This window comes from Eleutherodactylus coqui, chromosome 10, assembly GCF_035609145.1.
Source record: "Eleutherodactylus coqui strain aEleCoq1 chromosome 10, aEleCoq1.hap1, whole genome shotgun sequence".
Classification (NCBI taxonomy): Eukaryota; Metazoa; Chordata; class Amphibia; order Anura; family Eleutherodactylidae; genus Eleutherodactylus; species Eleutherodactylus coqui.
Genome location: NC_089846.1, coordinates 56,531,025 through 56,603,113, shown reverse-complemented (window position 1 = coordinate 56,603,113; position 72,089 = coordinate 56,531,025).

The following is a 72,089-nucleotide window of genomic DNA, read 5'->3' as shown; positions in this document are numbered from 1 at the left end:
TCTGTTCCCGAGCCGATGGAGGTGGATCCGCTGGACCCCAAAGAGCGACGCCGGATCCGTTTGTTGCATCGTCTCTGCCTTTACTGCGGGAAAGCTGGACATCGGGTGATAACCTGCCCCCTGAGGTCAACACTCGCAGCCGGAACCGGCGGAAAACTCCGAGTCCTAGGCGATTGTAGGGAGGATCGCCTAGGACTTCAGGTACTTCCAAAACTTTTGGTACCGTGTCATATTAGATTCCGGGATTTTTCCCGATCAGGGCGGGCGTTTATTGATTCCGGAGCAGCCGCTAACTTGATAAGTCTGTGTTTTGTCCGCTCCCTGATGGCGGAATTTGTGGCGCTGAAGACGCCAATTCACTTTACCAGCATTGATGCTACCCCTCTCTCTACAGGTCTGGTGCGATGGAGGACCCCGGGATTGCAGTTCACGGTGGGGATTCTCCACTCGGAAGAACTGTCTTTCCTGGTTATGGAAAAAATGTTGGTTGATGTAGTGCTTGGTATGCCCTGGTTGGCACTGCACAATCCCCAATTTGATTGGTCCACCCGGGAGTTGACTCATTGGGGATCATTCTGTCATAGTCACCTGTCTACTATAGCCATGTGCTCTGCAGATACTGTGCTCATTCTGGAGTATTTGTCAGACTTCCAGGATGTGTTCTCCAAAAAACTGTCTGAGGCTCTGCCTCCGCATAGGGAGTGGGATTGTGATATTGACCTGATTCCCGACAGTCCCATCCCTAAGAGAGCCATTTTTAATTTGTCAGGCCGCGAGCACGAGGCCCTCAAGTCCTATATCTCAGAGGCTCTGGCCAACCGACATATCCGGCCGTCCAGGTCACCCACAGGGGCAGGTCTCTTCTTTGTAGAGAAGAAGGACGGCTCGCTAAGGCCGTGTGTGGATTATCGGGCCTTGAATAAAATCACAGTGAAGAACCAGTGCTCCTTGCCCCTGATTCCTGACTTATTGAATGAGGTGGTAGGGGCCCACTGGTTCTCCAAACTGGACTTGCGGGGGGCTTACAATCTAATTCACATTAGAGAGGGAGATGAATGGAAGACGGCGTTCAACACCCCGTTAGGACATTTTGAATGTCTGGTCATGCCATTCGGACTCTGTAACGCCCCCGCTGTGTTTCAGGGTTTTTATGAACGTGGTCTTTCACGACTTCCTGGGGGTATTTCTGGTCATCTATCTTGACGACATTCTGGTGTACTCGCCTGACTGGGACTCTCATGTGCGGCACCTGAGGTTGGTCCTGACCCGTTTGCGTGAGTATCAACTTTTTGTCAAGTTAGAGAAATGTACATTTGGTTCTAAACAAGTATCCTTCCTTGGTTATGTAATCTCACCCACAGAGATTCAGATGGAGTCTGATAAAGTAGCAGCAATCTCCCAATGGGTCAGACCAGACAACCTCAAGGCTCTCCAGCGGTTCTTAGGTTTTGCAAATTTTTACCGCAAATTCATTAGGAATTACTCAGTTATTGCTCAACCTCTGACCGACCTGACTAAGAAGGGGGCCGACTTGGGTAAGTGGTCGCCTGCAGCCCTTGAGGCCTTTAGCCGTCTAAAAAGGGCATTTACGACTGCCCCGCTGCTAATACAGCCGGACGCACGACTACCCTTTTTCATTGAGGTAGATGCGTCTGAAGTGGGGACAGGAGCAGTATTGTCGCAGGAAGTCAGTGGGAGGTCTGGGTATAGCCCATGTGCGTTCTTTTCATGGAAGTTCAATTCAGCAGAGCGCAACTACGACGTGGGTAACCGTGAATTATTGGCTATCAAATGGGCTCTGGAAGAGTGGCGACACCATCTTGAGGGTGCTAGACACCCAATTACCGTATATACTGATCACAAGAATCTGGTATATCTCGCCAATGCGAAAAGACTCACAGCTCGTCAAGCCAGGTGGGCGTTGTTCTTCGCCAGGTTTAATTTCGTTGTGACATACATCCTAGGAGAGAAGAACGTGAAGGCGGACGCCCTGTCACAGAGTTTCGGGGTACCGGATAGTGAGACCATGACTCCCAAGAATATCTTAGCCCCCGGCGTGGTGGTGGCAGCTGTAGAGTCTAACTTCATCCCTCAACTACAGGATGCTCAGCAGGACGCTCCTTCGGGGGTGCCGGAGGGCAGATGGTTTGTGCCAGAGACCCTACGTCCTAGAGTCATGGATGAATCTCACTCGTCGGTTCTCGCAGGGCATCCAGGGTTCCAGGGGACCTTGGAGCTTTGTTCCAGACACTTCTGGTGGCTAGGCATGTCACAGGAGATCCGCAACTTTGTGAGGGGTTGCTCAGTCTGTGCTCGCAATAAGAGTCGGCAGCGTCCTTCGGAGGGTCCTCTGAGACCGCTACCGGTTCCTTCCAGTCCATGGTCGCACTTATCAGTAGATTTCATCACTGACCTACCAGAATCCCAGAAGTGCACCACTATATTAGTGGTGGTCGACCGGTTCTCAAAGATGGCACATTTTGTGGCATTAAAAAAGCTACCCTCGGCAAAAGAATTCACCACGATTTTTGTAAAGGAAATAATGCGCCTGCATGGGGTTCCCTAAAATATTGTGTCTGATCGTGGGGTTCAGTTTGTGTCGCAGTTTTGGCGTGCCTTCTGCAGAAACCTGGGAACGTCGCTTTTCTTCTCTTCAGCGTTCCACCCGCAGACTAATGGTCAGACTGAGCGGAAGAACCAAGATTTAGTGCAATATTTACGGTTGTTTGCTAGCGAAAAGGCTCATCAGTGGGCAGAGTTCCTGCCGTTGGCAGAGTTTGCACTAAACAACCGCCTTTGTTCTTCCACTGGGGTGTCTCCATTTTTTTGTGTATACGGTCAGCATCCTCGCTTCTTTACAGCAATCTCTACTCCGTCGGTCTGTCCTGCAGCTGATGTCGCCACAGATACGCTTCGGGGAGTATGGAAAGAGGTACAGAGAAACTTGGAGGCAGCGGGGGCCCATATGCAGTTGCGTAGCGAGAAGAGTCTGTCTGTGTCTGAACCTTACAGGGTGGGACAGAAGGTATACCTGTCTTCTAAAAATCTCAAATTGCAGGTCCCGTCCTTGAAGCTGGCGCCACGTTACGTGGGGCTGTTTGCCATCACACGTGTGGTGAACCCACTTGCCTACGAGCTGGGGTTGCCAGCCACATGGAGGGTTCACAGGGTGTTCCATAAATCGCTATTGAAACTGTTTGTCCCTTCAGTGATGCCCCCCTCCGCCCACCCTGGTACGGGATGAAGTTGAATACGAGGCCCAGGAGATACTGGATACTCTTGCTACAGAAATGTTACTGGGGTCTCCCTATACTTTTGCTACAGAAATGTTGTGTTACTATGCAGGGTGGCGCTGGGTCCCGCGGCCGGCGCGCGCCGCTCCGAAGTGGGCTCTGGCATCCCGGAGCTCGGCAGTCGGGGCTCTCCCGACGGCGTGGGGCAGCCAGCGTGCCGCGGCATGGGCATGTCCGCCCGTAGGGTGCCGCCCGCTCTCCACCACCTTCCATATGCAACAGTGGGGGAGTCGGCTCCTCCCACTCTCTGCCCCTGGGCGGAGGCTTGAAGTTAAAAATCTGGCAGTGACCTGAGCTCACTGCCAGTTATTGGTTCTGTTAGCCTCTAGTCAGGTCTGTCTCAGTCTGTTCTAGTTGCTAGTCAGTGTCCTTCCAGTTTGCCTGTGAGCTCCATCTCCAGCCTTGCTCTGGCTTGTAAGTTCTGTTGGTCTGTTCCACCTGCGTTTCCTGTCGGCACTCTGTCCCCCGTTAGTTAGTTCCACCTAGGTAGTCGCCAGGTCCCTAGCCAGAGCAGGGACCGCCGCACAGTTGTCCGTCTGGGGTTAGCCAGGGTCGAGGCAAGTAGGCAGGGACAGTGGGGTGCGGGAAGTTCAGGGCACCCCACCTGGCGCTCGGGGGGCAGAGTGCCGTGCCATGTTACTGGGGTCCACCTATACTCTTGCTACAGAAATGTTACAGGGGTCTGCCTATACTTTTGCTACAGAAATGTTACTGGGGTCCGCCTATACTCTTGCTACAGAAATGTTACAGGGGTCTGCCTATACTCTTGCTGCAGAAATGTTACAGGGGTCTGCCTATACTTTTGCTACAGAAATGTTACAGGGGTCTGCCTATACTTTTGCTACAGAAATGTTACAGGGGTCTGCCTATACTTTTGCTACAGAAATGTTACAGGGGTCTGCCTATACTTTTGCTACAGAAATGTTACAGGGGTCTGCCTATACTTTTGCTACAGAAATGTTACTGGGGTCCGCCTACACTCTTGCCACAGAAATGTTACTGGGGTCTGCCTATATTCTTGCTCCAGATATGTTACTGGGGTCCGCCTATACTCTTGCTATAGAAATGTTACTGGGGTCCGTCTGTACTCTTGCTACAGAAATGTTACAGGGGTCTGTCTATGCTGTGGGTGCACAAAGACTTCCCATCGTGGTGTTTTACCTATCTGGCACAAATACACTGACTGACTTGGGCAGAAATATGGGCTAAGGCCGAGGTCCTTGGCGGGGTTAAACTCTGCCATGTTTGGGCACTTTGATTTCTTCCTGTGTAATACCATCTTTGTGCACCCACAGAATAGGCGAGCCCAAGGAACTCAAAGTCTTCCCATTGTGGTGTTGAGCTTTCTGACACCTACACAGAATGAAGTGTGTGGGGACCCATGGATTTCCTATAGCTATTTAACTCACGGCACCTTGGGTCACACAAGGTGGAGGCTGGGATCGAGCCTGACCCAGGGCCTGCTCAAGTACTTCCCACACAGAGTATTGCGGGTCCTACCTCGGTCATGGTTTCTTGGCCTTATTATGCCCCCTCATCCTCATGCTTGAGGTCTGGGGATCAGCGCTGGGCAACATGTATTTTCTCTTGTGTTACCACAGTTAACTGAGACACTGGTTTGGGCCAAACAAAAGGAGCATTACTACATTAAGGAGACGTTCACAGCTGCACTAGCATCCGAGTTCACTTTATGCCCACGATTAATGAGGGTGTGAGCTGAGGTTTAGGTCCATGGCGGGGTGAAACTGCCATGTTTGGGCGCTCTGATTTCTTTATGTGTAATACTTTCCTTGGGTTCCAAGGGCTCGCCTATGCTGTGTGTGCACAAAGACTTTCCATTTCGGTGTTTTACCTGTCTGGCACAAATACACTTACTGACTAGGGTAGAAATGTGGGTCGAGGTCCTTGGCTGGGTGAAACCCTGCCATGTTTGGGCACTCTGATTTCCTCATGTGAAATAACATGTTTGCGTTGCTTGGCTCGCCTATGCTGTGGGTGCACAAAGACTTCCCATTGCGGTGTTTTACCTGTCTGGCACAAATACACTGACTGACTAGGGTAGAAATGTGGGCCGAGGTCCTTGGCGGGGTGAAACCCTGCCATGTTTGGACCCTCTGATTTCTCTGTGTAATACTTTCCTTGGGTTCCAGGGGCTCGCCAAGCTGTTGGTGCACAAAGACTTCTCATTGCGGTGTTTTACCTGTCTGGCACAAATACACTGACTGACTAGGGCAGAAATGTGGGTCGAGGTCCTTGGCGAGGTGAAACTCTGCCATGTTTGGGCACTCTGATTTCTTCCTGTGTAATACCATCTTTGTGCACCTACAGCATAGGCAAGCCCACTCGATCCAATCACAGTGCTGACATCGGGGAATTTGAAAGCCAAGCAGGGAGATGACAGCAGGGAGAATTCTAGCTTTAGAATTCTCCCCACTGTCATCCCCCTGCTCAGCTTTCAAGTTCCCCTCCATCAGCACTGTGAAAGTAAGAGCTGTGATTGGATCGAGCGCCGGCCAATCACGGCCGGCGCTTGATCATTCACAGCCAATCACAGCCTGACAACAGGGGATGACAGAGCCGAGCAGAGAGGGCAGCGGGGGATGACAGCGGGAGAATTCAAGCAGCTTGCCGCACCGCCGACGGGAACACAGGAATTCAAGCAGCTTGCCGCGCCGCTGCCGGAGACATAGACGCAGGCTGAGAGGTGAGTATGGAGTTTTTTAAAAATCCTTCCCTGACTCAAGTATAAGCCGAGGGGGGCTTTTTCAACACAAAAAATGGTCTGAAAAACTAGGCTTATACTCGAGTATATATGGTATATAAATAATCCCCAGCAAATTAGCCTAAGAAGAAAAAAAAAAGGAGGGAGGGAGAGAGGGAGACAGAGATTCTTCCATTTATTATGCTTGAGAAAGGAGGAGCATTGGCCCAGCTATTCATTCTAGCTGTTTGTCGGTTTGTATTCTTTATGTATGTTTGTCCATACATGTTAGCACCCTTAAAGAAAATCCTTTACTACACCACTGGCTTGGACCCATTGATTTCAGGGCCAAGTACATTGCGAATGCATCCTTGGATCATCAGGGGAGTTGTGGATACACAACATACCCTCCCTCCAAGTAAATGTCTGTTTATATTGTTCCAACATTACTCATTTGTCATTTTTTCAGATACTATGAGCGCAGCAGATTTTTCTTATTCCATTGTATACTTTCTTGGCCTGAGACCCCTAGAGCAGTGGTGGCGAACCTATGGCACACGTGCCAGAGGCGGCACTCAGAGCCTTCCTAGCTGGCACTCGCAGCCCTCGGCCGCTCACCACATTAGTAAATACCGGCAGGGGTGCCGCAGCTCCCCTGCTGGTATTCACTCAGCAGCGCTGCTAGAGGCGCTGATCCCGGCGCACACTGTGATGTCAGTGTGTAGCTGGGATCCTCCTCCCCCCTCCTCTGACGTCTCCTACTTGGTTCCGCGAGAGCAGAGCAGGGGAGGGGAGAAGGTGTCCGGCAGCACGTCACATTGTGCTCCTGGGATCAGTGGCAGCAACAGGATCAAGCAAAGGAGGTGGGGTGGGGGGGTGAGGGATTTGGGTCTCAGAGGAGGGGCGCTATTACTACAGGGGCCACTATGGGATGTCGCTATTACTACTGGGGGCCACTGTGGGATATCACTATTACTACTGGCTACTGTGGGATGTCACTATTACTACTGGGGACGCTGTAAGGTGACACTATTACTATACTGGGGGCTGCTGTGGGATGTCACTATTACTACTGGGCTGATGTGGGATGTCACTATTACTACTGGGGCCACTGTGGGATGTCACTATTACCACTGACACCCCTGTGTGGTGTCACTATTACTACTGGGGGGCCACTGTGGGATGTCACTATTACGACTGGGGCATCGGTGCAGTGTCACTATTACCGCTGGGGTCGCTGCTGCCTTCGCCTACACTCTTGGTAACCAAATTTTTTAAGGTGTTCGCCTATACTCTTGGTACACCAATGTTTCAGGCATTTGCCTACACTCTTGCTACAGAAATGTTACAGAGGTCTGCCTATACTTTTGTTACAGAAATGTTATTGGGGTCCGCCTATACAGTTTCTACTGAATGGTTTGAGGGGTTTGCCTATACTTTTGCTACAGAAATGTTACTGGGGTCCGCCTATACTCTTGCTATAGAAATGTTACTGGGGTCCGCCTATACTCTTGCTATAGAAATGTTACTGGGGTCCGCCTATACTCTTGCTATAGAAATGTTACTGGGGTCCACCTATACTCTTGCTACAGAAATGTTACTGGGGTCTGCCTATACTCTTGCTACAGAAATGTTACTGGGGTCTGCCTATACTGTTGCTACAGAAATGTTACTGGGGTCTGCCTATACGTTTGCTACAGAAATGTTACTGGGGTCTCCCTATACTTTTGCAACAGAAATGTTACAGGGGTCTGCCTATACTCTTGCTACAGAAATGTTACTGGGGTCTGCCTATGCAGTTTCTACTGAATGGTTTGAGGGGTTCGCCTGTACTTTTGCTACAGAAATGTTACTGGGGTCTCCCTATACTTTTGCGACAGAAATGTTACAGGGGTCTGCCTATACTTTTGCTACTGAAATGTTACTGGTATCCGCCTATGCAGTTTCTACTGAATGGTTTGAGGGGTTCGCCTATACTTTTGCTACAGAAATGTTACTGGTTTCCGCCTATACTCTTGCTATAGAAATGTTACTGGGGTCTCCCTATACTTTTGCTACAGAAATGTTACTGGGGTCCGCCTATACTCTTGCTACAGAAATGTTACTGGGGTCTGCCTATACTTTTGCTACAGAAATGTTACTGGGGTCTGCCTATACTCTTGCTACAGATATGTTACTGGGGTCCGCCTATACTCTTGCTATAGAAATGTTACTGGGGTCCGTCTGTACTCTTGCTACAGAAATGTTACAGGGGTCTGTCTATGCTGTGGCTGCACAAAGACTTCCCATCGTGGTGTTTTAACTATCTGGCACAAATGCACTGACTGACTTGGGCAGAAATATGGGCTAAGGCTGAGGTCCTTGGCGGGGTTAAACTCTGCCATGTTTGGGCACTTTGATTTCTTCCTGTGTAATACCATCTTTGTGCACCCACAGAATAGGCGAGCCCAAGGAACTCAAAGTCTTCCCATTGCGGTGTTGAGCTATCTGACACCTACACAGAATGAAGTGTGTGGGGACCCATGGATTTCCTATAGCTATTTAACTCACGGCACCTTGGGTCACACAAGGTGGAGGCTGGGATCGAGCCTGACCCAGGGCCTGCTCAAGTACTTCCCACACAGAGTATTGCGGGTCCTACCTCGGTCATGGTTTCTTGGCCTTATTATGCCCCCTCATCCTCCTGCTTGAGGTCTGGGAATCAGCGCTGGGCAACATGTATTTTCTCTTGTGTTACCACAGTTAACTGAGACACTGGTTTGGGCCAAACAAAAGGAGCATTACTACATTAAGGAGACGTTCACAGCTGCACTAGCATCCGAGTCCACTTTATGCCCACGATTAATGAGGGTGTGAACTGAGGCTGAGGTCCATGGCGGGGTGAAACTGCCATGTTTGGGCGCTCTGATTTCTTTATGTGTAATACTTTCCTTGGGTTCCAGGGGCTCGCCTATGCTGTGTGTGCACAAAGACTTCCCATTGCGGTATTTTACCTGTCTGGCACAAATACACTGACTGACTAGGGTAGAAATGTGGGCTGAGGTCCTTGGCGGGGTGAAACCCTGCCATGTTTGGACCCTCTGATTTCTTTGTGTAATACTTTCCTTGGGTTCCAGGGGCTCGCCTATGCTGTTGGTGCACAAAGACTTCCCATTGCGGTGTTTTACCTGTCTGGCACAAATACACTTACTGACTAGGGTAGAAATGTGGGCCAAGGTCCTTGGCGGGGTGAAACTCTGCCATGTTTGGGCACTTTGATTTCTTCATGTGTAATACTTTCCTTGGGTTCCTTGGGCTCACCTATGCTGTGGGTGCACAAAGACTTCCCATTGTGGTGTTTTACCTGTCTGGCACAAATACACTGACTGACTAGCATAGAAATGTGGGCTGAGGTCCTTGCCGGGGTGAAACTCTGCCATGTTTGGGCACTCTGATTTCTTCCTGTGTAATACCATCTTTGTGCACCTACAGCATAGGCAAGCCCAAGGAACTCAAAGACTTCCTATTGCGGTGTTGAGCTATCTGACACCTACACAGAATGAATTGTGTTGGGACACATGGATTTCCCATTGCTATGTAACTCGCGGCACCTTGGGTCACACAAGGTGGAGGCTCGGACCGAGCCTGACCCTGGGCCCGCTCACATGCTTCCCACACAGAGTATCGCTGCATTGTGGAGATGTGTAGAAGTGCTGGCACCTGAGTCACCCTTATACCCAGGTTTGCGGCTCCTGACAATTTTTTGACGGAGGTGGCACGGGATTGGAATGATGATCGTACGTCAATTTATCATCAATTCTCAATAGCATTGTGGGCTATCACCCACACTTTCAGAGAGGGTCGCTGCCTGGCCCTGTCAACCCTCTGCAGTGTGTGCCTCCGGTTCCTCCTCATCCAGTACGTGCTTATAAATAGACATGAGGGTGGTGTGGCTATGAATCGAGCGTGTGGCATGAGGGCAGCTGAACGCTGCGTAGGGAAACTTTTGTGTGCGCTGTGGACGCAGGGTCGTGAGGAGCGGCTGGACTGCAATGCCAGCATGTAACCCAGGAGAAGAGGCAGCGGTGTCACCCGCAGGCAGTGATTATCCTTGGTTGCAGGTAGTATGGTGCTTGACTAAGATGTGCCAGCGCGTGTGCTTTGCTAATGAGGGTTTGTCCCAAGTAAATTGTTAGGGGGGTGACCGCCAGACTCTTGCCCCCATTTTGGCTTAATAGTGGGACCTGGGTGCCTCTGATGCAGCCCTGCATGCTGCCCCTGCCCTTCCCTATCCATTTCTATGGTGTTTCCATGACTTTCTGATGTTTTCTGGTGTTTCACAAGTCATCACCTATGCTCGAGTCGCCCATTGACTTCAATGGGGTTCGTTAATCGAAATGACCTCTTGGGCATTACGAAACGTTCGACTCGAGCAACGAGCACCCAAGCATTTTGGTGCTCGCTCATCTGTATTATTAGTACATTTAGTAAGTATTTTGACAGCTGCTGTTGTTGTCGTTTGCACTTTTGGTTTATGTTTTGGTGTATATGATGTCTGTTCATATGTTCGCTTTCCTCATGCAGTCAGCTAGAGATTGCTTTCATGTAGGTCGCTGTTCATACGGCCTGTAGGAATGTAACAAGCTGGTGAGAGGAGTCTCCAAAGAGCTGTGTGACTGGTGACATGGATGAGGCTGAGCGCTGCTCCGGCCTCCTCTTACTGGAGAGAGACAGACTGCACTGTGCAGACACACTAAGTTTTATTGGATGAGACAGACACATTATATGCCAGATATACACAAATCCGGTATTGTGCACCTCGCCTCGTAATATGAACACTAATTACTTATTAGGATTTACAATTATGGGTGAAGCCCTCCGAAAAATTCTAAAACAGCTGACCAAATGCATCAGATTTATTAACAGACGTACACAAATCACTCCAACTATCCTCTTGCTGTACAATAGCATGAAATATACCCATTTTCAGGTACTTGTAAAGTTTCTCGTTCACTTGGGCCGTCAGTTTAAACACAAAGATAAATGTTGTTTTGGGTTTTTTTTAAGCAGGATTGTTCAGTCGTTCAGTTTGCTGCACCAGTGAATGAGAACGGCGGAACAGGCGCTGTTTAAACCAAACGTCTAGCGAACGAATCAACAGGGATTTTTATGCTTACATGAAATGAACAATGAACGATAAGCGAATGAATCATCATTTATTGTTCAATCCTGGGCCGTATTTACACTGAACCAATCGTTCAGTGTAAAAGCCTGCTTAGTAAATGTGTGCCATTACTTCCTAATACCAGTCTTTGCTAAATGGTGCTCCCTTCCATGTTTTATTGGGCCACCATGACTACTTTTTGCACCCCTGTGAATCACACTTCTTTAGTCTGTCTCCTATTTTTATACAAGACCCAGTGTGTCTTCTGTACTCAGTTGCTCTTCTTGTCGCAGTCTTTAGCCTTTTTCAGGTAGTCTGTAGTGTAGACGTGAGGACACAGACCATGTTAGCGCCCCCATCAGAGACTGAACCCCATAACACGCGTACCTGGAGATAGGAGCTGACTTGATGACATCACTGTAGGTGGAGTTATAGGTTCTCAGATCTCTATATGGAGCCCCTATAATTCCTGCCCTGCAGTAGCTGTCGCTGTGTCCTTGAGGAATAATACACTCTATTAGATACTTCTGAAATATGGGGCTGCAGCGATATTGATCGCTGTGTAAGCAGAAATGCAGACAAAAGACCACGATATATATGTTTAGAATTCAGTTTTATTAAAAGAGCAATAAGCAACATTGTAATTAAATATTACCAGACAATTAATAAGTTACACAATAATCACATTGACTCTCAGGTTAGGACTAGAGATGAGCAAGCACACTCGCTAAGGGCAATTGCTCGAGCGAGCATTGGCCTTAGCGAGTACCTGCCCGCTCGAGAGAAAAGTGAGTTGCGGCAGTGAGCAGGGGGGAGCGGGGGGGGGGGGGGGGGAGGGAGGGAGAGATCTCCCCTCCGTTCCTTCCCACTCTCCCCGCCGCTCCCTGCTTGCCGCCGGCAGCCAAACCTTTTCTCTCGAGCGGGCAGGTACTCCCTCGAGCAATTGCCCTTAGTGAGTATGCTCGCTCATCACTAGTTAGGACTAGTGGAGACCACAGAACTTGCTGTGGTCCTTCTGACCAGTCTAACAATGTCCTGACATAAGAGTCGCCGGGCCTAAAGATCCAGAGGAAGGCGAAAAAACCCCTGGAGAGTTCTACCTCAGGGGGGCAAAAAATTCCTTCCTGACCCCAGTTGTGGCGATCGGCTATCACCCTGGATCTAGTCTGTCCTGCTGCATATTGCTGTATAGATGTATGTAATTATAGACTCGGGACAGCTAATGCTGTGCAGAAATAGAAAAACACAGCCTGCTCCTTAGAGTCTATAATCTAATATATAGTAGAAAGCATACCCTGCCTATACCTGCCTTTCCACCCTCAGGCCCCGGCTTCAGGCTACCTGCCTTTCCACCCTCAGGCCCCGGCTTCAGGCTACCTGCCTTTCCACCCTCAGGCCCCGGCTTCAGGCTACCTGCCTTTCCACCCTCAAGCCCCGACTTCAGGCTACCTGCCTTTCCACCCTCAAGCCCCGACTTCAGGCTACCTGCCTTTCCACCCTCAGGCCCCGGCTTCAGGCTACCTGCCTTTCCACCCTCAGGCCCCGGCTTCAGGCTACCTGCCTTTCCACCCTCAGGCCCCGGCTTCAGGCAACCTGCCTTTCCACCCTCAGGCCCCGGCTTCAGGCAACCTGCCTTTCCACCCTCAGGCCCCGGCTTCAGGCTACCTGCCCTACCTGCCCTACCACCCTCAGGCCCCGGCTTCAGGCTACCTGCCCTACACCCCTCAGGCCCCGGCTTCAGGCTACCTGCCCTACCACCCTCAGGCCCCGGCTTCAGGCTACCTGCCCTACCACCCTCAGGCCCCGGCTTCAGGCTACCTGCCCTACCACCCTCAGGCCCCGGCTTCAGGCTACCTGCCCTACCACCCTCAGGCCCCGGCTTCAGGCTACCTGCCCTACCACCCTCAGGCCCCGGCTTCAGGCTACCTGCCCTACCACCCTCAGGCCCCGGCTTCAGGCTACCTGCCCTACCACCCTCAGGCCCCGGCTTCAGGCTACCTGCCCTACCACCCTCAGGCCCCGGCTTCAGGCTACCTGCCCTACCACCCTCAGGCCCCGGCTTCAGGCTACCCGCCCTACCACCCTCAGGCCCCGGCTTCAGGCTACCCGCCCTACCACCCTCAGGCCCCGGCTTCAGGCTACCCGCCCTACCACCCTCAGGCCCCGGCTTCAGGCTACCCGCCCTACCACCCTCAGGCCCCGGCTTCAGGCTACCCGCCCTACCACCCTCAGGCCCCGGCTTCAGGCTACCCGCCCTACCACCCTCAGGCCCCGGCTTCAGGCTACCCGCCCTACCACCCTCAGGCCCCGGCTTCAGGCTACCCGCCCTACCACCCTCAGGCCCCGGCTTCAGGCTACCCGCCCTACCACCCTCAGGCCCCGGCTATAGGCTACCCGCCCTACCACCCTCAGGCCCCGGCTATAGGCTACCCGCCCTACCACCCTCAGGCCCCGGCTTCAGGCTACCCGCCCTACCACCCTCAGGCCCCGGCTTCAGGCTACCCGCCCTACCACCCTCAGGCCCCGGCTTCAGGCTACCCGCCCTACCACCCTCAGGCCCCGGCTTCAGGCTACCCGCCCTACCACCCTCAGGCCCCGGCTTCAGGCTACCCGCCCTACCACCCTCAGGCCCCGGCTTCAGGCTACCCGCCCTACCACCCTCAGGCCCCGGCTTCAGGCTACCCGCCCTACCACCCTCAGGCCCCGGCTTCAGGCTACCCGCCCTACCACCCTCAGGCCCCGGCTTCAGGCTACCCGCCCTAACACCCTCAGGCCCCGGCTATAGGCTACCCGCCCTACCACCCTCAGGCCCCGGCTTCAAGCTACCCGCCTTTCCACCCTCAGGCCCCGGCTTCAGGCTACCTGCCTTTCCACCCTCAGGCCCCGGCTTCAGGCTACCTGCCTTTCCACCCTCAGGCCCCGGCTTCAGGCTACCTGCCTTTCCACCCTCAGGCCCCGGCTTCAGGCTACCTGCCTTTCCACCCTCAGGCCCCGGCTTCAGGCTACCTGCCTTTCCACCCTCAAGCCCCGACTTCAGGCTACCTGCCTTTCCACCCTCAAGCCCCGACTTCAGGCTACCTGCCTTTCCACCCTCAGGCCCCGGCTTCAGGCTACCTGCCTTTCCACCCTCAGGCCCCGGCTTCAGGCTACCTGCCTTTCCACCCTCAGGCCCCGGCTTCAGGCAACCTGCCTTTCCACCCTCAGGCCCCGGCTTCAGGCAACCTGCCTTTCCACCCTCAGGCCCCGGCTTCAGGCTACCTGCCCTACCTGCCCTACCACCCTCAGGCCCCGGCTTCAGGCTACCTGCCCTACACCCCTCAGGCCCCGGCTTCAGGCTACCTGCCCTACCACCCTCAGGCCCCGGCTTCAGGCTACCTGCCCTACCACCCTCAGGCCCCGGCTTCAGGCTACCTGCCCTACCACCCTCAGGCCCCGGCTTCAGGCTACCTGCCCTACCACCCTCAGGCCCCGGCTTCAGGCTACCTGCCCTACCACCCTCAGGCCCCGGCTTCAGGCTACCTGCCCTACCACCCTCAGGCCCCGGCTTCAGGCTACCTGCCCTACCACCCTCAGGCCCTGGCTTCAGGCTACCTGCCCTACCACCCTCAGGCCCCGGCTTCAGGCTACCTGCCCTACCACCCTCAGGCCCCGGCTTCAGGCTACCTGCCCTACCACCCTCAGGCCCCGGCTTCAGGCTACCCGCCCTACCACCCTCAGGCCCCGGCTTCAGGCTACCCGCCCTACCACCCTCAGGCCCCGACTTCAGGCTACCCGCCCTACCACCCTCAGGCCCCGGCTTCAGGCTACCCGCCCTACCACCCTCAGGCCCCGGCTTCAGGCTACCCGCCCTACCACCCTCAGGCCCCGGCTTCAGGCTACCCGCCCTACCACCCTCAGGCCCCGGCTTCAGGCTACCCGCCCTACCACCCTCAGGCCCCGGCTTCAGGCTACCCGCCCTACCACCCTCAGGCCCCGGCTTCAGGCTACCCGCCCTACCACCCTCAGGCCCCGGCTTCAGGCTACCCGCCCTACCACCCTCAGGCCCCGGCTTCAGGCTACCCGCCCTACCACCCTCAGGCCCCGGCTTCAGGCTACCCGCCCTACCACCCTCAGGCCCCGGCTTCAGGCTACCCGCCCTACCACCCTCAGGCCCCGGCTTCAGGCAACCTGCCTTTCCACCCTCAGGCCCCGGCTTCAGGCTACCTGCCCTACCTGCCCTACCACCCTCAGGCCCCGGCTTCAGGCTACCCGCCCTACCACCCTCAGGCCCCGGCTTCAGGCTACCCGCCCTACCACCCTCAGGCCCCGGCTTCAGGCTACCCGCCCTACCACCCTCAGGCCCCGGCTTCAGGCTACCCGCCCTACCACCCTCAGGCCCCGGCTATAGGCTACCCGCCCTACCACCCTCAGGCCCCGGCTTCAGGCTACCCGCCCTACCACCCTCAGGCCCCGGCTTCAGGCTACCCGCCCTACCACCCTCAGGCCCCGGCTTCAGGCTACCCGCCCTACCACCCTCAGGCCCCGGCTTCAGGCTACCCGCCCTACCACCCTCAGGCCCCGGCTTCAGGCTACCCGCCCTACCACCCTCAGGCCCCGGCTTCAGGCTACCCGCCCTACCACCCTCAGGCCCCGGCTTCAGGCTACCCGCCCTACCACCCTCAGGCACCGGCTTCAGGCAACCTGCCTTTCCACCCTCAGGCCCCGGCTTCAGGCTACCTGCCCTACCTGCCCTACCACCCTCAGGCCCCGGCTTCAGGCTACCTGCCCTACACCCCTCAGGCCCCGGCTTCAGGCTACCTGCCCTACCACCCTCAGGCCCCGGCTTCAGGCTACCTGCCCTACCACCCTCAGGCCCCGGCTTCAGGCTACCTGCCCTACCACCCTCAGGCCCCGGCTTCAGGCTACCTGCCCTACCACCCTCAGGCCCCGGCTTCAGGCTACCTGCCCTACCACCCTCAGGCCCCGGCTTCAGGCTACCTGCCCTACCACCCTCAGGCCCCGGCTTCAGGCTACCTGCCCTACCACCCTCAGGCCCCGGCTTCAGGCTACCTGCCCTACCACCCTCAGGCCCCGGCTTCAGGCTACCTGCCCTACCACCCTCAGGCCCCGGCTTCAGGCTACCCGCCCTACCACCCTCAGGCCCCGGCTTCAGGCTACCCGCCCTACCACCCTCAGGCCCCGGCTTCAGGCTACCCGCCCTACCACCCTCAGGCCCCGGCTTCAGGCTACCCGCCCTACCACCCTCAGGCCCCGGCTTCAGGCTACCCGCCCTACCACCCTCAGGCCCCGGCTTCAGGCTACCCGCCCTACCTCCCTCAGGCCCCGGCTATAGGCTACCCGCCCTACCACCCTCAGGCCCCGGCTATAGGCTACCCGCCCTACCACCCTCAGGCCCCGGCTTCAGGCTACCCGCCCTACCACCCTCAGGCCCCGGCTTCTGGCTACCCGCCCTACCACCCTCAGGCCCCGGCTTCAGGCTACCCGCCCTACCACCCTCAGGCCCCGGCTTCAGGCAACCTGCCTTTCCACCCTCAGGCCCCGGCTTCAGGCTACCTGCCCTACCTGCCCTACCACCCTCAGGCCCCGGCTTCAGGCTACCTGCCCTACACCCCTCAGGCCCCGGCTTCAGGCTACCTGCCCTACCACCCTCAGGCCCCGGCTTCAGGCTACCCGCCCTACCACCCTCAGGCCCCGGCTTCAGGCTACCCGCCCTACCACCCTCAGGCCCCGGCTTCAGGCTACCTGCCCTACCACCCTCAGGCCCCGGCTTCAGGCTACCTGCCCTACCACCCTCAGGCCCCGGCTTCAGGCTACCTGCCCTACCACCCTCAGGCCCCGGCTTCAGGCTACCTGCCCTACCACCCTCAGGCCCCGGCTTCAGGCTACCTGCCTACCACCCTCAGGCCCCGGCTTCAGGCTACCTGCCCTACCACCCTCAGGCCCCGGCTTCAGGCTACCTGCCCTACCACCCTCAGGCCCCGGCTTCAGGCTACCCGCCCTACCACCCTCAGGCCCCGGCTTCAGGCTACCCGCCCTACCACCCTCAGGCCCCGGCTTCAGGCTACCCGCCCTACCACCCTCAGGCCCCGGCTTCAGGCTACCCGCCCTACCACCCTCAGGCCCCGGCTTCAGGCTACCCGCCCTACCACCCTCAGGCCCCGGCTTCAGGCTACCCGCCCTACCACCCTCAGGCCCCGGCTTCAGGCTACCCGCCCTACCACCCTCAGGCCCCGGCTATAGGCTACCCGCCCTACCACCCTCAGGCCCCGGCTATAGGCTACCCGCCCTACCACTCTCAGGCCCCGGCTTCAGGCTACCCGCCCTACCACCCTCAGGCCCCGGCTTCAGGCTACCCGCCCTACCACCCTCAGGCCCCGGCTTCAGGCTACCCGCCCTACCACCCTCAGGCCCCGGCTTCAGGCTACCCGCCCTACCACCCTCAGGCCCCGGCTTCAGGCTACCCGCCCTACCACCCTCAGGCCCCGGCTTCAGGCTACCCGCCCTACCACCCTCAGGCCCCGGCTTCAGGCTACCCGCCCTACCACCCTCAGGCCCCGGCTTCAGGCTACCCGCCCTACCACCCTCAGGCCCCGGCTTCAGGCTACCCGCCCTACCACCCTCAGGCCCCGGCTTCAGGCTACCCGCCCTACCACCCTCAGGCCCCGGCTTCAGGCTACCCGCCCTACCACCCTCAGGCCCCGGCTTCAGGCTACCCGCCCTTCCACCCTCAGGCCCCGGCTTCAGGCTACCCGCCCTTCCACCCTCAGGCCCCGGCTTCAGGCTACCCGCCCTTCCACCCTCAGGCCCCGGCTTCAGGCTACCCGCCCTTCCACCCTCAGGCCCCGGCTTCAGGCTACCCGCCCTTCCACCCTCAGGCCCCGGCTTCAGGCTACCCGCCCTTCCACCCTCAGGCCCCGGCTTCAGGCTACCCGCCCTACCACCCTCAGGCCCCGGCTTCAGGCTACCTGCCTTACCACCCTCAGGTCTCGGCTACAGGCTACCTGCCCTACCACCCTCAGGCCCCGGCTAAAGCCTATCTTCCCGTCTACTGTACCCTGTCCGTCTACTATAGCTTTATAGGAAACCCCTGTGAGTCCGGGTTCACACATGGTGCATTTAATTCTCTTTGGAGAGGCAAAATACACGGTGCCCAGATGCGCACCTTCTCCATAAAATCAGGTCGAAGATCATTTCTTTAAAATATGTTTTTTAAAGTTTTGTCCTGATAATCACAGCCAGTAACACGTCATACAGGTGTCTGTGCTGAGATGTTTGGGGGATAAAATGGTGCCGTTCTGAACTTTACCCCTCGCCCCCGGCTACACGATGTGTGAACAAGGCCTCAGCACTAAGGGAGGAGCTACTTACCAGGACCCGTCCTCGTCAGGCTGTTATGCTGAAGTGACACAAGATGCTTCTGGTTTAGAACTTTCACATTCTGCACCAATTATGATGTCATAAGCTCTGTGACATCATGTGACTTGTAATGTTATCATACGTTCTACTGCTGTTTTTTTCTTAAGAATTTTTTAACCTAATATACCTTACACGCCCTGGCCCTAATAGCTCACAATTAGAGATGAGCGAACCTACTCAGCCGCGCCACTTTTTCGCCCAAGCGCCGCGATATTCGGGTACTTCCATACTCGGGCGAAAAGATTCGGGGGGCGCCGTGGGTGAGTGGGGGGTTGGAGTGGGGGGGGGGGGGGGGGGAGAGGGAGAGAGAAAGGGCTTCCCTCTGTTCCCCACTGCTACCCCCCACTCTGCCACGCCTCCCCCCGCCGCCCCCCCGAATCTTTTCACCCGAGTACGGAAGTACTCGAAAATCGCCGTGCTCGATCGAGTAATTACTCGAAACGAGTATATTCGCTCATCTCTACTCACAATCTAATATACAGTAAATGTCCTGATCCTTAGAGCTTACAATTTAATATACAGCACACGTATCATTCTATTTGAAGCGCTAAATTAGTGAGAATCTTGTGATCCAGCATTGCTTTTTATGCTGAAAGTCAGCGATTAATGAGAAGTCAAAGAATAGTAAACAATTTTTTTGCATTTACACGGGACGATTATCGTTCAATTTCATTCATTTGAACGGATTTTGAGCAATAATCGTCTTGTGTAAATGACCCTTTAGAGACCAAAAAGGTCACACACAAATTGTACACAAGTTGTGCCAAATAAATGTGCACAAAATCCCTACGGAAAGTGACATAGTTGCAGGTTTAGATGCAGACTTTCAGCTGCGGATCTGCTACAGTAAATCCGCCCCGTGTGAACACGCACTTAGGCCTCCCTCACACAGGGCGTTTTATACAGCGTTTAGCGCTGCCTTTTCAGCCCAGTGCTAAACGCTGTACAACACTCCCATTCATTTCAATGGGGCTGCTCACACAGGGCTGAAAACGCAGCGCCTCCCAACGCAGCGCTCTGACAGCGATGCATGTTCTATTTTGGGGCGTTTTCAGCCCTGCGTCACCCATTGAAATGAATGGGCAGCGGTTTCAGCACTGCTGAAAACGCGGCAACACTTGGTGCCGCGTTTTTGGCAGCGTTAACCGCTCGCCGATTTTCGGGGTGAGGGCTTGTAATAGAAGCCCTACCCCGAAAATCAGTCCCAGCTAGGCTAGAGGAAAAAAAAGAAAGTAAATACTCACCTAGCCGCTGCGGTCCGGGTCGCGGCCGCTGCTCTCTGCCGCTGATCCGGGCTTCCCCTGCACTCCCAAGTCTATTGCCGGAGGCCAGGTTTGAGAACCCCGCCTCCGGCAATAGAGTGCTGTGATTGGTTGTCGGCGCTTGCTCGATGCCCAATCACAGCCCTTCATTGACTGTCTCAGCTAATCAGAGCTTGCCGGCAAATGTTTTTGTCTTTATGTGTGTGTATAAATGGAAGGACCTGTATGAGAGTTAGACTGTGTTATATGGTGTATACTGTCCGGTAACCAGAAACGAAATGAAGCAAAAATGACCAAATGCTGAGCCAGACCACAGGGGGTGGAGCTAGGTGATGTAAGGAGATGGGAGGGAAGAACAATAGGAACAGGTCTTGCTCCACCCTACACACAGTCCAGCCTAGGTGAAAAGTGTGTCTCCATTTTAAGTGGATGTTGGTGTATATATATGTATATTGTGGTAATGTATAGAGTGAAGGTCACTCTTAGACTCCATGTTAAGTCTCTCACTTGAACAAATGGAGTGACCAAAGGAGGGGCATCTAATTATCTAATTTTATTCCTGAGACTAGTTGTGTGAGATAATAGCCCAGGATTACCACAGTGTATATATGTATATACAGATTCGTGGAATATGTGGAATTCAAAAATATTGGGTTGTGTTAATTTGAATATTATTGAACTAAGATATTAATATGAGATAATTGTGTACTTGAAACACCTGATAAGTACTTTAGTCAAATTAATAACAAAAGTTCTATTTAAAGTGTAATTCATCTTCAATGAACAACAGTATTTTATTTGAAGAGTGTATAAAGAAAATAATAATAAAAATAATAAGCCTCTTGGTGTATATAAACCGCCAGCCATTGGCCATAGTGCTGGTAAAGAGGATAAGGTATGAAAGACTGCATAAGAAAATAGTGAAACAAACAATTGTTTTATGTGTGTGAAAGAATACAAAACAATAAGCCTCTTGGTGTACATAAACCGCCAGCCATTGTCCATACTGCTGGTAAAGAGGATAAGGTGTGAAAGATAGCTAAAGAAATTGGCAAATGAATATTGGTCCCCATCCCACTTATTAGGGTCCCAATCAACTACAGTATGAACCTTTTATAGTGTCTAACTCTCTTTAAAGCGTAATTTGAACTAAGTCTTGCTCCTTGCAGCAATACATAAATGGCGCTGTGAACAGGATTACGCAGAGAGTAATACACTAGTTTGTTTTAAAGGAAAATTTTGATAAACTGATAGTTGAAGAATTTCTTGTGATAATCGGGCTTAGTGTGAAAATGTCGCCTTTTAAGAAAATCCGCAATAGTACGAAAATGTCGGTAGCTAAGAACAAAGAAGTGTCCGATGAATTGTTAATTATGCCAGGGTGGAATAAAGCCCCCTATAATATATTGGCCGCTGAGTGGTCGCAGTGTGGTGAATATCAGTATGTGGGTAGAAATGGGCATAAGTTGTATTGTGTTTGTCATTGGGTAGCCTATTCTGAGCGAATTGTGTAAAAACCGCGGTACTAAGAGTTTTTCTTATCTATACATAATTCGCTCATTATTGGAAGTCTGGTGTACAGTAAATACAATCCCAATTTCTACTTCACATATTATCAGTCCGTATAGGAATGAATAAAACCCCCTTAGTGAGTGTGAATTTGCAGTTTTGTAAGGTGGGGGCAAGTGTATTACATTCTGGGTTAATCTTAAATAGACAGCCCAGGTTATTTACACACAATAGAAGATGGTCACAGGCAGTGGAACCTGTTATACAGCTTTGCTATCTGTCTGGACAAGTTTCTGTGTTCTATAGAAGATAAGATAAATTTCAAAGGGGGGGGGGGGGGGTACTGGGCTTTAGAAGACCTACTTGTCTTTGCAAAGAAATCTGAATTAAGAATTGGTTATATTTGGCTACATAGGAAGTATGTTGTATCATATATATATATATATATATATATACTGTTCAGTAGCTGAAAATGAAATGAGAAAAGAATTCAAAGATGTTCTCTCATTGTCGGGTCAGTTCCCTCTTCCATCTTCACCCCCTCCTTCATCTCAATTCCAACCGTCTCCTCCTCACCCTATGCCAAGTCATCCACTCCAAGGTCAAACATTGGACTGGAGGGATGGACCTGCTGGCATTGTGGACAACAGAACCCGGATTGGAGAGAGAGCTGCCCTGCTTGCAGAGCTCCTCGGCACAAACCGGTTATGCCTATGCTCACTAGATCCTAGGCTAGTGAGTGGAAGCATGAGGACAAGAAAGAGATGCAGGGAGCGGAGGGTGGAATAGGAGCAGATGTAAAACAGGGAAGGCAGTGGGAACGATAATCTAAAATTATGCGAAAAACTATTGTGGCACAGATTAGGATTAAATTAAACATAGAGAATTGAGAAGTGGTAAAATATTTTTAATTTGTCTGGAACATTGGGAAAAAGAAAAACAAAAATTTGAGAGAATCCTACTTGTCTCTTTCTAATATCACACAAAGAGAAGGAAGAAAGTGTAAAACAATTCTATGTCCCCCTTCAACAACGTTTGTCAGATCTGGGATATAGGGGCATAGAAGAGATGGGTAAACATGTACTTAGTATGGCCTTTGTAGAAGGTCTATTGAAATCCCTAAGGTCATAGATAATAAGCCAGAGTGGAGACAGTCTGAATCTCCGGCCCTTTTTCAGACAAAAGGGCATTTATGTAACTGTCCTGCAGGCTTGGACTCCGCCTGAGGGGACTGTGCTGTTGCAATATGTTGATGACCTTCTGCTTTGTGCTGAGGATCTGAAAACATGTCAATCTGCATCCATTTCTCTTCTAAAAATTTTTTAGCAGAAAATGGCTGCAAGGCTTAAAAAGGAAAAATTACAGCTTTGTAAACAAAAGGTTGTTGTCTAGCTCAAGAAGGCAGACATCTCACAGAACGACACAGGGCTGCAGTTCAAGCCATTTCTGTATCTTCTTCTGCTGCCAAAGCTTCGCACCTTTTTGGGACTTGTCTCATACTGCCGTCCCTGGCCTTTCATGCGACAGCAGTATTGACGCAAAAACATGGAGGATGTCCACGGTCACTTGGGTATTACTCCGGTAGCCCGAAGAGCCCCCTCCTGTGTCTGTGCGGTGGCAGCAGTACAAGTAATGGTTGACAAGTCTTCTGAGTTGGTCCTGAACTACCCCCTAGTGGTTCTCACCCCTCATGACATCCAGAGTATACTCACTCAAGTACAACCTAAACACCTGTCTCTAGCTCATCAAATAAGGTTGCAATGTGCTTTGCTCATGCCCCCCCTTTAATATTTCTTTTCAATGGTGAACCCGGCTACTCTTCTTCCAATCGAGTATCCTGTTTCAAATGGGGGAGGGGGAGGCATAGGTGATCAAATGGGGGAGGGGGAGGCATAGGTGATCAAATGGGGGAGGGGGATGCATAGGTGATCTATGTATTACAGATCAGCTATTTTTAAAAATTTTTGCAAATAAGAACGTGATCTATTTGGAATAGAATATCAGCATGATTGTCTAGCATTGATGCAACAAGAAAGTTTAAGTTTTAAAGAGTTACTGAAACCCCTTGTTAATACATATTTTGAGTTGTATTTTATAGATGGTACCAGGGTGATTGACGACTCCACACCAGATGTTCACACAACAAGATCTCTAAAAGCAGAATGCCTCCGCATGTCTCGGTACAAGAAGCGGAACTGAAGGCCCTCACTGAGGCGTGTAGAGTGACAGAAGGTAACCATTTACACTGACTCCTGGTATGTATTCGGCATAGATCATGGTTACGGCCCAATATGGAAGGCCAGACATTTTTAAACTTCTGTAGGACAACCCATTGAGAATGGTGTAGCAGTACAGAACCTTATGAAAGCCCTACTCCTACCAGACAAAGTAGCAATCCTGAAGGTGAAAGCTCATACTAAAGCCAACAGTGCAGAAGCAAAAGGCAACGCCCTAGCAGACTTCAGCGCCGACAGCGGCCCTCAAGCCGTGGAAGAAAGAAGAAAAGAAGATACTGACCGCACAAGTCAGAGACTATGATTTGGACTTTGATAAAAATTTGAACATTGACAGTCACAAGCCAGCAAAGAAGAAAAAGATAAATGGACTAATATGGGAGCAGTAGAACAGGGTGGCGTATGGCAAACAGTCAGTAACTTGCCTACCACAATCCCTGTACCCCATGATGGCCCAGCTGATCCATGGAAAGACTCACCTATCGAAGGCAGCTATGTTACCTACGCTTGAGAGAGAAAGGGTTGCCCCCTGGGTTCTTTTTAGCTGCTACATCATTTGTCCAGTTTTGCATGAGCTATGCCGTAAGCAACAGGGTAGAAGTAAATTGACCACAAAGGCACTTGCCAGGACCACTCTACCCATTTCAGGGATTGCAAATTGACGACATTCAGCTCCCACGTGTTGGGAAGTATGAATATGTGCTTGTTGTTGTTGATGTTTTTCAGGTTGGAGGCGTACCCTGTTACAAAAGTAAATGAGCAGGTAACCGAAAAGAAGCTCATGAATAAGGTAATCTGCAGATACGGGGTACCAGAGGTAATCGAGTCAGCCTAGGTACTAAGATCCAGGTAGACACAGAGTATAACTGGTATGATATTTTTACTGAATGGTCACCTATTGCAGGAAAGATGATGGATTTTATGTTTCACCCTTTACTAATACTGTTTCTTTTGTTCATTCTTTTGAGTGTTTGCAATTTATGGACATTCTGTGGGATACAGAGACAAGCAAATTATCTGGAATCGCTCCCTCTACGATATCGTTAAAACAGTCATACGTAAAAGAGCAACAACAGTGGGGATCCGGCGAAGAGGATAGAAAGACCGGCAAGGGTGGCTTAGCACCCTTGATAGTACCACTACAAAGGCTCTTTTCAAGATGGACTGTTTCAAAATGGGGGATTGTGAGGGTTATGAACATATTAATTTATATATGTATGTATCTTTGATATACGTTTCCGGAGGCTGTAGGCCTAAATTGTACACTCTATTCTGTGTCCTATAAAAAGCTCTGCTAAATGCCTGTACATCTAGGTTAGTACTTAATTACATTAAGTAGAAGTGTAATCTTAAATGTCCATCATGTCTCCAAGAGCTTGTTTATCTCGTTACACTGATCAAAAGGTTGTATGGAATGCTTTGTTTTTACTGCTGTCTAGGTAGGGCATGTGATTAAAATGTAGAATGTAATGATAATCAGGATACCAGACACGATGTCTACATACAAACAAATAAAGCATTGTTTATAGAGAAGACACAATTATTCACCACCTGAGTACTTTGACCTCAGTATAACAGATTCAACCTCTGTAACACTAGCCTTTGATTCGGACGACACTTGGATACGCCTACTTATTTTTGTATAAGAATAAGACAATGTACACAATAAACTCAGATTGCTTCTAGACACAGGCCTGATCTCTGTGTTTCATAGCTTTCTCACGGCGGCCGCCATAACCATCTTTGATTTGGAGCCTCACAGCATATTGACGGAACATTGAATTCCCTAACAGTAGTGAGTGTAGGGACCGTCGCCCAGTTATCGCCCTGGGGCTTAGCCCAGGGGGGCAAGTAGGTAGGGACAGGGGTTGCGGGTATTCGCAGGGATTTCCAGTTTCCCGTCCCCCGAGTCCTGACAGGTCGATCATGTCAGACCAATCTGATCAGCTTCCACAATGAAGTAAGTTCTTGGTTGGACCTGGGAGAGTCTATTGATCTCATATCTGGATTTCTCTAAAGCATTTGACATTGTGCCGCATAATAGGCTGATATATAGAATAAGACAGCTCAGTCTGGGCGAAAACGTGTGTAGTTGGGTAAAGAACTGGCTCAGAGATAGAAAGCAGAGGGTAGTAATAAATGGATTTTACTCTGATTGGGCCACGGTCACTAGTGGGGATCCACAGGGTTCAGTATTAGGGTGAAGTCACACGAACGTATATCGGCTCGGTTTTCACACCGAGCCGATATATGTTGTCCTCGTGTGCAGGGGGGGGGGGGGGGGAGGATGGAAGAGCCAAGTGCAGAAACTGAGCTCCCGCCCCCCTCTCTGCCTCCTCTCCGCCCCTCTGCATTATTTGTAATGGGAAAAGGCGGGGCAGGGCGTGGCTAAGCTCCGAGAATTAGCCCCTGCCCCCGTTCCGCCTCGTGTGGCTTCACCCTTAGGCTGCATTCTGTTCAATACATTTATCAACGACCTGATAGAAGGACTGCACAGTAAAATATCAATATTTGCAAATGACACAAAATTATACAAGATAATTAATACAATGGAGGACAATGTGCAGCTACAAAAGGATCTAGATAAGCTGGGGGCTTGGGTAGAAAAATGGCAAATGAAGTGGAAAATTGATAAATGTAAGGTTATGCACATGGGCAGGAAAAACAGATGTCACCAATAGACACTAAATCGGTACTGCTAGGGAAAAGTGATATGGAAAAAGACCTGGAGGTACCAGTGGACTGTAGATTTAACTAGAGCAATCAATGTCAGTCAGCTGCTGCAAAAGCAAATAAAGTCTTGTTAGAGTAGGGACCACGAGACACGAGGATCCTTGATCGCTGGGCTCGCGGCTTAAGTGACTTGGCCAGTTCACGAACTAATCCCTCATATTTATATTTCAGCTATTCCATCTGCTTTAGCATGTGGGGATGTTTGGCGTTGTGTTATGCATTATGTTAGTATGCATATGTTGCTATGTTGTGGTATGTTTACAGGCTACTATTCGGTGGCCTTTTGTATAAGGCGCAGTGGCCCTGCTATGTTGGTATGCATTATTATTTTGTGTGTTGCACTATGTTGTGTGCATCATGGCCTATGTCTGATCCATCCATTCCCTAGTTTGTGGACGCCTGGTTTCTGTCTTTCTATGACTACCTGTCCGTTGGTGGGCGGACGATCAATCCGTATCCTGTCCCCTTGTCTGTTGGTAGGTGGACATTAGGGCTTTGTTTGGTCTGTTATATCTGACACCCGATCCGTATCCTGTCCGCTAGTCTGTTGGTAGGCAGACTTTAGGGCCCTGTCTGTCTGTTTTGTTCCACCCAATCCATATCCTGTCCCCTTGTCCGTTGGCAGGTGGACGTTAGGGCTTTGTTTGCTCAGTTTTGGCTGTCTTGTTTTTGTTTTGCTGTCAGTTTCTACTTGTTTCCATTCACCTCCCTTGCAGGGATTGTCAGGTCTGAGGTTCTAGCCCGGGGCCGCCTTTATTGAGGCGATCGCTCCGCCTATGTGTAGGCCCTTGCCATTATCCCTGCAGCCTAGGGTCAGTCTCCCATTCTGTGTTCTGAGTTCCAGCTCTGTCTGTTACCTGTCCTGCATTTTGCATTCTGAACTCTGTACTGGTGTCCGAGCTGCGGCCAGCGGATGTAATAAACGACCAGCCTAACTTTTTGCTGCAGACTCCTGTTGTATGTACCTGTGTTTTTGGCCCTCTCATGCTGTGAGAGGTTGAGGGTGCCTTCGGGATTATGGTTAGTCAGTGGAGAGTTTTAGGGACTACCCTGATGGTAGACCCTAACACAGTTGATGACCTTGTCAAGGCATGTTGTGTTCTTCACTACTATCTCCGGGAATATCGCCCCGAGATAGATGTTTAAGAACTCGAACCTGCCTTTGACACGGCCTGGTGCTGGTTGCCCGGCTGCTACTGCTGTGCAGGTCAGGGAACACTTCACTATTTCCTTAGTCCCGAAGGCACCGTGCCATGGCAGTACTCTTGTGTCGGTGGTGTGCAGCCCTAACTGCAGCTTGATCCCCTGGTGACCAACTCCAGAAGAACGCAGAAGACTACTTTGCAAAACAAAATTTGTTTATTTATGCACCATCAGAAACGCTCCATCACATATGATGGAGTGTTCACAGCAGCTTTCAATGTTGTTCACAATACAATGTTACTTTTTAAAATAAATTTTTTTTTTGAAATAATGTCATCTTCCACTTTTCTCTACCATCAAAGTGTGAAAGTGCAATAAAACAGTTGTTTTCGAAAACCAATCTGTACTTGTATTATTCTCAGCACTGTTTATTAAAGAATTTTTATTAATTTTAGGTACGCACATAAATATTCTACTATGCAAAAACCATTTTTAGTAACACAAAAATAAAAAATTGTGGTCCGCATACAAATACATCAGATAACACCACAACCTCGGGGGACATCCAGGCAGCTTCAGCAGAACGTGAATCGTCAGCGTTTAAGACAGCTGTTCACTTTTTTTTTTTAATAAAATGTTCTCCCAACGTGTCGGTTCCTTATTACAGTGCAAGCATGTAGTACATTAACACATACATTTAAAAATACTTTTTTCTTGCGCAATTCTTTTTAGCAATATGTTTATGTACATGATCTTTGTAATTTGGGCAACATCTAAGTTGTAGTTACATTTCTTTTCCACATTTATTTATTTAAAAAAAAGGCAGTGAACAAATGTCGAATGCGGGTATGCTTTTTACAGTTTATTCCTAAAATGGAAAACTACAATTCCCAACTTTGGCGGACAGCAAGCAGGCAAAAAACAGGGGAGGCAATGCAAAATAGGAAAATGAAAGAAAAAAGGGGGCCGTGCCCTTGCAAAGCCGCGCCATGCAACAGAGGAAGCAGGGCAAAATAGGAAAATGCAAAAGAAAAGGGGACCGCACACATGCAAAAGAGCATCATGCAACGGGGGGAGCAATGCAAAAAAGGAAAATGCAAAAAAAAGGGGTACCACACACATGCAATAGAGTGCCATGCAACAGAGGGAGCAATGCAAAATGGGGCCGCACACATGCAAAACCGCGCCATGCAATAGGAAGAGCAATGCAAAACAGGAAAATGCAAGAAAAAGGGGGCCGTGCCCTTGCAAAGCCGCACCATGCACCAGGAGGAGCGATACAAAATAGGAAAATGCAAGAAAAAAGGGGCCGCGCCCTTGCAAAGCAGCACCATGCAACAGAGGGAGCAATGCAAAATAGCAAAATGCAAAAAAGGGGGGGCTGCACACATGCAAAAGAGCGCCATGCAACAGTGGGAGCAATGCAAAACAGGAAAATGCAAGAAAAAAGGGGTCTGCGCTAGAGATGAGTGAGCGTACTCGGAAAAGCACTACTCGCTCCAGTAATTTGCTTTATCCGAGTATCGCTGTGCTTGTCCCTGAAGATTCGGGTGCCGGCACGGAGCGGGGAGCTGCAGGGGAGAGCGGGGAGGAACGGAGGGGAGATCTTTCTCTCCCTCTCTCCCGCCCGCTCTCCCCTGCTCCCCGCTGCGACTCACCTGTCAGCCGCAGCGGCACCCGAATCCTCAGGGACGAGCACAGCGATACTCGGATAAAGCAAATTACTCGAGCGAGTAGTGCTTTTCCGAGTACACTCGCTCATCTCTAGTCTGCGCCCTTTCAAAGCTGCACAATGCAACAGGGGGAGCAATGTAGAAAAGGAAAATGCAAGAAAAAAGGGGTCCGCGCCCTTTCAAAGCCACGCCATGCAACAGGGAGAGCAATGCAAAATAGGAAAATGCAAGAAAAAAAGGGGGTTGCACACATGCAAAAGAGCGCCATGCAACAGGGGGAGCGATGCAAAATAGGAAAATGCAAAAAAAGGGGGACCGCACACATGCAAAAGAGCGCCATGCAACAGAGGGAACAATGCAAAATAGGAAAATGCAAGAAAAAAGGGGGCCGCGCCCTTGCAAAGCCGCACCATGCCACAGGAGGAGCGATACAAAATAGGAAAATGCGAGAAAAAAAGGGGGCCGTGCCCTTGCAACGCTGAGCCATGCAACAGAGGGAGCAATGCAAAATAGGAAAATGCAAGAAAAAAAGGGGTCTGCGCCCTTTCAAAGCTGCACCATGCAACAGGGGGAGCAATGCAAAAAAAAAAAGAGGTGTGCGCCCTTTCAAAGCAACGCCAACCAACAGGGAGAGCAATGCAAAATAGGAAAATGCAAGAAAAAAGGGGGCCGCACACATGCAAAAGAGCGCCATGCAACAGTGGGAGCAATGCAAAACAGGAAAATGCAAGAAAAAAGGGGTCTGCACCCTTTCAGACCTGCACCATGCAACAGGGGGGGGGGGGGGCAATGCAAAAAAGGAAAATGCAAGAAAAAAAAAGGGGGTCCACGCCCTTTCAAAGCCACGCCATGCAACAGGGAAAGCAATGCAATATAGGAAAATGCAAAAAAAGGGGACCGTACACATGCAAAAGAGCACCATGCAACAGAGGGAGCAATGCAAAATGGGGCCGCACACATTCAAAACCATGCCATGCAACAGGGGGAGCAATGCAAAATAGGAAAATGCAAGAACAAAGGGGGTCGCGCCCTTGCAAAGCGGCATTATGCAACAGGTCGAGCGGTGCAAAATAGGAAAATGCAAAAAAAGGGGCAACGCACACAAACAAAATAGCGCTATGCAACAGAGGGAACAATGCAAAATGGAAAAATGCAAGAAAAAGCAGTCCGCACACATGCAAAAGAGCGCCATGCAACAGGGGGAGCACTGCAAAATAGGAAAATGCAAAAAGAAAGGGGGCTGCGCCCTTGCAAAGCCGCGCCATGCAACAGGGGGAGCAATGCAAATTAGGAAAATGCAAAAAAAAAGGGGGCGCACACATGCAACAGTGGGAGCAATGCAAAATAGGAAAATGCAAGAAAAGAGGGGTCCGCGCCCTTTCAAAGACGCGCCATGCAACAGTAAGAGCAATGCAAATTAGGAAAATGCTAAAAAAGGGGTACCGCACACATGCAATAGAGCGCCATGCAACAGAGGGAGCAATGCAAAATGGGTCCACACACATGCAAAACCACGCCATGCAACAGGGGGAGCAATGCAAAATAGGAAAATGCAAAAAAGGGGGAATTGCACAAATGCAAAAGAGCGCCATGCAACAGTGGGAGCAATGCAAAATAGGAAAATGCAAGAAAAAAGGGGGCCGCGCCATGCAACAGAGGGAGCAATGCAAAATAGGAAAATGCAAGAAAAAAGGGGGCCGCGCCCTAGCAAAGCTGCGCCATGCAACAGGGGGAGCAGTGCGAAATAGGAAAATGCAAGAAAAAAGGGGGCCCGCCCCTTGCAAAGCCGCGCCATGTAGGAGGGGGAGCAATGCAAAATAGGAAAATGCAAGAAAAAAAAGATGGCCGCACACATGCAAATGAACGCCATGCAACAGGGGGAGCAGTGCAAAATAGGAAAATGCAAGTAAAAAGGGGTCTGCGCCGTTGCAAAGCCGCGCCAAGCAAAAGGGGGAGCAATGCAAAATAGCAAAATGCAAGAAAAAAGGGCACCGCACCCTTTCAAAGCCGCGCCATGCAACAGGGGGAGCAATGCAAAAAAGGAAAATGCAAGAAAAAAGGGAGCCACGCCCTTGCAAGTCCGCTCTATGCAACAGGGGGAGCAATGCAAAATAGGAAAATGCAAAAAAAGGGGGAACCGCACACATGCAAAAGAGCGCCATGCAACAGAGGGAGCAATGCAAAATGGAGCCGCACACATTCAAAACCGTGCCATGCAACAGGGGGAGCAATGCAAAATAGGAAAATGCAAGAAAAAAAGAGGGCTGCGCCCTTGCAAAGCGGCATTATGCAACAGGTCGAGCGATGCAAAATAGGAAAATGCAAAAAAAAGGGGCAACGCACACATACAAAATAGCGCTATGCAACAGAGGGAACAATGCAAAATAGGAAAATGCAAGAAAAAGCGGGCCGCACACATGCAAAAAAGAGCGCCATGCAACAGGGGGAGCAATGCAAAATAGGAAAATGCAAGAAGAAAGGGGGCTACGCCCTTGCAAAGCCCTGCCATGCAACAGGGGGAGCAATGCAAATTTGGAAAATGCAAAAAAAGAGGGGGCGCACACATGCAACAGTGGGAGCAATGCAAAATAGAAAAATGCAAGAAGAAAGTGGGCTGCGCCCTTGGAGAGCCGTGCCATGCAACAGTGGGAGCAATGCAAAATAGGAAAATGCTAAAAAAGGGGTACCACACACATGCAATAGAGCGCCACGCAACAGAGGGAGCAATGCAAAATGGCTCCACAGACATGCAAAACCGCGCCTAGTAACAGGGGGAGCAATGCAAAATAGGAAAATGCAAAAAAAGAGGATTTTTTACTCACCGTAAAATCTCTTTCTCGTCTCGTCATTGGGGGACACAGCAAAGACCGTGGGATATAGCTTCTGCCACTAGGAGGCGACACTAAGTACAAAAAAGTTAGCTCCGCCCTCTGGCTATATCCCTCCTGCCGACAGCAGGCTAATCAGTTTGTCATGCCAGCAGTTGGAATAGCCATGCAGGAACAGAGAGACAACAATAGTTAGTCATATGACACGTTAACAAAAAATTTCACTGTAATGAAAAACACGCAGCACTATGTGCGACTTACAGAATCCGGAGTCCGACCAGGACCACCACCGTGTCATATAAAGAAAGAGGGGTGGGTGCTGTGTCCCCCAATGACGAGACGAGAAAGAGATTTTACGGTGAGTAAAAAATCCTCTTTTCTCGCTCGTGTCATTGGGGTACACAGCAAAGACCGTGGGACGTCCCACAGCCGTCCCCAAGGGTGGGTACAAATAAATCAAAACGCATGCGGTCAGTTTACAGCCGTCTGTAAAACCTTTCGACCCAGCGAAGCGTCGGCTGACGCGAACGTATGTATTTGATAAAATTTAGGAAAAAGACAGCACCGGTCGCAACACCACCTTATCCTGGTGAAAAAACCGTAAAAGGTGGTTTTGCCGACAGCACCGCAATCTCCGAAACCCTACGAAGGGAGGTAACCGCCACCAGGAAAGCGACCTTCCAGGACAGCAAGCGCCACAGTAGTTTCGCTAATGGCTCCCCTGAGAGAGTAGATCCTCTCGTAGGGGTAATCGCCAGGGCGCGTCTGCTAACATGTCCATGAGCTCAGAGTTCCGCGTTCTTCGCGGCCACTCTGGGCTATGAGAATCATTGGTACCGTATATACCGGCGTATAAGACGACTTTTGAACCCCGAAAAATCTGCTCTTACTCACCTCCCACGGCGTTCTGTCGCGCTCCGGCAGGATGTCGCTCGCTCCTCGTCCCCGCCGCAGCATAGCTTTCTGAATGCGGGGCTTGAAATCCCCGCTTCCAGAAAGCTAATACACACGCCGGCAGCCATGACAGCATTGAATGGCTGTGATTGGCTAAAGCACACGTGGCTTCAGCCAATCACACTATTCAATGACATCATTGAATGGCTGTGATTGGCTGAAGGCGCACGTGTTAGCAATCACACCCATTCAATGATGTCATTGAATAGTGTGATTGGCTGAAGCCACGTGTGCTTTAGCCAATCACAGCCATTCAATGCTGTCATGGCTGCCGGCGTGTGTATTAGCTTTCTGGAAGCGGGGATTTCAAGCCCCACATTCAGAAAGCTATGCTGCGGCGGGGACGAGGAGCGAGCGACAGCCTGCCGGAGCAAGCGACATCCTGCCGGAGCGCGACAGAACGCCGTGGGAGGTGAGTAATAAAATTTTTTTTTTTTCTCCACTGAATACCGGCGTATAAGGTGACAGTTGGGGGGTCGTCTTATACGCCCCGTCGCCTTATACGCCGGTATATACGGTAGCCCTTCCTTCCTGATCCTCCTGAGCATCCGAGGAAAGAAAGGAATTGGTGCACCCCCAGCCCGTCATGCTGGCGACTGTAGCCAGCACCTACCACTGCAGGGGCAGGAACGACCTGCCCTGCTGGATGCGTGGCGAGTCCAACCACCACTGGAGTGACAGCTGAACTCCTGGTGGAAACCTTATCTTCCCCTCGAGGGATCGCGCTAACCTGTCCCACCTTGAGAGTATCGCCCACTGCAAGGGGCGGGAGTGGAACAGGGCAGAAGGAATTGCCTCGAAAGACAATACCATCAGCTTCTTTAGGTCCAGAATCGGACGGACGGAGCCGTCTTTTTTTTTTTTTGGGGGGGGGGGTTCTGGACCGAAAGAAGCGGTCATGCGGTTGTGAGTGGAACTCCATCGCATAGCCCCCGGACACGACCTCCTGTACCCAGGTGTCTGAGATGAGCCCGTCTAGCTTGGCGCCGAAAAGACGAGATCCTACAAAGGGCATACTGATTAACGACCCCTTGGAGGAAGCATTCGCATCCCACGATTTTAACCATAGGGACCGGCGAGTCGCCACCGATGCCGCGGAGGCTCGGGCCGCCAGCCTGGCTGTATCCATAGAGGCCTCACAGAGAAACATGCCTGCTTGTTCAATCTGGCGTGTAATGCCCACCAGATCCTCGGTTGACGCCCCTTCGACGATTCCTTCCCGTAACCGTTTTGCCCAGTCAGTAACAGCCTTACTGACCCAGGACGAGGCAAACACAGGCCTAAAAGCTGACCCTGCCGCCTCAAAAACGGTTTTTGCGAAGGCCTCGACTCCTCAATCCTTGGGATCGCTGAGGGAGGAGGACTCTGCCGTGGGTAGCACGGTATGCTTAGCCAGGCGCGAAATGGGCGGATCCACTAGCGGTGGGACCGACCACTTCCCGTCCAAGTAACCCATCTTGGAAAGACGCTTATTCGGTGCCTTCCACTCCTTAGATAGGACCTTGTCAAAGTCCTCATGAGGAGGAAAGGTTTTTGGAGAGCGTCTAGGCTGCCTGAAAGAAAACGATATCCCAGATGCCTGTGGTTCCTGTTCCGTGAGCTGAAAAGTGTCACGCACCGCAACCACTAAGCTCTCCACCATTGCCGAAATTTTTGGGACCTGATCCTCCTCCACGACAGAGCCTGAGGAGGATTCAGACTATTCCTCGTCCGAACCAACTTCTGCCAACAGGCGCCGTGACCTAGTACCAGAAGAGCGCAAAAGTGAGGAGGAGGATGGTGACCGGGAGGGCCGCCGGGAGTCCGAAGGCCTGACCCGTTTTCGTCTACGGCTGCGCTCCTCACGCGGACTGGAGGCGTTCTGCGCTAATCTTTCCAAAATTGCGCCAGATGCCCGAGAGAGGTCAGACACGGCCAGTCACAAGGAGCGGGCCCACTCCGGCTCGCCACAGCTGGGGGCTGAACTGCGGGGGGGATGCCCTGCACAGCCGCCTGTTTCGCAGGGGAACAATCTCTACAAAAGGGCTCAGCCTGTCCGCATGCGAACTTTAGGTTACAGCGTGAGCAAGCAAAGTGCGTTACTCTTGCTGTCCCTGGTCCAGCCTCCAGGGCTCTGGGGTCGGACATGGTGCTGGGATTTCACCGGGCAAAGAACAGTGCGAGCTATCCTCTGCTATGCCAACCGCCGGCAGGAGGGATACGCAGTGAAAGAGGGCAGCTAGCCGCCAGGCAGAGCTTACCCAAGTCCTTGCCGAGGTCCGAAGAGGTCCGGGGAGCCGCTGGGTTGGGAGACTGCAGGTGCTGAAGGGCTTTCTTTCCTGGAGCTTGAGCTGTACAGCGTATAAGCTGAGCAGAAAAGGGCAGCAAGGAGTGGAGCAGCAGGGCGGTCCCCAATAGGCTGCTTCTCTGATGTCATCCCCCCTTCACCTGTGCTGAGGGAGGAAAGGGGGGAGGGGGCAGGGGCGGCGTGCATTGCCGATGAGTCCACGCCCCCTGCACGGAGTCATTGAGGGGGGCGTGGCCACACCCATCCACGGAGGTATTGCCGCTAAGCCACGCCCCTCGCGTCACGTGGGGGCGTGGCCACACGGCGAGGCCACGCCCCCTCCAATTCCCCCGTTGCCGCGCCCGGGGCTGCAGTGCAGCCCTCTCCATTGAGCCCCCACATCGCAGGAACTCCTGCTGGGAGCCCCTGCAGGGAGCCAGAAGGCCAGGGCATACTGAAAGCTGTTGCCCTGAAGTACCATGCCCGCGAGGCCACGCCCCCACCGCCGGCTTGTGCCTGGAACCAGCGCCCTGAATATCAGGTGAGCCCATACCTCCACGGTGAACTCACCTGCCCACCCCCACCCCGCCTGCAAGCTCAAGGGGAGCCGAATGCAGGAATGCCCCAGCAAATAATGCCCTTCGCTGCCGCAGCCATGCATAGCGTATACTACTCCCGATGAAAAGGAGTCTGTCCGCCTGCGCCAATCCCTGCGCCTCGCTGCAGCCCACAAGGTACGCGTGCAAAAAGCGACATACTGGGAGAGCCAGGAAGGGGGGAGGGAGAGCGGGGGGGGGGGGGGGGGGGGGGTGGGGGGGGGGGATGTTGCAAGCGCATACTTACCTCCTGCGTCCTTGCTGGAAGAAAAAGCGGCTCCCCAGTTCCAGCAGCCTACCCCTATAACATCGCCTGCCCGTGGGAAGGGGATGCGGACCTCTGCACCAAACATGGGGGGGCTCTCGCTGGCGGGCCACATGCAGATATATATGATCCGGATGTGCCACCTTTTCTTCTGAGGCGGGCCGGGCAAGAAGCAACCTGGACAAACCCGAGGTTGTTCGCCCTCCTCTCCGTTCGGGTTTGATGGGGAGCGTCCTGCCTCTCCGTCTAACCCTGGCCCTTAAAGCAGCCCTAACGGGCACGACCGTCCTCCTACGAGACACTAAGCTAAAAACTGATTAGCCTGCTGTCGGCAGGAGGGATATAGCCAGAGGGCGGAGCTAACTTTTTTGTACTTAGTGTCGCCTCCTAGTGGCAGAAGCTATATCCCACGGTCTTTGCTGTGTACCCCAATGACACGAGCGAGAAAAGGGGAATTACACAAATGCAAAAAAGAGCGCCATGCAACAGTGGGAGCAATGCAAAATAGGAAAATGCAAGAAAAAAGGGGGCCGCGCCATGCAACAGAGGGAGCAATGCAAAATAGGAAAATGCAAGAAAAAAGGGGGCCGCGCCCTAGCAAAGCTGCGCCATGCAACAGAGGAGCAATGCAGAATAGGAAAATGCAAGAAAAAAGGGGGCTGCGCCCTTTCAAAGCCACTCCATGCAACAGGGGAGCAATGCAAAATAGGTAAATGCAAGAAAAAAAGATGGCCGCACACATGCAAAAGAGCGCCATGCAACAGGGGGAGCAGTGCAAAATAGGAAAATGCAAGAAAAAAGGGGGCTGAGCCCTTGCAAAGCCACGCCATGCAAGAGGGGGAGCAATGCAAAATAGGAAAATGCAAGAAAAAAGGGTGCCGCGCCCTTTCAAAGCTGCGCCATGCAACAGGGGAGCAATGCAGAATAGGAAAATGCAAGAAAAAAGGGGGGCGCGCTCTTGCAAAGCCGCGCCATGCAACAGGGGGAGCAATGCAAAATAGGAAAATGCAAGAAAAAGGGGGCCGCACACATGCAAAAGAGCACCATGCAACAGGGGGAGCAATGCAAAATAGGAAAATGCAAGAAAAAAGGGGTCCGCGCCCTTGCAAAGCCGCGCCAAGCAAAAGGGGGAGCAATGCAACATAGCAAAATGCAAGAAAAAAGGGGTCCGCGCTTTGCAAAGCTGCGCCATGCAACAGTGGGAGCAATGCAAAATAGGAAAATGCAAGAAGAAAGTGGGCTGCGCCCTTGGAAAGCCGTGCCATGCAACAGTGTGAGCAATGCAAATTAGGAAAATGCAAAAAAAAAGGGGGGGGCCCCCACATGGAAAAGAGCACCATGCAACAGTGGGAGCAATACAAAATAGGAAAATGCTAAAAAAGGGGTACCGCACACATGCAATAGAGCGCCACGCAACAGAGGGAGCAATGCAAAATGGCTCCACACACATGCAAAACCGCGCCTAGTAACAGGGGGAGCAATGCAAAATAGGAAAATGCAAGAAAAAAAGGGGGCCGCGCCATACAACAGGGGGAGCAATGCAAAATAGGAAAATGCAAAAAAAGGGGAATTACACAAATGCAAAAAAGAGCGCCATGCAACAGTGGGAGCAATGCAAAATAGGAAAATGCAAGAAAAAAGGGGGCCGCGCCATGCAACAGAGGGAGCAATGCAAAATAGGAAAATGCAAGAAAAAAGGGGGCCACGCCCTAGCAAAGCTGCGCCATGCAACAGAGGAGCAATGCAGAATAGGAAAATGCAAGAAAAAAAAGGGGGCTGCGCCCTTTCAAAGCCACGCCATGCAACAGGGGGAGCAATGCAAAATAGGAAAATGCAAGAAAAAGGGGGCCGCACACATGCAAAAGAACACCATGCAACAGGGGGAGCAATGCAAAATAGGAAAATGCAAGAAAAAAGGGGTCCGCGCCCTTGCAAAGCCGCGCCAAGCAAAAGGGGGAGCAATGCAACATAGCAAAATGCAAGAAAAAAGGGGTCCGCGCTTTGCAAAGCTGCGCCATGCAACAGTGGGAGCAATGCAAAATAGCAAAATGCAAGAAAAAAAAGGGGTCCGCGCCCTTTCAAAGCCACACCAACCAACAGGGAGAGCAATGCAAAATAGGAAAATGCAAGAAAAAAGGGGGCCGCACACATGCAAAAGAGCGCCATGCAACAGTGGGAGCAATGCAAAACAGGAAAATGCCAGAAAAACGGGGTCTACGGCCTTTCAAAGCTGCACCATGCAACAGGGGGGGGGGGGCAATGCAAAAAAGGAAAATGCAAGAAAAAAAAGGGGTCCACGCCCTTTCAAAGCCACACCATGCAACAGGGAGAGTAATGCAATATGGGAAAATGCAAAAAAAGGGGGACCGCACACATGCAAAAGAGCGCCATGCAACAGAGGGAGCAATGCAAAATGGGGCCGCACACATTCAAAACCGTGCCATGCAACAGGGGGAGCAATGCAAAATAGGAAAATGCAAGAAAAAAGGGGGCCGCGCCCTTGCAAAGCCGCATTATGCAACAGGTCGAGCGATGCAAAATAGGAAAATGCAAAAAAAGGGGCAATGCACACATACAAAATAGCGCTATGCAACAGAGGGAACAATGCAAAATAGGAAAATGCAAGAAAAAGCGCGCCGCACACATGCAAAAAAGCGCCATGCAACAGGGGGAGCAATGCAAAATAGGAAAAAGCAAGAAAAAGGGGGCTGCGCCCTTGCAAAGCTGTGTCATGCAACAGGGGGAGCAATGCAAATTAGGAAAATGCAAAAAAAGGGGGGGCGCACACATGCAAAAGAGCGCCATGCAACAGTGGGAGCAATGCAAAATAGGAAAATGCAAAAAAAGGGGTACCACACACATGCAATAGAGTGCCATGCAACAGAGGGAGCAATGCAAAATGGGGCCGCACACATGCAAAACCGCGCCATACAATAGGAAGAGCAATGCAAAATAGGAAAATGCTAGAAAAAAGGGGTCTGCTCCTTTTCAAAGCTGCACCATGCAACAGTGGGAGCAATGCAAAATAGGAAAATGCAAGAAAAAAGGGGTCCGCGCCCTTTCAAAGCCATGCCAACCAACAGGGAGAGCAATGCAAAATAGGAAAATGGAAGAAAAAAGGGGGCCGCGCCCTTGCAAAGCGGCATTATGCAACAGGTCGAGCAGTGCAAAAAAGGAAAATGCAAACAAAAGGGCAACGCACACATACAAAATAGCGCTATGCAACAGAGGGAACAATGCAAAATGGGAAAATGCAAAAAAAAGCCGGCCGCACACATGCAAAAGAGCGCCATGCAACAGGGGGGTCACTGCAAAATAGGAAAATGCAAGAAGAAAGGGGGCTGCGCCCTTGCAAAGCCGCGCCATACATCAGGGGGAGCAATGCAAATTAGGAAAATGCAAAAAAAATAAAAAGGGGGCGCACACATGGAAAAGAGCGCCATGCAACAGTGGGAGCAATGCAAAGTAGGAAAATGCAAGAAAAAAGAGGACCGCACACATGCAAAAGAGCGACATGCAACAGTGGGAGCAATGCAAAATAGGAAAATGCAAGAAAAAGGGGGACCGCACGCATGCAAAAGAGCGCATTGCAATAGTGGGAGCAATGCAAAATAGGAAAATGCAAGAAAAAAGGTGTCCGTGCCCTTGCAAAGCCGCCCCATGCAACAGAGAGCGCAATGCAAAATAGGAAAATGCAAAAAAAGGGGGACCGCACGCATGCAAAAGAGCGCATTGCAATAGTGGGAGCAATGCAAAATAGGAAAATGCAAGAAAAAAGGTGTCCGTGCCCTTGCAAAGCTGCGCCATGCAACAGGGGGGGCAATGCAAAATAGGAAAATGCAAAAAAAGGGGTACCGCACACATGCAATAGAGCGCCATGCAACAGAGGGAGCAATGCAAAATGGGTCCGCACACATGCAAAACCGCGCCTAGTAACAGGGGGAGCAATGCAAAATAGGAAAATGCAAGAAAAAAGGGGGCCGCGCCCTTGCAAAGCTGAGCCATGAAACAGGGGGAGCAATGCAAAAAAAGGGGGACGCACACATGGAAAAGAGCGCCATGCAACAGTGGGAGCAATGCAAAAATGGGAAAATGCAAGAAAAAAGGTGTCCGCGCCCTTGCAATGCTGCGCCATGCAACAGTGGGAGCAATGCAAAATAGGAAAATGCAAGAAAAAAAGGGCTCCGCGCCCTTGCAATGCTGCGCCATGCAACAGTGGGAGCAATGCAAAATAGGAAAATGCAAGAAAAAAGGGGGCCGCGCTCTTGCAAAGCCGCGCCATGCAACAAGGGGAGCAATGCAAAATAGGAAAATGCAAGAAAAAAGGGGTTTGCGCCGTTGCAAAGCCGCACCATGCAACAGTGGGAGCAATGCAAAATAGCAAAATGCAAGAAAAAAGACTCGGCACCCTTTTAAAGCCGCTCCATGCAACAGGGGGAGCAATGCAAAAAAGGAAAATACAAGAAAAAAGAGAGACGCGCCCTTGCAAGTCCGCGCTATGCAACAGGGGGAGCAATCAATGCAAAATAGGAAAATGCAAAAAAAGGGGGACCGCACACATGGAAAAGAGCACCATGCAACAGTGGGAGCAATGCAAAATATGAAAATGCAAGAAAAAAGGGGTCCACGCCTTTTCAAAGCTGCGCCATGCAACAGTGGGAACAATGCAAAATAGGAAAATGCAGGAAAAAAGGGGTCTGCGCCCTTTCAAAGCTGTACCATGCAACAGGGGGAGCAATGCAAAAAAGGAAAATGCAAGAAAAAAAAGGGGTCCGCGCCCTTTCAAAGCCACGCCAACCAACAGGGAGAGCAATGCAAAATAGGAAAATGCAAGAAAAAAGGGGGCCGCACACATGCAAAAGAGCGCCATGCAACAGTGGGAGCAATGCAAAATGGGGCCGCACACATTCAAAACCGTGCCATGCAACAGGGTGAGCAATGCAAAATAGGAAAATGCAAGAAAAAAGGGGGCCGCGCCCTTGCAAAGCCGCATTATGCAACAGGTTGAGCGGTGCAAAATAGGAAAATGCAAAAAAAGGGGCAACGCACACATACAAAATAGCGCTATACAACAGAGGGAACAATGCAAAATGGGAAAATGCAAGAAAAAGCGGGCCGCACACATGCAAAAGAGCGCCATGCAACAGGGGGAGCACTGCAAAATAGGAAAATGCAAGAAGAAAGGGGGCTGCGCCCTTGCAAAGCCGCGCCATGCAACAGGGGGAGCAATGCAAATTAGGAAAATGCAAAAAAAAAGGGGGGCGCACACATGCAAAAGGGCGCCATGCAACAGTGGGAGCAATGCAAAATAGGAAAATGCAAGAAAAAAGGGGTCCGCGCCCTTTCAAAAACGCGCCATGCAACAGTGGGAGCAATGCAAAATAGGAAAATGCAAGAAGAAAGGGGGCTGCGCCCTTGCAAAGCTGCGCCATGCAACAGGGGGAGCAATGCAAATTAGGAAAATGCAAAAAAAAGGGGGGGGCGCGCACATGGAAAAGAGCGCCATGCAACAGTGGGAGCAATGCAAAATAGGAAAATGCAAGAAAAATGGGGTCCGCGCCCTTTCAAAAACGCGCCATGCAACAGTGGGAGCAATGCAAAATAGGAAAATGCAAGAAAAAATGGGGCCGCGCCCTTTCAAACACGCGCCATGCAACAGTGGGAGCAATGCAAAATAGGAAAATGCAAAAAAAGGGGTCCGCGCCCTTCCAAAGCCTCCCTATGCAATAGAGGGCACAATGCAAAATAGGAAAATGCAAAAAAAGGGGGACCGCACGCATACAAAAGAGCGCATTGCAACAGTGGGAGCAATGCAAAATAGGAAAATGCAAGAAAAAAGGGGTCCGCGCCCTTGCAAAGCCACGCCATGCAGCAGGGGGAGCAATGCAAAATAGGAAAATGCAAAAAAAGGGGAATTACACAAATGCAAAAGAGCGCCATGCAACAGTGGGAGCAATGCAAAATAGGAAAATGCAAGAAAAAAGGGGGCCGCGCCATGCAACAGAGGGAGCAATGCAAAATAGGAAAATGCAAGAAAAAAGGGGGCCGCGCCCTAGCAAAGCTGCGCCATGCAGGAGGGGGAGCAATGCAAAATAGGAAAATGCAAGAAAAAATGGGGCCGCGCCCTTTCAAACACGCGCCATGCAACAGTGGGAGCAATGCAAAATAGGAAAATGCAAAAAAAGGGGTCCGCGCCCTTCCAAAGCCTCCCTATGCAATAGAGGGCACAATGCAAAATAGGAAAATGCAAAAAAAGGGGGACCGCACGCATACAAAAGAGCGCATTGCAACAGTGGGAGCAATGCAAAATAGGAAAATGCAAGAAAAAAGGGGTCCGCGCCCTTGCAAAGCCACGCCATGCAGCAGGGGGAGCAATGCAAAATAGGAAAATGCAAAAAAAGGGGAATTACACAAATGCAAAAGAGCGCCATGCAACAGTGGGAGCAATGCAAAATAGGAAAATGCAAGAAAAAAGGGGGCCGCGCCATGCAACAGAGGGAGCAATGCAAAATAGGAAAATGCAAGAAAAAAGGGGGCCGCGCCCTAGCAAAGCTGCGCCATGCAGGAGGGGGAGCAGTGCAAAATAGGAAAATGCAAGAAAAAAGGGGGCCGGGCCCTTGCAAAGCCACGCCATGCAGGAGGGGGAGCAATGCAAAATAGGAAAATGCAAGAAAAAAGGGGGCCGCGCCCTTGCAAAGCTGCGCCATAAAACAGGGGGAGCAATGCAAAATAGGAAAATGCAAGAAAAAAAGGGGCCGCGCCCTTGCAAAGCCGTGCCATGCAACAGAGGGAGCAATGCAAAATAGGAAAATGCAAAAAAAGGGGGACGCCCACATTGAAAAGAGTGCCATGCAACAGTGGGAGCAATGCAAAAATGGGAAAATGCAAGAAACAAGGGCTCCGCGCCCTTGCAAAGCTGCACCATGCAACAGGGGGAGCAATGCAAAATAGGAAAATGCAAAAAAAAGGGGGCCGCACACATGCAAAAGAGCGCCATGCAACAGAGGGGGCACTGCAAAAGAGGAAAATGTAAGGAAAAAGGGGACCGTGCCCTTTCTAAACCGCGCCATGCAACAGGGGGAGCAATGCAAAATAGGAAAATGCAAGAAAAAAGGGGTCCGCGCCCTTGCAAAGCCGCGCCAAGCAAAAGGGGGAGCAATGCAAAATAGCAAAATGCAAGAAAAAAGGGGTCCGCGCTTTGCAAAGCTGCACCATGCAACAGTGGGAGCAATGCAAAATAGCAAAATGCAAGAAAAAAGAGCTCTGCACCCTTTCAAAGCCGCGCTATGCAACAGGGGGAGCAATGCAAAAAAGGAAAATGCAAGAAAAAAAAGGGGTCCGCGCCCTTTCAAAGCCACGCCAACCAACAGGGAGAGCAATGCAAAATAGGAAAATGCAAGAAAAAAGGGGGCCGCACACATGCAAAAGAGCGCCATGCAACAGTGGGAGCAATGCAAAATGGGGCCGCACACATTCAAAACCGTGCCATGCAACAGGGGGAGCAATGCAAAATAGGAAAATGCAAGAAAAAAGGGGGCCGCGCCCTTGCAAAGCCGCATTATGCAACAGGTTGAGCGGTGCAAAATAGGAAAATGCAAAAAAAGGGGCAACGCACACATACAAAATAGCGCTATACAACAGAGGGAACAATGCAAAATGGGAAAATGCAAGAAAAAGCGGGCCGCACACATGCAAAAGAGCGCCATGCAACAGGGGGAACACTGCAAAATAGGAAAATGCAAGAAGAAAGGGGGCTGCGCCCTTGCAAAGCCGCACCATGCAACAGGGGGAGCAATGCAAATTAGGAAAATGCAAAAAAAAAGGGGGGCGCACACATGCAAAAGGGCGCCATGCAACAGTGGGAGCAATGCAAAATAGGAAAATGCAAGAAAAAAGGGGTCCGCGCCCTTTCAAAAACGCGCCATGCAACAGTGGGAGCAATGCAAAATAGGAAAATGCAAGAAGAAAGGGGGCTGCGCCCTTGCAAAGCTGCGCCATGCAACAGGGGGAGCAATGCAAATTAGGAAAATGCAAAAAAAAGGGGGGGCGCACACATGGAAAAGAGCGCCATGCAACAGTGGGAGCAATGCAAAATAGGAAAATGCAAGAAAAAAGGGGTCCGCGCCCTTTCAAAAACGCGCCATGCAACAGTGGGAGCAATGCAAAATAGGAAAATGCAAAAAAAGGGGTCCGCGCCCTTCCAAAGCCTCCCTATGCAATAGAGGGCACAATGCAAAATAGGAAAATGCAAAAAAAGGGGGACCGCACGCATGCAAAAGAGCGCATTGCAACAGTGGGAGCAATGCAAAATAGGAAAATGCAAGAAAAAAGGGGTCCGCGCCCTTGCAAAGCCACGCCACGCAGCAGGGGGAGCAATGCAAAATAGGAAAATGCAAAAAAAGGGGAATTACACAAATGCAAAAGAGCACCATGCAACAGTGGGAGCAATGCAAAATAGGAAAATGCAAGAAAAAAGGGGGCCGCGCCATGCAACAGAGGGAGCAATGCAAAATAGGAAAATGCAAGAAAAAAGGGGGCCGCGCCCTAGCAAAGCTGCGCCATGCAGGAGGGGGAGCAGTGCAAAATAGGAAAATGCAAGAAAAAAGGGGGCCGGGCCCTTGCAAAGCCACGCCATGCAGGAGGGGGAGCAATGCAAAATAGGAAAATGCAAGAAAAAAGGGGGCCGCGCCCTTGCAAAGCTGCGCCATGCAACAGGGGGAGCAATGCAAAATAGGAAAATGCAAGAAAAAAAGGGGCCGCGCCCTTGCAAAGCCGTGCCATGCAACAGAGGGAGCAATGCAAAATAGTAAAATGCAAAAAAAGGGGGACGCCCACATTGAAAAGAGTGCCATGCAACAGAGGGAGCAATGCAAAATGGGGCCGCACACATTCAAAACCGTGCCATGCAACAGGGGGAGCAATGCAAAATAGGAAAATGCAAGAAAAAAGGGGGCCGCGCCCTTGCAAAGCCGCATTATGCAACAGGTCGAGCGATGCAAAATAGGAAAATGCAAAAAAAGGGGCAATGCACACATACAAAATAGCGCTATGCAACAGAGGGAACAATGCAAAATAGGAAAATGCAAGAAAAAGCGCGCCGCACACATGCAAAAAAGCGCCATGCAACAGGGGGAGCAATGCAAAATAGGAAAAAGCAAGAAAAAGGGGGCTGCGCCCTTGCAAAGCTGTGTCATGCAACAGGGGGAGCAATGCAAATTAGGAAAATGCAAAAAAAGGGGGGGCGCACACATGCAAAAGAGCGCCATGCAACAGTGGGAGCAATGCAAAATAGGAAAATGCAAAAAAAGGGGTACCACACACATGCAATAGAGTGCCATGCAACAGAGGGAGCAATGCAAAATGGGGCCGCACACATGCAAAACCGCGCCATACAATAGGAAGAGCAATGCAAAATAGGAAAATGCTAGAAAAAAGGGGTCTGCTCCTTTTCAAAGCTGCACCATGCAACAGTGGGAGCAATGCAAAATAGGAAAATGCAAGAAAAAAGGGGTCCGCGCCCTTTCAAAGCCATGCCAACCAACAGGGAGAGCAATGCAAAATAGGAAAATGGAAGAAAAAAGGGGGCCGCGCCCTTGCAAAGCGGCATTATGCAACAGGTCGAGCAGTGCAAAAAAGGAAAATGCAAACAAAAGGGCAACGCACACATACAAAATAGCGCTATGCAACAGAGGGAACAATGCAAAATGGGAAAATGCAAAAAAAAGCCGGCCGCACACATGCAAAAGAGCGCCATGCAACAGGGGGGTCACTGCAAAATAGGAAAATGCAAGAAGAAAGGGGGCTGCGCCCTTGCAAAGCCGCGCCATACATCAGGGGGAGCAATGCAAATTAGGAAAATGCAAAAAAAATAAAAAGGGGGCGCACACATGGAAAAGAGCGCCATGCAACAGTGGGAGCAATGCAAAGTAGGAAAATGCAAGAAAAAAGAGGACCGCACACATGCAAAAGAGCGACATGCAACAGTGGGAGCAATGCAAAATAGGAAAATGCAAGAAAAAGGGGGACCGCACGCATGCAAAAGAGCGCATTGCAATAGTGGGAGCAATGCAAAATAGGAAAATGCAAGAAAAAAGGTGTCCGTGCCCTTGCAAAGCCGCCCCATGCAACAGAGAGCGCAATGCAAAATAGGAAAATGCAAAAAAAGGGGGACCGCACGCATGCAAAAGAGCACCATGCAACAGGGGGAGCAATGCAAAATAGGAAAATGCAAGAAAAAAAGGGGCCGCGCCCTTGCAAAGCCGTGCCATGCAACAGAGGGAGCAATGCAAAATAGTAAAATGCAAAAAAAGGGGGACGCCCACATTGAAAAGAGTGCCATGCAACAGAGGGAGCAATGCAAAATGGGGCCGCACACATTCAAAACCGTGCCATGCAACAGGGGGAGCAATGCAAAATAGGAAAATGCAAGAAAAAAGGGGGCCGCGCCCTTGCAAAGCCGCATTATGCAACAGTTCGAGCGATGCAAAATAGGAAAATGCAAAAAAAGGGGCAATGCACACATACAAAATAGCGCTATGCAACAGAGGGAACAATGCAAAATAGGAAAATGCAAGAAAAAGCGCGCCGCACACATGCAAAAAAGCGCCATGCAACAGGGGGAGCAATGCAAAATAGGAAAAAGCAAGAAAAAGGGGGCTGCGCCCTTGCAAAGCTGTGTCATGCAACAGGGGGAGCAATGCAAATTAGGAAAATGCAAAAAAAGGGGGGGCGCACACATGCAAAAGAGCGCCATGCAACAGTGGGAGCAATGCAAAATAGGAAAATGCAAAAAAAGGGGTACCACACACATGCAATAGAGTGCCATGCAACAGAGGGAGCAATGCAAAATGGGGCCGCACACATGCAAAACCGCGCCATACAATAGGAAGAGCAATGCAAAATAGGAAAATGCTAGAAAAAAGGGGTCTGCTCCTTTTCAAAGCTGCACCATGCAACAGTGGGAGCAATGCAAAATAGGAAAATGCAAGAAAAAAGGGGTCCGCGCCCTTTCAAAGCCATGCCAACCAACAGGGAGAGCAATGCAAAATAGGAAAATGGAAGAAAAAAGGGGGCCGCGCCCTTGCAAAGCGGCATTATGCAACAGGTCGAGCAGTGCAAAAAAGGAAAATGCAAACAAAAGGGCAACGCACACATACAAAATAGCGCTATGCAACAGAGGGAACAATGCAAAATGGGAAAATGCAAAAAAAAGCCGGCCGCACACATGCAAAAGAGCGCCATGCAACAGGGGGGTCACTGCAAAATAGGAAAATGCAAGAAGAAAGGGGGCTGCGCCCTTGCAAAGCCGCGCCATACATCAGGGGGAGCAATGCAAATTAGGAAAATGCAAAAAAAATAAAAAGGGGGCGCACACATGGAAAAGAGCGCCATGCAACAGTGGGAGCAATGCAAAGTAGGAAAATGCAAGAAAAAAGAGGACCGCACACATGCAAAAGAGCGACATGCAACAGTGGGAGCAATGCAAAATAGGAAAATGCAAGAAAAAGGGGGACCGCACGCATGCAAAAGAGCGCATTGCAATAGTGGGAGCAATGCAAAATAGGAAAATGCAAGAAAAAAGGTGTCCGTGCCCTTGCAAAGCCGCCCCCATGCAACAGAGAGCGCAATGCAAAATAGGAAAATGCAAAAAAAGGGGGACCGCACGCATGCAAAAGAGCGCATTGCAATAGTGGGAGCAATGCAAAATAGGAAAATGCAAGAAAAAAGGTGTCCGTGCCCTTGCAAAGCTGCGCCATGCAACAGGGGGGGCAATGCAAAATAGGAAAATGCAAAAAAAGGGGTACCGCACACATGCAATAGAGCGCCATGCAACAGAGGGAGCAATGCAAAATGGGTCCGCACACATGCAAAACCGCGCCTAGTAACAGGGGGAGCAATGCAAAATAGGAAAATGCAAGAAAAAAGGGGGCCGCGCCCTTGCAAAGCTGAGCCATGAAACAGGGGGAGCAATGCAAAAAAAGGGGGACGCACACATGGAAAAGAGCGCCATGCAACAGTGGGAGCAATGCAAAAATGGGAAAATGCAAGAAAAAAGGTGTCCGCGCCCTTGCAATGCTGCGCCATGCAACAGTGGGAGCAATGCAAAATAGGAAAATGCAAGAAAAAAAGGGCTCCGCGCCCTTGCAATGCTGCGCCATGCAACAGTGGGAGCAATGCAAAATAGGAAAATGCAAGAAAAAAGGGGGCCGCGCTCTTGCAAAGCCGCGCCATGCAACAAGGGGAGCAATGCAAAATAGGAAAATGCAAGAAAAAAGGTGTTTGCGCCGTTGCAAAGCCGCACCATGCAACAGTGGGAGCAATGCAAAATAGCAAAATGCAAGAAAAAAGACTCGGCACCCTTTTAAAGCCGCTCCATGCAACAGGGGGAGCAATGCAAAAAAGGAAAATACAAGAAAAAAGAGAGACGCGCCCTTGCAAGTCCGCGCTATGCAACAGGGGGAGCAATCAATGCAAAATAGGAAAATGCAAAAAAAGGGGGACCGCACACATGGAAAAGAGCACCATGCAACAGTGGGAGCAATGCAAAATATGAAAATGCAAGAAAAAAGGGGTCCACGCCTTTTCAAAGCTGCGCCATGCAACAGTGGGAACAATGCAAAATAGGAAAATGCAGGAAAAAAGGGGTCTGCGCCCTTTCAAAGCTGTACCATGCAACAGGGGGAGCAATGCAAAAAAGGAAAATGCAAGAAAAAAAAGGGGTCCGCGCCCTTTCAAAGCCACGCCAACCAACAGGGAGAGCAATGCAAAATAGGAAAATGCAAGAAAAAAGGGGGCCGCACACATGCAAAAGAGCGCCATGCAACAGTGGGAGCAATGCAAAATGGGGCCGCACACATTCAAAACCGTGCCATGCAACAGGGTGAGCAATGCAAAATAGGAAAATGCAAGAAAAAAGGGGGCCGCGCCCTTGCAAAGCCGCATTATGCAACAGGTTGAGCGGTGCAAAATAGGAAAATGCAAAAAAAGGGGCAACGCACACATACAAAATAGCGCTATACAACAGAGGGAACAATGCAAAATGGGAAAATGCAAGAAAAAGCGGGCCGCACACATGCAAAAGAGCGCCATGCAACAGTGGGAACACTGCAAAATAGGAAAATGCAAGAAGAAAGGGGGCTGCGCCCTTGCAAAGCCGCGCCATGCAACAGGGGGAGCAATGCAAATTAGGAAAATGCAAAAAAAAAGGGGGGCGCACACATGCAAAAGGGCGCCATGCAACAGTGGGAGCAATGCAAAATAGGAAAATGCAAGAAAAAAGGGGTCCGCGCCCTTTCAAAAACGCGCCATGCAACAGTGGGAGCAATGCAAAATAGGAAAATGCAAGAAGAAAGGGGGCTGCGCCCTTGCAAAGCTGCGCCATGCAACAGGGGGAGCAATGCAAATTAGGAAAATGCAAAAAAAAGGGGGGGGGGGCGCGCACATGGAAAAGAGCGCCATGCAACAGTGGGAGCAATGCAAAATAGGAAAATGCAAGAAAAATGGGGTCCGCGCCCTTTCAAAAACGCGCCATGCAACAGTGGGAGCAATGCAAAATAGGAAAATGCAAGAAAAAATGGGGCCGCGCCCTTTCAAACACGCGCCATGCAACAGTGGGAGCAATGCAAAATAGGAAAATGCAAAAAAAGGGGTCCGCGCCCTTCCAAAGCCTCCCTATGCAATAGAGGGCACAATGCAAAATAGGAAAATGCAAAAAAAGGGGGACCGCACGCATGCAAAAGAGCGCATTGCAACAGTGGGAGCAATGCAAAATAGGAAAATGCAAGAAAAAAGGGGTCCGCGCCCTTGCAAAGCCACGCCATGCAGCAGGGGGAGCAATGCAAAATAGGAAAATGCAAAAAAAGGGGAATTACACAAATGCAAAAGAGCGCCATGCAACAGTGGGAGCAATGCAAAATAGGAAAATGCAAGAAAAAAGGGGGCCGCGCCATGCAACAGAGGGAGCAATGCAAAATAGGAAAATGCAAGAAAAAAGGGGGCCGCGCCCTAGCAAAGCTGCGCCATGCAGGAGGGGGAGCAGTGCAAAATAGGAAAATGCAAGAAAAAAGGGGGCCGGGCCCTTGCAAAGCCACGCCATGCAGGAGGGGGAGCAATGCAAAATAGGAAAATGCAAGAAAAAAGGGGGCCGCGCCCTTGCAAAGCTGCGCCATAAAACAGAGGGAGCAATGCAAAATAGGAAAATGCAAGAAAAAAAGGGGCCGCGCCCTTGCAAAGCCGTGCCATGCAACAGAGGGAGCAATGCAAAATAGGAAAATGCAAAAAAAGGGGGACGCCCACATTGAAAAGAGTGCCATGCAACAGTGGGAGCAATGCAAAAATGGGAAAATGCAAGAAACAAGGTATCCGCACCCTTGCAAAGCTGCGCCATGCAACAGAGGAGCAATGCAGAATAGGAAAATGCAAGAAAAAAGGGCTCCGCGCCCTTGCAAAGCTGCACCATGCAACAGGGGGAGCAATGCAAAATAGGAAAATGCAAAAAAAAGGGGGCCGCACACATGCAAAAGAGCGCCATGCAACAGAGGGGGCACTGCAAAAGAGGAAAATGTAAGGAAAAAGGGGACCGTGCCCTTTCTAAACCGCGCCATGCAACAGGGGGAGCAATGCAAAATAGGAAAATGCAAGAAAAAAGGGGTCCGCGCCCTTGCAAAGCCGCGCCAAGCAAAAGGGGGAGCAATGCAAAATAGCAAAATGCAAGAAAAAAGGGGTCCGCGCTTTGCAAAGCTGCACCATGCAACAGTGGGAGCAATGCAAAATAGCAAAATGCAAGAAAAAAGAGCTCTGCACCCTTTCAAAGCCGCGCTATGCAACAGGGGGAGCAATGCAAAAAAGGAAAATGCAAGAAAAAAAAGGGGTCCGCGCCCTTTCAAAGCCACGCCAACCAACAGGGAGAGCAATGCAAAATAGGAAAATGCAAGAAAAAAGGGGGCCGCACACATGCAAAAGAGCGCCATGCAACAGTGGGAGCAATGCAAAATGGGGCCACACACATTCAAAACCGTGCCATGCAACAGGGGGAGCAATGCAAAATAGGAAAATGCAAGAAAAAAGGGGGCCGCGCCCTTGCAAAGCCGCATTATGCAACAGGTTGAGCGGTGCAAAATAGGAAAATGCAAAAAAAGGGGCAACGCACACATACAAAATAGCGCTATACAACAGAGGGAACAATGCAAAATGGGAAAATGCAAGAAAAAGCGGGCCGCACACATGCAAAAGAGCGCCATGCAACAGGGGGAACACTGCAAAATAGGAAAATGCAAGAAGAAAGGGGGCTGCGCCCTTGCAAAGCCGCGCCATGCAACAGGGGGAGCAATGCAAATTAGGAAAATGCAAAAAAAAAGGGGGGCGCACACATGCAAAAGGGCGCCATGCAACAGTGGGAGCAATGCAAAATAGGAAAATGCAAGAAAAAAGGGGTCCGCGCCCTTTCAAAAACGCGCCATGCAACAGTGGGAGCAATGCAAAATAGGAAAATGCAAGAAGAAAGGGGGCTGCGCCCTTGCAAAGCTGCGCCATGCAACAGGGGGAGCAATGCAAATTAGGAAAATGCAAAAAAAAGGGGGGGCGCACACATGGAAAAGAGCGCCATGCAACAGTGGGAGCAATGCAAAATAGGAAAATGCAAGAAAAAAGGGGTCCGCGCCCTTTCAAAAACGCGCCATGCAACAGTGGGAGCAATGCAAAATAGGAAAATGCAAGAAAAAATGGGGCCGCGCCCTTTCAAACACGCGCCATGCAACAGTGGGAGCAATGCAAAATAGGAAAATGCAAAAAAAGGGGTCCGCGCCCTTCCAAAGCCTCCCTATGCAATAGAGGGCACAATGCAAAATAGGAAAATGCAAAAAAAGGGGGACCGCACGCATGCAAAAGAGCGCATTGCAACAGTGGGAGCAATGCAAAATAGGAAAATGCAAGAAAAAAGGGGTCCGCGCCCTTGCAAAGCCACGCCACGCAGCAGGGGGAGCAATGCAAAATAGGAAAATGCAAAAAAAGGGGAATTACATAAATGCAAAAGAGCGCCATGCAACAGTGGGAGCAATGCAAAATAGGAAAATGCAAGAAAAAAGGGGGCCGCGCCATGCAACAGAGGGAGCAATGCAAAATAGGAAAATGCAAGAAAAAAGGGGGCCGCGCCCTAGCAAAGCTGCGCCATGCAGGAGGGGGAGCAGTGCAAAATAGGAAAATGCAAGAAAAAAGGGGGCCGGGCCCTTGCAAAGCCACGCCATGCAGGAGGGGGAGCAATGCAAAATAGGAAAATGCAAGAAAAAAGGGGGCCGCGCCCTTGCAAAGCTGCGCCATGCAACAGGGGGAGCAATGCAAAATAGGAAAATGCAAGAAAAAAAGGGGCCGCGCCCTTGCAAAGCCGTGCCATGCAACAGAGGGAGCAATGCAAAATAGTAAAATGCAAAAAAAGGGGGACGCCCACATTGAAAAGAGTGCCATGCAACAGTGGGAGCAATGCAAAAATGGGAAAATGCAAGAAACAAGGTATCCGCACCCTTGCAAAGCTGCGCCATGCAACAGAGGAGCAATGCAGAATAGGAAAATGCAAGAAAAAAGGGCTCTGCACCCTTGCAAAGCTGCACCATGCAACAGGGGGAGCAATGCAAAATAGGAAAATGCAAAAAAAAAGGGGGCCGCACACATGCAAAAGAGCGCCATGCAACAGAGGGGGCACTGCAAAAGAGGAAAATGTAAGGAAAAAGGGGACCGTGCCCTTTCTAAACCGCGCCATGCAACAGGGGGAGCAATGCAAAATAGGAAAATGCAAGAAAAAAGGGGTCCGCGCCCTTGCAAAGCCGCGCCAAGCAAAAGGGGGAGCAATGCAAAATAGCAAAATGCAAGAAAAAAGGGGTCCGCGCTTTGCAAAGCTGCACCATGCAACAGTGGGAGCAATGCAAAATAGCAAAATGCAAGAAAAAAGAGCTCTGCACCCTTTCAAAGCCGCGCTATGCAACAGGGGGAGCAATGCAAAAAAGGAAAATGCAAGAAAAAAGGGAGCTGCGCCCTTGCAAGTCTGCGCTATGCAACAGGGGGAGCAATGCAAAATAGGAAAATGCAAAAAAAGAGGGGACCGCACACATGGAAAAGAGCGCCATGCAACAGTGGGAGCAATGCAAGAAAAAAGCAGTCCGTGCTCTTGCAAAGCCATGCCATGCAACAGGGGGAGCAATGCAAAATAGGAAAATGCAAGAAAAAAGGGAGCTGCGCCATGCAACAGAGGGAGTAATGCAAAATGGGGCCGCACACATGCAAAACCGCGCCATGCAACAGGGGGAGCGATGCAAAATAGGAAAATGCAAAAAAAGGGGGACCGCACACATGCAAAAGAGCGCCATGCAACAGTGGGAGCAATGCAAAATAGGAAAATGCAAGAAAAAAGGGGTCCACGCCCTTTCAAAGCCACGCCATGCAACAGTGGGAGCAATGCAAAATAGGAAAATGTAAGAAAAAAGGGCTCCACACCCTTTCAAAGCCGCACAATGCAACAGAGGGAGCAATGCAAAATAGGAAAATGCAAAAAAAGGGGGACCGCACACATGCAAAAGAGCACCATGCAACAGGGGGAGCAATGCAAAATAGGAAAATGCAAGAAAAAAGGGGGCCACGCCCTTGCAAAGCTGCGCCATGCAACAGTGGGAGCCATGCAAAATAGGAAAATGTAAGAAAAAAGGGCTCCACACCCTTTCAAAGCCGCACAATGCAACAGAGGGAGCAATGCAAAATAGGAAAATGCAAAAAAAGGGGGACCGCACACATGCAAAAGAGCACCATGCAACAGGGGGAGCAATGCAAAATAGGAAAATGCAAGAAAAAAGGGGGCCACGCCCTTGCAAAGCTGCGCCATGCAACAGTGGGAGCCATGCAAAATAGGAAAATGCAAGAAAAAAGGGGGCCACGCCCTTGCAAAGCCGCGCCAAGCAAAAGGGGGAGCAATGCAAAATAGCAAAATGCAAGAAAAAAGGGGTCCGCGCTTTGCAAAGCTGCGCCATGCAACAGTGTGAGCAATGCAAAATGGCAAAATGCAAGAAAAAAGGGCTCCGCACCCTTTCAAAGCCGCGCCATGCAACGGGGGAGCAATGCAAAAAAGGAAAATGCAAGAAAAAAGGGAGCCGCGCCCTTGCAATTCTGCGCTATGCAACAGGGGGAGCAATGCAAAATAGGAAAATGCAAAAAAAGGGGGGACCGCACACATGGAAAAGAGCGCCATGCAACAGTGGGAGCAATGCAAAATATGAAAATGCAAGAAAAAAGCAGTCCGCGCTCTTGCAAAGCCATGCCATGCAACAGGGGGAGCAATGCAAAATAGGAAAATGCAAGAAAAAAGGGGTCCGCTCCATTTCAAAGACGCGCCATGGAACAGTGGGAGCAATGCAAAATAGGAAAATGCAAGAAAAAAGGGAGCTGCGCCATGCAACAGAGGGAGTAATGCAAAATGGGGCCGCACACATGCAAAACCGCGCCATGCAACAGGGGGAGCGATGCAAAATAGGAAAATGCAAAAAAAGGGGGACCGCACACATGCAAAAGAGCGCCATGCAACAGTGGGAGCAATGCAAAAATAGGAAAATGCAAGAAAAAAGGGGTCCATGCCCTTTCAAAGCCACGCCATGCAACAGGGGGAGCAATGCAAAATAGGAAAATGCAAGAAAAAATGGGGCGCGCCCTTGCAAAGCCGCGCCATGCAACAAGGGGAGCAATGCAAAATAGGAAAATGCAAAAAAAGGGGGACCGCACACATGCAAAAGAGCACCATGCAACAGGGGGAGCAATGCAAAATTTGAAAATGCAAGAAAAAAGGGGGCCGCGCCCTTGCAAAGCTGCGCCATGCAACAGTGGGAGCCATGCAAAATAGGAAAATGTAAGAAAAAAGGGCTCCACACCCTTTCAAAGCCGCACAATGCAACAGAGGGAGCAATGCAAAATAGGTAAATGCAAGAAAAAAGGGGGCCGCACACATGCAAGAGAACGCCATGCAACAGGGGGAGCAATGCAAAATGGGGCCGCACACATGCAAAACCGTGCCATGCAACAGGGGAAGCAATGCAAAATAGGAAAATGCAAGAAAAAAGGGGGCCGCACACATGCAAAAGAGCACCATGCAAAGGGGGAGCAATGCAAAATTTGAAAATGCAAGAAAAAAGGGGGCCGCACACATGCAAAAGAGCGCCATGCAACAGTGGGAGCAATGCAAAATAGGAAAATGCAAGAAAAAAGGGGGCCCTTGTAAATCCACGCCATGCAACAGTGGGAGCCATGCAAAATAGGAAGGGTTTCACAGTAGCAGGATAAACACCTGGATGTCGATAATACTTGTCACAGAAAGGGTTTAGAGTTTCCCTCTTAAAACTTAGCTTTTATTAATAAAAATGTATATAAAAAAGGATTTTTTGTGAATCCTAAAACAGACACAGATACAGACAACAAAAATTAGTATAACGTGACCGGCGTTATCTCCCGAAAAAATGTAAGCCAAAGTCAGGTATCTGGGGAGACGTTTTTAGGTAAAAAAAACTCCCTTAGCGGATAAGTGAATCCTGTTACCCAGTACCTAAAAGGTAGTTATTGGCTGGGAATATTTCAAGGGTCAATTTTTGGAAAATCAAGTTCCTGACTTGTAAATAGTTCAATCAGCTAGCGTACTGTTCAAGAAGACGGTTTGTGCTTAAATGAACGGTGCACGGTTATATCTTATAGAGGTCGCTGTCTGATAGAACACCTATCTTGGACATACATCAATGCATAGAGAACATGAATGTCCCAAATCAGGATGTATTTACCAAGAGAACAAGGATGATGGATATAACCTGGTCAATGCCACGTAAGTCCCTATGTTTCTAGGCAACAAGAAGGGAAATTGAAAAAGACCCAACCAAATTTGATCAGGTACTAAATTTCCAAAGTACAGAGGTTCTACGCGTTTCCACTACATATCACGTAGTTTCATCAGGAACCCAAACTAACAGGTACCAATAATCAAATTGAAAAATTGGTGTGGTAGACTCTCAAAATGTAGAGAGTACCACCTAGATGAGGAGGTAGTCGATCCTATAACCAGGTCTAGCAAGTTCAAACCGCACACATGCAAAAGAGCGCCATGCAACAGTGGGAGCAATGCAAAATAGGAAAATGCAAGAAAAAAGGGGTCCACGCCCTTTCAAAGCCACGCCATGCAACAGGGGGAGCAATGCAAAATGAATAAAAAAGGGGTCCTCAAACATGCACAATCACACCATGCAGCAATGGAGGGGGGATGATGGGGACAAACAATGCATGTTGAAGATTTACCTTATTAGGCCGAGGGAGAAGATAGCGTTGGTGGTGGTTCTACCGCCGCTGATGGTGGTGGTTCTGCCGCCGCTGCTGATGGTGGTGGTTCTGCCGCTCCTACCCATGGTGGTGGTGCCTGCGCTTCCGGTGGTTCTGCCGCCGCTGGCGGTGGTGGTGCCGCCGCTTGTGGTGGTGGTGCTGCCGCTGGTTCTGCCGCCGTTGGTGGTGGTATGGCTGGTTTTGCCACCGCTAGCGGTGGTGGTGGCGGTGCCGCCGCTGCTGCTGGTGTTTCTGCCCCCGGTGGTGGTGCCGCCGCTTCTGGTTCTACAGCCGCTGGAGCCGGTGGTGGTGCCGCTGCCAGTGGAGGTGCTGCCGGATGGCTTCCTGCTTCCTAGCAGCACGATGTCCCACTTCAGAAAAAAATCCGCCCTGTGAGAACAGCATTTTGGCCAAACACATTTGCACTGCATTGCACTGCAAACGCAACGGTTTGGCTGCCATGCGGATATACAATGGCAAACCGCAGCAAATCCGGGGTAAATCCACCCTGTGTGAACCCAGCCTAAAGCCAACTTGTACAATGCTAAATTTCTTCTTGAGCATTCAGAACTGTTAAATTAGAGAACTAATGCTCTGTATATCTGTTGTCGTGTCATCACACTGCAGGCGCGCGTGTTAAAGGAAAGTACCAGAACTTTACTTTTACCTTGCAGCACTATGAGATGAATGGTTACATTGTGCAGCGTTATAGAAGGACAACCAAGAGTCTGGCAGCAATAACCGTTTGGAGTGGGAAAGAGTTAGGAAGGCCTCATACGGGACAACTATCGCTGATTAGTCACTCAAAACACGGAGTGATTGTTGTTCACTTGTCCTTTAATTTCCGATCGCCTAACAAACTGTAGGGAGCATTTGTACAACAAAAAAATATATAGTTTTCCCACTAATTGGGGGGTGTGAGGATCTTTGGTGAGTGTTTATTTTAAATTTCAGTCCCTCCCAATGCATGCTCAGTGGTTCAGTCAATTGAACGCTATTCGATACGTGCCAGCGGCCTTGGAGTGAACACTTGCTGTGGGAGAGGCAACCAAATGTTCCTTCGCAGGACAAACCAGCCAGGGATCGCAGCAGCGAATGTTCTTTCAAAGACCAGCAGGTTCTGTTCAGTTGAGGATGACTTGCATGTATTCATGTGTTTTCGGGAACCAATGAGTGTTAAATGGGTGGGATCCAATCAGTGTATGGTGGGAGGTTCAGCCAAGATGTCAGCCAGTGTGGCCCACCTTAGAGATACAGGGCAACCCGCTGTCATATCAGCCAGGGTTGATATCCTGTATGGTGGGTCACCACCCATCTATGGCTGACATCTTTGGTATCGTTCACATGTGCAGGCTATTAGTATATGCAGTCACTCCTCCCCAATCTGGGCTGGGCTGAGTGGGTGACTGCATATTAGCCTGCCAGGAACAAGCTGCTCCTCCACACATTATTGTCTGGCTGACTAGATTTTTTCAGGGCTTAAGGCCATTGCGTCTGCCCTACGGCGATTGTGCCGGTGGCGATTGTGCCTGCCTTATGGCGATCGTGCCTATGGCGACCGTGTCTGCTTTGCAGACCTTCAGGTATTGTATTTTTGGCTTTTTCAGTGAATATGGTGGGAGGTTCATGCTGAACAAGCATGCATCTTCCTGCAAAGTTAAAGGGGTTTTCCAATTGTAAACTATTCCCAGCCTATCCTTAGTATAGGTAATAAATAATAGATTGGTAGGCGTCCATTAGCAGGGATCGGTTGTTAGCCAGGCTGGTACGTTAGTGCACCGAGCTGATCTATGAAGGAAGCAGACCGCTCCGTTCCCATTGCAGTGGCCAGACTTGATATTGCAGGTTTTCTCCCATTCACTTCAATTGGAACTTGACTTGTAATACCAAGTCTGGCCACTGCAGTGTGAAAGGAGCTGTCTGCTTCCTACAGAAATCAGTTTGAGGTTCCAATGTGGTGGACCCCTGCCAATTTACTATTGATAGTCTTTCCTAAGAATATGCGATTAATAGTTTATAATTGGACAATCCCTTTAACTAGTCATTGAAAGACAACAGCATCAGCACATTTCACAATTATGAGATTCTGCATTTTCTAAATTTATGATTTTTCCCTTTCTTCCTTCTTTCTCTATTTACTTCCTCCTGACTTATCTCCTTTATCTCAGCCCGTTCTGTCTTGTTTAAATCCTGTCCTGCTCTCCCCTCCTTCCATTACCTGCAAGATGGGAATATGTCTTCTATGTTGTCTGCTGGGGCCGATCATATCTACTATCAGCAATGCACAACGTGCATCATATCTCACCCCCCTCTCCCCTGTTGTATTAGCATTGAGCACCAGGGGCATAAGTATAGGGGATACAGGGTATGCGGTTGGACCCGGGCCCAGGAGTCTTAGGGGGCCCATAAGGCCTCTCTTCTCCATATAGGGAGCCCAGTATTATGAATAAAGCATTATAGTTGGGGGCCTTGTTACAGGTTTTGCATTGGGGCCCAGGAGCTCCAAGTTACGCCTCTGTTGAGCACCCTTTCCAGATGATTGCACAGAGAAAAAGCACAGCATTTAGTTAGGTCCTGTGTTAGATTACTGTACAGTGATCCAGTTTAGGAAAACCTTCTGACCCCCTTCATCCCCGAACATTATAGAAGTTCAGATAAATGTATTGATTATGATATTATGGCAAAAATAAATTTATATTATTTTTGTTTTCGTGCTTCTGCTTAATAAAACAAATAATTGACAAATTTGCCTTTGTATTGCTCTTTATTCCAAGATCTGTGACTTTTTTTTATTTATTGTGTCTCTTTTCAGACGGCTCTGTGCGTGTTTTCTCCCATGGAGATGAACGGAAAAGTGCGCACAGAGCCGTCTGAACAGAGCCACGCGCTATGTCCACACGAAAAAATATATATATAGAACATGTCCTATTTTTCTGCATATTTGCACACCAAAGCTCCCCATAGAAGTCAATGGAAACACTATATAATTCAACTGAAAAAAAGAGCATATCTGGAGCTAATTAGCCATTTCGAACAGTGTATTTGCTTGCCACGTGCAAAAGAACATGTCTTGCGTGTACTGTAAATTACACCGACATGCATGCAAAAAAGCCTCATCATATGTTTCGCTGAGACGAGCGATTGTGCTTGTCCTTGTGTGTAGCCGGCCGATGCATCACTCAAATGGGCGTATGCAATTTCAGTCCATAAAAAACGCCCCACTTTCACTGCATGTGTATTTGCGTATCTGAAGTCTTTAGCGTCCTTGTTGCATCTGTGTGTCATCCATTTTTCATGCGTGCCTAAGTGATGTCAGTTTTATCACAATCCACAGCAAACAGGGTGCGCAAAAAAACCTGCGGTGGACATGGATGCTAATGTGTGTTCGCTGTGTTTTTTACGCACCCATGGACTTTTAATGGGTGTTTTTGTTGCGTGAATGAGGACCAAAATATGACAGGCTGGGATTTTTTTTTTGGACTCAGACCATCATTCTGCATAAAAAATGCATGGCTGAATGCACCAATGCTGTCCGTATTCAGTCAATACATATACAGACAGAAAATACACCCATGTGAATGGGTCCTTAGGCCAGGTTGTCATTAGTCCAACATTCCCTCCTTTTTACCTTCCAACGTTGTAGTGAAGCACCGGAGGAAACCTCCTACCAGAACTGAACCCGTAGTTTTCTATGGGACTGTTTAAGGACTCCTGCACACCAGTTTTGATGTCAGATGTTGAACTGTGGAAGATTTTAAAAAAGTGCATTCAGCATTGTCTGGTCCGGTTATGTCCACTATGAACACCAAACTGATGCAAAAAGAACACCACAATGGCATCAGTTGTATCAAGCACTGAGCAGACACAGCTGAGAGATGGGAACCTGGTCTAACACTGACAGTAACTTTTTGGCATAGCCTAATAGGCTTCTGTACATGGCAGGCCTTGGGTCATTATTAAGCCCTCAGCAGCCATGGCAAACCATCAGCAAAAATGGCAATAGGAAGTGCAGCCATATTGGTTGTCACATTTAAAGTATTTTCACAGACATGTTCCTATCACGCAGCCCTAGAAAACAATGATACAATACACTAGGGGGAGGCTCACTACATCTAGATTTAGGCCTTGTTCACATGGTGGAATATCTCACAGATTTTAAGTGGAATTTGCGAGAAATCCACAGCAGTGTCCTATTAATTGGAATGGAAGCCCACACCATAGTCAGTATACAGAATAGATATTTCTGTGTGTAGATTGGAAATCAATGTTCTAGAAAAAAACTGTGCCGTGTCGTCTTGGTGTGTGCAGATCCACAGCAGGGCGGCGGTAATGTACATCCATGGTTAAACGTTCTTATGTGGAGTTACATTGACATTTACATTGTATTTTTCCAATCCTGAGTTTATCATGTGAACTTGACCATATAGGAGTACACTGAACAATCACTGCATTGTGATCAGTAACACGGTACCATGTGATGGCCACGTCATGAGCTGCTCTCAGATGAGCTGACCTCTTTGGGAAGCAGAAGGTAACATTTGGGAGTCATGGGTAAATATGCTGACTTGAGTGGCTTTGATCACATGCAGATTGTTGGTGACCATTGGGGTGATGCCAATATTTCTGAAACAGTTGGCTGTTCCTGAACCACGGTATCAAGAGTGTACCAAGGCTGGTTGAACCTTGGGCAGGCATCCGACAGAAGATCACACAGCGACAAGCCACGTATGGTTGATCCTAGAGGCGGGTGTCGGATGGCACATTTGGCATCTCAGCAGACCAACTGACCCAGCAGTACAACAGCTGGGAAGTTAAATTTTCATAGTGACCATGCGGCATAAATTGCGTCATTTGGGGTTCAATAGCCAAAGACCAACAAGTCTACCCCTGATGACCTCACATCATCGCCAACAATGCCTGCCATGGGCCCAGGAAAGACATCAATGAACCCTGTACACATGGCAGAAAGTCATCTGGAGGGATGAGTTCCATTTCCATCTGAACTATACAGATGACCAGGTCAGCATCTGTCGTAACCAGCATGTATCCTATGGGTGTACCACTGGGGTTCAACAGTCTGGTGATGGAGGTGTCATGGTCTGAGGAACATTTTCCTGGCATTGCTAAGACCATTAGTCATCATACCACAACCCTTGAATGGTGAAGCCCACAGGGGACTGTTATCTAACCATCTGCACCTATATTTTCAGCAAGTCTTCCATGACGAGAGTGCCATCTTTCAACAGGACAACACTCAAGCCTGGATCACTAGAGAGAGGTTGGAGGAACAGAGCAATGAATTCTCCACACTGCCTTGGCCCCCAAACTCTCCGGACTGTGACCCCCATTTAACATGTCTGGGATATGCTGGAAAGGGTTGTAAGATCTGCTCCCGCATGCACTGGCGGAGCTGCTACAGCCGTTATGGGTTGAGTTGGATATGCAGAATGTTCGCCACCTTGTGGAATCTGTCTCCAGACGTCTGAAAGCTGTGATCACCCAAAAAGGTGTACCAACCTTTAACTGAGTGTGTGTTCCTAATGCAGTGATTGCTCAGTGTACAGCTCTTATTCAAATCAATGGGATCAATATAAATACATATGCAGACAGCACCCCCTAGTGTTGCCAGTGGAATTTTGGTAGAAACAAGCCGACATTGCAAGCAGTCACCTTTATGTCATCTGTATTTCAAGCTACCTTCTGATAGTACATTATCTCTGCAGCACCACCTATCTCCTATTTGCATACCTTGTGTAACTATGCAGAAATAAGGGTATGGCTGTGGATACATACTTTTTTTTTACCATCTTCGAAACCCTGCAACCCAAATGTATAGGCGTCGCAGTCATGTGGTTGTTAATAAGTAAAAAGTAAGGGAAAAGGAAAAAAAATCTCATTCCACTTTTTCTCATGTTAAGGGTGGACATCCACTAGCGATATTTTTCCTGCGATGCGACAGCAATGATTATGAAACCAATGATTTTCAATGGTTTCATACTCATTTGCGATGTTTTAGCAGAGCTCCGCATCGCAGAGAAGAAAACTGCGATATTACTTAGTGTTTTCAATGGGGCCAGCGGCAGCAGTGCTAGCCCCATTGAAGACATAGGGAGTATATCGCGGACTTCTTCCACTATTAAAGCTGTGGCAGGAGTTTTCCTCATCCCTGCGGGGACTGCGGGGGCAAAGGAATCCTCTGCCACAGCTGTGACAGCTGTGGCAGAAGTCCAGGATGCTATCCCATTCCTTTCAATGGGGCACGGCACTGCTGCCAGTCCCATTGAAAGCAGTGGGTTTTAGGCAACCCCCGCAGCATGATTTTCGGGGAAGGGCTTGAAATATAAACCCTTCCCTGAAAATCATCCCTAGCTGGTGAAAAAAAAAACTTTAAAAAAAATTATATACTCACCTCTCCGCCGCTCAGACGCGTTCTCCGGCTGGCTCCCCTGCACTGCTGTCAAGCTCTTTCAGCAGGCAGGGATTTAAAAATCCCCGCCTCCTGAAAGGGCTGTGCTGATTGGCTGAGTGCTCAGACAATTGCAGGCAACGCTTAGCCATTCATCAATAAATGAATGAAAAACACGATTTTGTGAATTGCGATGCAACCTAAACAAAGGCTCCACAGGTAAACATGGATTACAAAATAAATAAATAAATCGCAGAAATATTCAGCATGCCGCAATTTTTTTTTTCTTGCAAGATAGCATCAAAGAAAACATTGCTAATGTAAAGGAACCCATTGGAAAGCATGAGCTTCACATACATGCGTTTTCTCGCAATATTGCATCAAAATCGTGCAATTTTGTCACCTGTGTTTAAGCGGCCTAAGGCTGGATTCACACGGGCGTCAGCGTTTTTACGTTCGCCCACCGGCGATGTAAAAACACATGAATGGGCGCACAAATCCAACGTTTGTGCGCCTGTTTAGACGGCCCTGGCTCAGCGCATATGCCCATGTCTCCCCTTTTTCTCTCGGCAAGGGGAGAAGGTGGGACGAGGCAGGAGCTAGTGTGCTAAGCTCACGCCCCCTCTCCACCCCTTGTCATAGCAAGCAATGAAAGGGGTGGGATGGGAGCACAGCTTAGCTCCGCCCCCACCTGCCACCTCCCATTGCAAACAGCCGGAGAGGAGAAGAGAAGGGGGAGGGAGTTTAGCAGTCACTCTACTAAACTCCCTCCCACCCCCTGTTATAGGCTCCCATAGGAGTCTATGCACCACTGCTGGCGTAAAAACGCCCAGCCTAAATGCACTATCTTGGCCGACCGGGTGCTTTTACGCTGCGGAAATACGTCCATGTGAACTGATGCATTTTTAAACCAATGCATCAGAAGAGCAGTATAGATCAGCCAGGCGTGAAAACCCAGTCGATATACGCCCGTGTGCATCCAGCCTAAATATAATAAGCTAATTCTGAGCACAAGCGCATCCCCAAATATAAGAGGGTGCTCACACTTATGCAACCACATTATTTTAGTTTTTTATTTTCCACCCTAAAAAGATCTCAGTTTTTATTTCATTGGGATTGTACAGATAACGGGTCACATTAGAGGTGGAAATAAATCTGAAATGATTCATCTTTATTGGATTTTTTAGGGCTCCTGCACACTTGCGGTTTTCTTGCGCGTTTTTTTCACGCGATATCGTTGCGTTTTTTTCCACGCGATTGTCAATGGGACTTTCTAATGTTAAAAACACCGCACAAAAATTGCAAAGCACCAACTTGCGATGCGTTTTTAATAGAGATGAGCAAACGTACTCGTCCGAGCTTGATGCTCGTTCGAGTATTAGCGTGTTCGAGATGCTCGTTACTCGAGACGAGCACCACGCGATGTTCGAGTTACTTTCACTTTCATCTCTGAGACGTTAGCGCGCTTTTCTGGCCAATAGAAAGACAGGGAAGGCATTACAACTTCCCCCTGCGACGTTCAAGCCCTATACCACCCCCCTGCAGTGAGTGGCTGGCGAGATCAGGTGTCACCCGAGTATATAAATCGGCCCCTCCCGCGGCTCGCCACAGATGCATTCTGACAGAGATCAGGGAAAGTGCTGCTGGTGCCGGAGCTGCTATAGGGAGAGCGTTAGGAGTTATTTTAGGCTTCAAGAACCCTAAAATAACAGTGTTGCACTTTTTTTTTTTTTGTATATCGGGCGTGCGGAGCATTGCGTCCGCAGTCTGCAGTCATTGTACAGAGTATAGGGCCAGTACTGGTGAGGCAGGGAAAGAGATATTCAGGCTATATAGGCAGTGGGCTTTTTCCAAAAAATTGGGGAAAAATACTATATTTGGGCTGCCTGTGACCGTCTTCAGTTTACTGCGTGTCTGCTGGGGGTAGTACTCCTAATTAATACGCAGCTAAGCGTTACAGCAGGCTTGCGCAAAATTGTTTCCTGGATCTGCTGTCTCTGTTACATCAGCGCTGTCATTCCGCCAGAGGGAAAGAGTATACATAATATTATACGCTGCCTACAGTATCTATCTGCTGGGGGTAGTAGTCCTAATTAATACGCAGCTAAGCGTTACAGCAGGCTTGCGCAAAATTGTTTCCTGGATCTGCTGTCTCTGTTACACGATCGCCGTCATCCCGCCAGAGGGAAAGAGTATACATAATATTATACGCTGCCTACAGTATCTGTCTGCTGTATCAGCTCAGCATTTTAAAAAAATAGAAGCAAAATACTTAAGGCCTACTACTGGCCTTTGGCCACTTGACTGTTTCTGCGCTGTGAATTCCACTAGCTCATTCATACGCACCTACGTCTCACTACAGGCATGCGCAAAATTGTTTCCTGGCTCTGCTGTGCGTTCCGTAAGGGAAGTCAGCCTCCAACCACAGGCCAATAAGCGGCACATTTAATTACAGCGTTCTGTTTCTGCACTACTGGTAATACACCATGCTGAGGGGTAGGGGTAGGCCTAGAGGACGTGGACGCGGGCGAGGACGCAGAGGCCCAAGTCAGGGTGTGGGCACAGGCCGAGCTCCTGATCCAGGTGTATCGCAGCCGACTGCTGCGGGATTAGGAGAGAGGCACGTTTCTGGCGTCCCCACATTCATCTCACAATTATTGGGTCCACGCGGTAGACCTTTATTAGAAAATGAGCAGTGTGAGCAGGTCCTGTCGTGGATGGCAGAAAGTGCATCCAGCAATCTATCGACCACCCAGAATTCTGCGCCGTCCACTGCTGCAACTCTGAATCCTCTGGCTGCTGCTCCTCCTTCCTCCCAGCCTCCTCACTCCATTACAATGACACATTCTGAGGAGCAGGCAGACTCCCAGGAACTGTTCTCGGGCCCCTGCCAAGATTGGGCAGCAATGGTTCCTCTCCCACCAGAGGAGTTTGTCGTGACCGATGCCCAACCTTTGGAAAGTTCCCGGGGTCCGGGGGATGAGGCTGGGGACTTCCGGCAACAGTCTCAAGAGCTTTCAGTGGGTGAGGAGGACGATGACGATGAGACACAGTTGTCTATCACTCAGGTAGTAGTAATTGGAGTAAGTCCGAGGGAGGAGCGCACAGAGGATTCGGAGGAAGAGCAGCAGGACGATGAGGTGACTGACCCCACCTGGTTTGCTACGCCTACTGAGGACAGGTCTTCAGAGGGGGAGGCAAGTGCAGCAGCAGGGCAGGTTGGAAGAGGCAGTGCGGTGTCCAGGGGTAGAGGCAGGGCCAGACCGAATAATCCACCAACTGTTTCCCAAAGCGCCCCCTCGCGCCATGCCACCCTGCAGAGGCCGAGGTGCTCAAAGCTCTGGCAGTTTTTCACTGAGAGTGCAGACGACCGATGAACTGTGGTGTGCAACCTTTGTCGTGCCAAGATCAGCCGGGGAGCCACCACCACCAGCCTCACCACCAGCAGCATCTGCAGACATATGATGGCCAAGCACCCCACAAGGTGGGACGAAGGCCGTTCACCGCCTCCGGTTTGCACCGCTGCCTCTCCCCCTGTGCCCCAACCTGCCACTGAGATCCAACCCCCCTCTCAGGACACAGGCACTACTGTCTCCTGGACTGCACCCACACCCTCACCTCCGCTGTGCTCGGCCCCATCCACCAATGTCTCTCAGCGCACCGTCCAGCCGTCGCTAGCGCAAGTGTTGGAGCGCAAGCGCAAGTACGCCGCCACGCACCCGCACGCTCAAGCGTTAAACGTGCACATAGCCAAATTTATCAGCCTGGAGATGCTGCCGTATAGGGTTGTGGAAACGGAGGCTTTCAAAGGTATGATGGCGGCGGCGGCCAGGCGCTACTCAGTTCCCAGTCGCCACTACTTTTCCCGATGTGCCGTCCCAGCCCTGCACGACCACGTCTCCCGCAACATTGTACGCGCCCTCACCACTGCGGTTACTGGCAAGGTCCACTTAACAACGGACACGTGGACAAGCACAGGCGGGCAGGGCCACTATATCTCCCTGATGACACATTGGGTGAATTTAGTGGAGGCTGGGACAGAGTCAGAGCCTGGGACCGCTCACGTCCTACCCACCCCCAGAATTGCGGGCCCCAGCTCGGTGGTGGTATCTGCGGCGGTGTATGCTTCCTCCACTCAACCACCCTCCTCCTCCTCCTACGCAACCTCTGTCTCGCAATCAAGATGTGTCAGCAGCAGCATGTCGCCTGCAGTCGGTGTCGCGCGTCGTGGCAGCACAGCGGTGGGCAAGCGTTAGCAGGCCGTGCTGAAACTACTCAGCTTAGGAGATAAGAGGCACACGGCCCACGAACTGCTGCAGGGTCTGACAGAGCAGACCGACCGCTGGCTTGCGCCGCTGAGCCTCCAACCGGGCATGGTCGTGTGTGACAACGGCCGTAACCTGGTGGCGGCTCTGCAGCTCGGCAGCCTCACGCACGTGCCATGCCTGGCCCACGTCTTTAATTTGGTGGTTCAGCGCTTTCTGAAAAGCTACCCATGCTTGTCAGACCTGCTCGGAAAGGTGCGCCGGCTCTGCGCACATTTCCGCAAGTCCCACACGGACGCTGCCACCCTGCGCACCCTGCAACATCGGTTTCATCTGCCAGTGCACCGACTGCTGTGCGACGTGCCCACACGGTGAAACTCTACGCTCCACATGTTGGCCAGGCTCTATGAGCTGCGTAGAGCTATAGTGGAATACCAACTCCAACATGGGCGGCGCAGTGGGAGTCAGCCTCCTCAATTCTTTACAGAAGAGTGGGCCTGGTTGGCAGACATCTACCAGGTCCTTGGAAACTTTGAGGAGTCTACCCAGATGGTGAGCGGCGATGCTGCAATCATTAGCGTCACCATTCCTCTGCTATGCCTCTTGAGAAGTTCCCTGCAAAGCATAAAGGCAGACGCTTTGCGCTCGGAAACAGAGGTGGGGGAAGACAGTATGTCGCTGGATAGTCAGAGCACCCTCCTGTCTATATCTCAGCGCGTTGAGGAGGAGGAGGGGGAGCATGAGGAGGATGAGGAGGAGGGGGAAGAGACAGCTTGGCCCACTGCTGAGGGTACCCATGCTGCTTGCCTGTCATCCTTTCAGCGTGTATGGCCTGAGGAGGAGGAGGAGGAGGAGGATCCTGAAAGTGATCTTCCTAGTGAGGACAGCCATGTGTTGCGTACAGGTACCCTGGCACACATGGCTGACTTCATGTTAGGATTAGAGATGAGCGAGCGTACTCGGAAAAGCACTACTCGCTCGAGTAATTTGCTTTATCCGAGAATCGCTGTGCTCGTCCCTGAAGATTCGGGTGCCGGCACGGAGTGGGGAGCTGCAGGGGAGAGCGGGGAGGAACGGAGGGGAGATCTTTCTCTCCCTCTCTCCCGCCCGCTCTCCCCTGCTCCCCGCTGCGACTCACCTGTCAGCCGCAGCGGCACCCGAATCTTCAGGGACGAGCACAGCGATACTCGGAAAAAGCAAATTACTCGAGCGAGTAGTGCTTTTCCGAGTACGCTTACTCATCTCTAGTTAGGATGCCTTTCTCGTGACCCTCGCGTTACACGCATTCTGGCCACTACGGATTACTGGGTGTACACACTGCTGGACCCACGGTATAAGGAGAACCTTTCCACTCTCATACCCGAAGAGGAAAGGGGTTCGAGAGTGATGCTATACCACAGGACCCTGGTGGACAAGCTGATGGTAAAATTCCCATCCGACAGCGCTAGTGGCAGAAGGCGCAGTTCCGAGGGCCAGGTAGCAGGGGAGGCGCGGAGATCAGGCAGCATGTACAGCACAGGCAGGGGAACACTCTCTAAGGCCTTTGACAGCTTTCTGGCTCCCCAGCAAGACTGTGTCACCGCTCCCCAGTCAAGGCTGAGTCGGCGGGAGCACTGTAAAAGGATAGTCAGGGAGTACGTAGCCGATCGCACGACCGTCCTCCGTGACGCCTCTGCCCCCTACAACTACTGGGTGTCGAAGCTGGACACGTGGCCTGAACTCGCGCTCTATGCCCTGGAGGTGCTTGCTTGTCCTGCAGCTAGCGTCTTGTCAGAGAGGGTGATTAGTGCGGCTGGGGGAATCATCACAGATAAGCGTACCCGCCTGTCAACCGACAGTGCCGACAGGCTTACACTCATCAAGATGAACAAAGCCTGGATTTCCCCAGACTTCTGTTCTCCACCAGCGGACAGCAGCGATACCTAAGCAATACGTAGGCTGCACCCGCGGATGGAAGCATTGTTCTCTATCACCATCAAAAACGTGGACCTTTTAGCTTCATCAATCTGTGTATAATATTCCTCCTCCTCCTCCTCCTGCTCCTCCTCCTGAAACCTCACATAATCACGCCGAACGGGCAATTTTTCTTAGGCCCACAAGGCTCAGTCATATAATTTTTGTAAACAATTTTTATACGTTTCAATGCTCATTAAAGCGTTGAAACTTGCACCTGAACCAATTTTTATTTTAACTGGGCTGCCTCCAGGCCTAGTTACAAATTAAGCCACATTAACCAAAGCGATTAATGGGTTTCACCTGCCCTCTTGGTTGGGCATGGGCAATTTTTCTGACGTACATTAGTACTGTTGGTACACCAATTTTTGTGGGCCCTCGCCTACAGTGTAATCCAATTAATTTTTTGCCCACCAGCATTAAAGCTGACGTTACATCAGCTGTGCTGGGCACTGCAATGGGATATATATTTTTGTACCGCCGGTGGGTTCCAGGGAGCCACCCATGCTGTGGGTCCACAGGGAGTTGTAACTGCATGTGTCCACTTCTAAAGAACCCCAGTCTGACTGGGGCATGCAGTGTGGGCCGAAGCCCACCTGCATTTAATCGGACGTTACATCAGCTGTGATGGGCACTGCAATGGGATACATTTATGTACAGCTGTGATGGGCACTGCAATGGGATACATTTATGTACAGCCGGTGGGTTCCAGGGAGCCACCCATGCTGTGGGTGCACACGGAATTCCCATTGCGGAGTTGTACCTGCCTGTGACTATTTATAAAAAAACGCAGTCTGACTGGGGTATGCAGACACCTTGACAGAATGAATAGTGTGTGGCACATAGGTTCCCCATTGCTATGCCCAGGTGTGCAGCTCCTGATGGCGGTGGCACAGGATTATATTTCTCATTGCTTCTGTACAGCATTGTGGGCTATCGCCCCGCCCCTTTTAAAGAGGGTCGCTGCCTAGCCGTGCCAACCCTCTGCAGTGTGTGCCTGCGGTTCCTCCTTATGGCAGACGGGGTGTGGCTATGGGGCCAGCGTGTGACATGAGCGCAGCTGAAGGCTGCGCAGGGACACTTTGGTGTGCGCTATGGACACTGCGTCGTGCGGGGGGGGGGGGGGGTTGGGCAGCATATGTAACCCAGGAGAAGTGGCAGCGGAGTATCATGCAGGCAGTGATTGTGCTTTGTTGGAGGTAGTGTGGTGCTTAGCTAAGGTATCCATTGCTAATGAGGGCTTTTCAGAAGTAAAAGTTGTTGAGAGGGGGGGGGGCCCCACTCTTGCCGCTATTGTGGCTTAATAGTGGGACCTGGGAACTTGAGATGCAGCCCAACATGTAGCCCATGTCGCCTGCCCTATCCGTTGCTGTGTCGTTCACATCACTTTCTTGAATTGCCCAGATTTTCACAAATGGAAACCTTAGCGAGCATCGGCGAAATACAAAAATGCTCGAGTCGCCCATTGACTTCAATGGGGTGCGTTACTCGAAACGAACCCTCGAGCATCGCGAAAATTGCGTCCCGAGTAACGAGCACCCGAGCATTTTGGTGCTCGCTCATCTCTAGTTTTTAACATTAGAAATTCTCATTGACAATCGCGTGAAAAAAAACACTGCGATATCGCGTGAAAAAAGACACGCAAAAAAACGCAAGTGTGCAGGAGCCCTTAACATGACAAAAACATGGATTTTTAATGCACGTGTAAACTTTTTCTATATAGTTTATTTTTTGCATAGTATAACTGGTCACTGCTTAATAAATATGCAGTACACAGTGATCGGCACTAGGGGGAGACATAGCAGTAGTACATGGTCATCATCACAAGAGTACTTTTTTTTTCTATTTATTTTTATATACTCCATTATTTTATATTATTAGTTTTTTTTCCTGTTTATATTAGAATTTGTACCTCAAAAGAAACTATTTTGGCAATCTCCATGACTCTCAACCATTGTGATTTGGCAGAACGGTTCCAGACTTTGGGGGCTGTCCCAAGAGGCAGAAGACATATTCCACATGGGCGGATGTATTACCTGTGAAGCCAGGTATGGAGAGAATACAAATCAACTTATAGTCACCCTTCTTGCTCCTCCTCCACTCCAGTCTGCTGTAGCTGTTCCCCGCTCATTCCCAGGTTGTGCGATCTAGTGCTGTCTAGCAGGTGATTGCTGCAGTCAATATCTGATTTCAGATGTACCAACATGATACATTTGTGCTAGGCTTCCAACTATCCAGGATTCTGTGGAACAGTCCAGGTTTTGGGACACTGTCCCGCAGTCCCCAGAGGAAGGACGCATGTCCCACCCCCCTCTTCACCTCCAATCACAAGGGGCATGGCTTAGCATAAGGAGGTGACACCTAACATATGAAGCTACATGCACTGCAAGAGTTGTTCCTCTTCATTTTTCAAAAGTTGGGAGGTTTGTGTATTGATGCATTTAGGAATTAGGCCCCTTATCAGGTGCTGTAAAATCATGGCAGCTGGTTGTTAAAGGGTTAATTCTATATATCCATCATAAGTACACATTACCGTATGCAAAAGGAAGACCATATATGTAACAGTGTAATAACCAGCAGTGAGAGGGTAAATAATAGCTGTATGGATGTGCCGATATTCACTACTTGGGACAATAATGCAATGAGATAACTTCATGGATCTTCATAGACAGGTAAATGCAGCCTTGTGAGGAGCACGAATGTACAACAGGAAAATGCCCCTATGGAGGAACTTTATACCACTCTGATGGTCTCATAATCCAGCATCCGTCTGGTCCTGAGGGTCATAACGTATTGGAATATGGCAAAGTATATACTCATCCTGCCCATTATAGCCCATAAATTACACAGACGAGATCTCATTGGCGTTCCCTGCACTGCCACCTGCTGGTTGTGACACTGCAGTATCCCATGTGGAAATCTCTTGTGGGGCGCAGGGAGCTGTAGAAAGGACATGTAGAGTGAATACTAGCACCCTATATGTAGTGATACAATATAGACCAGGTCACGTGCAGTCGTTAACCCCTTCCCTCCCAGGCTCCGCAGGACGTGGCTGCCTCTTATTGTCCTGTCTCTGATTTCATGTCCGTTTATTGCTGTCAAATTAAATTTCCTTGTGAGGTTT